A 60,754-nucleotide genomic window follows, 5' to 3' on the forward strand; every position below is an offset into this window, starting at 1 on the left:
AAAGTGTTAAGAGTCTTAACGAAGTTAGCAATTCAACAAGGTTTACATACGTAACCGAAATAATAAACAAACACTGTTAGTTAACTAACAGAATTAACTAACAGAGTTAAACAAGAGTACCCACTTAACAGAGTATCATACATGAGTCTAACGGAGTTGATAAAGTTAATTGAGTTAATAACTTGGCCCAGTTAATAGGTTCGACCACTTGACAGACATAACAGTTGGGCCGAAAACAACCTTGTGGCGAAAACACCTGGGCCCGAAATCCCTTGGCCGAAAACACTTTGGGCCGAAAACCCTTACTTATGCCGAAAACACATGGGTGACGAAATCCCTTTGGATTTCGTTGAGGTGTGTTTTCATTGCAAGGGGGAGTGTTTTCGTTGAACCACAACAATAATCATCATCATCACAGCAGTTAACAAATACCCTAATCATCACTTACAGTGCATGATCAATTTTCGACAAAAACCATTAAATCAAATCATCGATATATATAACATATAAACTACCAAATCATTGTGAGACCAAGATCATAATTCAATCAGCATATCCTTCATTAACAGACACATACTTTTGATCAAATCATCAAATATACAAAACAGTTCGTAGATAATATACATATCAACCACGAGTCACCGCAAAACTCACAATTCAAAGCATCTAATTTCTCAACCCTAATCAATATCATGTTCCGCATACAATTACATAACCAATTAACCAAGCATATCGACATCAAGAACTAAGTAACTAAACGTGTAAATCACTAACCGAAACCACGAGTGATCGAGCAAAGGGGAGTCAGGCTTCGAAGGAGAGAGGATAGCCGTCAGGTTCAAGGCAAACGAGAGAGAGGAGATGTGATTAGGGTTTGCCACTTATCGATCTTGTGCATGAAGTTAACACAAATTCTTTTTATTCAATCATTACTGGGCCAGAAGCCCACTTCTGTTTTCGTTGGCCCCTTGCTAGACGAAAACACATGAGGTGTTTTCGTGGGTGGGGTGTTTTCGTGAGGGGGAGGGTTTTCGAGTGGAGAGGATTTCGTGGGTAAGGTTTTCAGCCAATGATCCATATTTAGTTATAACATACTAATTAACACAAGACATCTTATTAACATACACCACATACACACTTAATCCACACACCATATAAATCATATACATCATATAAATCACAATACGATTTATCATACTACAACCGAGTATAGTTGTGAACGAATAATCGTGCCAACAAACGATCTATGCAATTAACGTGCAATAATACAAAGATGAAATCTCAGAAACTCGAGTTGTCACACTAAGGGTCCGCGTACAAGTGTAAAGCCCGAATGACTTGTGCGGTCGAGCGTTGGTGTTGTGCATTGTGCGATAGAGCTTGTTTGTATACATACATATAATACACATTGCACATAACATTCATTACTCACAATAGTTCACATAACCACATATCGTAATGTCATAACATTCAATAAGTCAATCAAGTTCACATACGTTATATACATCACAAAAACGGTTTCGAAATACGAGTTGTCACATTATCCCCAACTAAAAAGAAATTTCGTCCCGAAATTTGGTACGCACGCACTGAGGAAGCTAGGTAAGTTATATCGTTCATTGGTTTTCCTGGGGTGTCACATCCTCCCCCCGTTGATCTGGAATTTCGTCCCGAAATTCCGCAGTAGTAGCTTCAGCCTCAGTAGTGGTTGCATTGGTTCCGAATAACTGGTGGTACTTTTCTGTCATCTGGTCTTCGCGTTCCCAGGTGTACTCTGGGCCACGTTTGGAGTTCCAACGAACTCGGACAAGAGGGATTCTCTTGTGTTTGAGGACCTTAACATCCCGGTCTGTGATTTCAACTGGTTCCTCGACGAACTGCAACCGCTCGTCGATAGTGGGTTCCTTCAGAGGAACTATGAGGGTCTCATCTGACAGGCACTTCTTCAGATTCGACACGTGGAAAACATTGTGAACTGCACCGAGTTCAGCTGGTAGGTTTAGTCTGTAGGCCACTTTGCCTATTCTTTCTGCGATTTCAAACGGTCCGACATACCGCGGATTGAGTTTGCCTCGCTTGCCAAAGCGAACCACACCCTTCCAGGGTGAGACTTTAAGTAAAACCCGATCCCCGACCTGAAATTCCAATGACTTCCTACGCTTATCCGCGTAGCTTTTCTGACGGTCGCGAGCTGCCGCCATGCGTTGTCGTATTTGTGCAATCTTTTCAGTGGTGTCCACTATAAGTTCTGGTCCCGTGATCTGACTATCCCCCACCTCTGCCCAACAGAGAGGTGACCGGCATTTACGCCCGTACAATGCCTCGAATGGAGCGGCTTGAATGCTGGTGTGGTAACTATTGTTGTATGACAACTCCACCAAAGGGAGATGCTTTTCCCAGCTGTTGCCGAAATCAATAACACATGCCCGAAGCATGTCTTCTAAAGTCTGGATAGTGCGCTCAGACTGCCCATCCGTCTGAGGGTGATAGGCTGTGCTCATGTCTAATCGAGAGACAAAAGCTTTGTGCATTGCTTACCATAGTTCTGAAGTGAATCGTGCATCCTGATCCGAAATGATGGAGGTGGGCACCCCGTGCCTCGAAACGACTTCTTTAAGATAAACGTCTGCGAGAGTGGAGAACTTATCCGTTTCCTTAATAGCCAGGAAGTGTGCAGACTTGGTGAGTCGATCCACGATCACCCATATAGTATCATTCCCACGCTGGGATCTGGGTAGGCCTGTAACAAAATCCATGGAAATTTCTTCCCATTTTCATTATGGTATCTTGGGTTGCTGAAGTAGGCCCGCTGGTTTCTGATACTCCACTTTGACTTTTGCACATGTCAAACACTTGCCAACGTAAGTCGCTATGTGGCCTTTCATGCTAGGCCACCAGTATGTTGTTTTGAGATCATGGTACATTTTATCCGACCCTGGATGTACCGAGTAGCGAGACTTGTGTGCTTCGTCCATCACAAGCTCTCGTAAACCGCCACAAAGTGGGACCCAAATACGCCCTGTTACATAGTAGGCGCCGTCTCCCTTTTGTTCCATTCGCTGCCTTGAGCCGCGTAAGGCTTCAGCCTTGACGTTTTCGGGCTTTAGTGCTTCTATCTGAGCAGTTCGTATCTGTGCAGGAAGACTGGACTGAATGGTGAGTTGCAAAGCTCGTACACGCCTAGGTGTAGTATCTTCCCGACTGAGGGCATCAGCCACAACATTGGCCTTGCCTGGGTGGTACTTGATGACGCATTCGTAATCGTTCAGAAGTTCAACCCATCTTCGTTGACGCATGTTCAAATCCTTTTGCTTAAGGATATGCTCGAGACTCCTGTGAGCGGTGTAAATTGTGCACTTGGTACCGTACAGGTGATGTCGCCATATCTTAAGCGCGAAAACAACAGCTCCCAGCTCTAAATCGTGCGTCGTGTAGTTTTGTTCGTGAATCTTGAGTTGCCGCGAAGCGTAAGCAATAACTTTATCCCGTTGCATCAATACACAACCAAGCCCCTGTATCGATGCGTCACAGTAGACCACAAAATAATCCGTGCCCTCTGGCAATGAGAGAATAGGTGCGCTGCAAAGCCTATCCTTCAGATACTGGAAAGCGGTTCCCTGGAAATCTCCCCAGCGGTAGGTGACACCCTTCTGTGTCAGTAGCGTAAGTGGCTGCGCGATCTTCGAGGAGTCTTCAATAAATCGTCTGTAGTAACCCGCCAAACCCAAGAATTGGCGTATTTCCGTTGGTGTACGAGGCGCAGGCCAATTTCTGATCGAATCTACCTTGGATGGATCAACATGAATCGCATCCTTGTTTACCACGTGGCCTAGAAGGTGGACTTCATGAAGCTAGAAGTCGCATTTTGAAAACTTGGCGTACAACTGCTCTGTTCGAAGGAGTTCCAAAATCAATCTTAAATGCTGCTCGTGTTCCTCCTGACTCTTGGTGTAAATCAGAATGTCGTCGACGGATACAATCACAAGCTTATCTAGGTAGGGCTTGTACACTCTGTTCATAAGGTCCATGAGGACCGCCGGTGCGTTTGTTAACCCGAGTAGCATGACAAGAAACTCATAGTGGCCGTAACGAATTCTGAAAGCATGTTCTGAAGACTTCCTCAACCCGGACTCTCAGCTGGTGGTAACCTGGCCTCAGGTCCATCCTGGAGTAGTAGCTTGACCCTTTACAACTGGTCGAATAGATCATCAATTCGTGGAAGAGGATGGCGGCTCTCCACTATCACTTTGTTGAGTTCCTCGATAATCGTAACACATGTTGAGTAACTTCTCTTCTTGCGTATAATGGGGGCTCCTTAAAGTGAAGCACGAGTCCAAAAATTTTTGGAGTTGATTAGGCCGTTTCTGCAACCTTCCTGGTGTATGGTAGTAAGATATACCAATAACGAGGGTTACTTCTAGCATGATACTGGTCTGACATCCCACCTGTCGATGTGTAGATAAATCTGACAGTTCTTCAGGTAACATTTAGGGGGAAGTCACGAATAATTGGTGGATCCTCGATCCTCCTTTCCTTGGTCTTGACATCTATGTTGAGGGTCAACATTGCAGGGTAATCCTTCCTCAGACACTCCTGGTCCTTCTTGCTGAAATGAAGTTAACCGTTGTGCCACTCTGACACGCTGAAGTAGGTAATGTTTCTCTGCACAAAGTTTTCTCCTCAGTGGGTGTATGCATACAATATCTGGGTAGCCAATCCACACGGCTACTGTATCAAATCTATCAAGGGTAGCAGAAGGATGGTCGACGTTGATCACTTGTCCCACAAGGTCGAGTTTGCATTCCTACACCCATATGAGGTTTCAATTGGCTCGCCATCTGCCGTAGATCACTAACAGAGTTAAACAAGAGTACCCACTTAACAGAGTATCATACATGAGTCTAACGGAGTTGATAAAGTTAATTGAGTTAATAACTTGGCCCAGTTAATAGGTTCGACCACTTGACAGACATAACAGTTGGGCCGAAAACAACCTTGTGGCGAAAACACCTGGGCCCGAAATCCCTTGGCCGAAAACACTTTGGGCCGAAAACCCTTACTTGTGCCGAAAACACATGGGTGACGAAATCCCTTTGGATTTCGTTGAGGTGTGTTTTCATTGCAAGGGGGAGTGTTTTCGTTGAACCACAACAATAATCATCATCATCACAGCAGTTAACAAATACCCTAATCATCACTTACAATGCATGATCAATTTTCGACAAAAACCATTAAATCAAATCATCGATATATATAACATATAAACTACCAAATCATTGTGAGACCAAGATCATAATTCAATAAGCATATCCTTCATTAACAAACACATACTTTTGATCAAATCATCCAATATACAAAACAGTTCGTAGATAATATACATATCAATCACGAGTCACCGCAAAACTCACAATTCAAAGCATCTAATTTCTCAACCCTAATCAATATCATGTTCCGCATACAATTACATAACCAATTAACCAAGCATATCGACATCAAGAACTAAGTAACTAAACGTGTAAATCACTAACCGAAACCACGAGTAATCGAGCAAAGGGGAGTCAGGAGGCTTCGAAGGAGAGAGGATAGCCGTCAGGTTCAAGGCAAACGAGAGAGAGGAGATGTGATTAGGGTTTGCCACTTATCAATCTCGTGCACGAAGTTAACACAAATTCTTTTTATTCAATCATTACTGGGCCAGAAGCCCACTTCTGTTTTCGTTGGCCCCTTGCTAGACGAAAACACATGAGGTGTTTTCGTGGGTGGGGTGTTTTCGTGAGGGGGAGGGTTTTCGAGTGGAGAGGATTTCGTGGGTAAGGTTTTCAGCCAATGATCCATATTTAGTTATAACATACTAATTAACACAAGACATCTTATTAACATACACCACATACACACTTAATCCACACACCATATAAATCATATACATCATATAAATCACAATACGATTTATCATACTACAACTGAGTATAGTTGTGAACGAATAATCGTGCCAACAAACGATCTATGCAATTAACGTGCAATAATACAAAGATGAAATCTCAGAAACTCGAGTTGTCACACTAAGGGTCCGCGTACAAGTGTAAAGCCCGAATGACTTGTGCGGTCGGGCGTTGGTGTTGTGCATTGTGCGATAGAGCTTGTTTGTATACAGACATATAATACACATTGCACATAACATTCATTACTCACAATAGTTCACATAACCACATATCGTAATGTCATAACATTCAATAAGTCAATCAAGTTCACATACGTTATATACATCACAAAGACGGTTTCGAAATACGAGTTGTCACAATATATATATAGAGTCCGGTTAACGTACAAAATGCCTTAAGTACATTGTGTACGCGAGGCATTATCAACATGCGAAATTGGGATATAACGTGCGACTTTCATTTCTATATATACATGCGACTTTCAGAAATATAACATGCGACTTTCAGATATGTATATACATGCGATTTACATGAGACTTTCATGTATACTATATGCGATTTCAGTAATATAACATGCGAATTTTATAGCATTAGATTTTTATAACATGCGAACTTGCCTCGCGTACGCAATGTACGTTAAGGCATATTGTACGATATACTTTTCCTATATATATACGATATACTTTTCCTATATATATAGTGGAGAGTTCAAATGAGAAGAAAAATTTTGTAAGAATAAAAAGAATAAATTTTAAACCAATAGAAATGCTCCATTTTACTTCATTTAATATGTGTATTTAATATTATTAATAAGGGCATATAGGTAAATTTCTATTTGTAATTAATTATCTAACTAATTAAACTTGTAACTCCTTGTTAAATATACTCTTTCAAGATAAAATAATTTAGGGTGAAGGACAATTTTCGACATGTGTAGGATAAATTTTAGTATGTGTAGGATAAATTCTTAAATGTGTATGATAAATTTAGATATGTGTAGGGTAAATTTCAGTAAGTGTAATATATATGTAGGATAAATTTTGAAATGTGTAGGATAAAATGTTTTTTTGTTTTTTTAATGAAAGATAACATAATTAATGGGAGTAGCTATAAACTATTTAATGTTTTACCATCATGCCCTTTCTTCTTTTTCTTCTCATATTAAATTTCTTCTCAAATGAACCTTCCCCTATATATATATATATATATATATATATATATATATATATATATATATATATATATATATATACTGGCTTCGATTCAATTAAGAACCACCACGAGTTGTGAGAACCATGAGAACTCCTGCTTCCCGCGCGAGTTAGGCCACAAGTTTTTGCACAAACATAGAAGAAAAAATTATTAATACTCATTGAAAAAAACAAAAAAAAATTGTGGAGTCAGTAGTTACGCCTGATTTAAGTTTTGTTTACGCCTAATTTAAGTTTTGTTTACGCCTGGTATAAATTTTGTTACGGCGATAATTTTTTTTTTTTACACCAAATGTAAATTTTTTCATGCGACTTTTTTATTTATTTTTTGCTGAAACAAGTGATTCTTTTAATATATTTGAGAATTCTTTTTTTTTTTTGGAAAAACCTTTTGGAAGGCCTAGTTCTTATGATTCCTCCACAAAGTGTAGGAAGTATTTGGTGCCATTGGATGTGTTTGATCAATGGTTGAGATTAGTTGGGTGTCATTTTTGTAATATTTGTGTTTTAATTATTGATTCATTTAATGGGCGAGGGGTATTGTAGTCATTAATCGTGTTTTAAATAAAGAAACTACCATCAGTTCCTTTATTCTAACAATTTTTCATTAGTTAACCACCAATCTCTGAAATCATGGATCTAGACATCCAAAATAAAATAAAGAAGATTCATTCCAACATGATTCAAGAACATTCAAACAATAGAGAAGAATAACACTATAATCTGTTCCAAAAAAATGTTCATACGTTTTTTTTGTTTTTTTTTTGCGATCTAATCTATTTATACTAGTGTGTTATACGGAATGGAAGCTTTTATAATGGTGTGTTATACATAATCTAAGTTGTTTATATTGGTGTGTTATACTGGAGATCGAAGCTGTCACACCCCCAAAATACCACCTAGGGAGTGTCCCTGATAGGCGTGTGACATACCAGCAATGAGCCACTAATTACATGGAACCCATACATGTTTCTAAAATAAAGTTCTTGATTATTAATAAAACACCGTCCACGTTCAAAAGAAAACCAAAGTATTCAGCGGAAGCAAAATTAAACGAAGTTAAATAGTTTAAAACCAATATAAGGTATCAACAGATCAGAACATAAATCCCTCCAATCGACCCATGAGACTCCAGCTACTCCAGACAGCAAGTTCCAATGCAAACAGCTAACGACCTACAAGCATGCAAACAAGTGTGTCAGACTACGCTGGTGAGTTCAAAGTTTTGTTACCGAGTTTAGTTACCAGTCACATGTGTAAAACAGTTTAACAAATTGATTTGATTTGATGTTGTTATTAACTCGATTACCGTATGTGGCGACTAGATGTGAATGCCCAACCCCAATGCCTCCATTTAGGCATTGGTCATGAGGTCAAGGTATCAAACAACCTTGAATAGATGTAAGGGGTCTTATATGTACACGATGAGAATGCCCAACCCCAATGCCTCTAACTAGGCATTGGTCATGAAGTCCAGGTAATTAGTTCACGCCCGTCCTTTTCGGCCCGGTGTGAGGGTGCCAAACCTAATAGCGCTATCAACTAAATACCTCGTTGCTTCTTCAGCAACACGGTAGATGTATGGGGTCTTACATGATTTATACTGTGTTCAATAACCAACATCCCAAATAAACAGTTTACCCAGTATTCCCTTTAGAAACGTTTACCAAATGTCCCAAACCACCGGGACGCATGCTTAGAAAAGAGCAGTGAACTCACCTTTGGTTTGCTCGGTTTGCTAAAATACATTACCCGTTCCAAGTTAGTCAACCATACCCTACCGTGGTTACCAAGAATAGTCAGTTTTGTAAACACATATCCAATTTAAGTATTCAACAAGTCACATGTAGCAGTCATTGTCACGTAATACATAACAAGCAATTAGATCTCATGTACGTTTATAACACAAGTTCACGTTTCCAGTAGTGGTCACTAACACATCAGTTTTTCAATAAATAATTCAATCAATTACTTAACTCACCTAATGTGTCTATCACAACAATCTCTACTAGCAAGTAATACATACCCCATTATCATTCAAGACCACATCTCATGCGTATGTCCCTTAACGCTAAACTGTTTGGTTACCATGTACTACCTTTTTCATAAATAAGGATTCTCATCACTATTTCAAACTATCAATAACAGTCAGCATTTCAAGCAAACACCTCACGCATTCAACGGATTGTAAATCACAAAAATCATCACTCAACACACATTATTCGTTTGGGCCGCATACAATTTTGTATCACACGTATACGAGACTACAACATTTTGGCAGCCCACTACGCTACTTATAGTAATGTGCAGCCCAATCGATGTTAGGCTCAACACAATCACGCGGCCCCAGCCCCTTCCCTCTTGTGCGACCCGATTCTTGTCCATGGCCCAATATCAATGATGGCTTTCTGGTTTATGCGGCCCAGCACAAACCAGAATGTGTGCGGCCCAAAGCTGGCTAAACATATGCGGCCCAATCCAATTAACTTATTGCAAAACTGTGCAGCCCACTGAATATGGAAAATCATTCTCAACCCAAGTATTTGGTCTACACAAGACTCGTGTACTCTTGCTGTTAATGTGTGACTATATCAATCAATATAATAAATTTCCACTTCAATTATACCACTATTACAGCACCATCTTTCAAAAGCAATTGTTAACAATTATCATCACCATCACGAACATTCCTCATCTTTCCAACCCATATCCATGCATCAATCAATAAGCTGTAATTATAATATTTATTCAATTGTGACAACACATTAAATTAACATAAGTCATCATTATATTAAGTTCCCTATCATACGAATATTAATTAATATGATTGACTATTCCTGTTCAACCCATGCATAATTTTTATTTGATAACACTCAGTAATCGGAATCACGTGCCAATCAATTACACATAATCAAGACAATCAAACACCACATAGTCATCTTCATAACGATTTCGTATGCTATAGTGCAACCATAACCCTAATCGATAAGAACTGCAATCACATAAACAACAAGGATTGAGAGTAATTAAATTAACCGAAAGACCATAAGGGATTGTGTGTGCCAGAACGATGCGTGAAACACTTCAAGCCAGAATGAGGGCTTCGACAACAGGTTGCCATCCGATTGTGAGGATAATAGGAATATTAGGGTTTAATGTCTTGTATGCGCTTAGAAAATTATGGAGTAACATCAGTATGCAATTCGTATATCATGCGTTGTGTATGTGGGCTCGATTTAGACTTCAAAGTGTTATGGGCCAAGGAAGCCACTTAATTCATGAGGTGGGTTGGGCTTCAAGTGGTTCGGGAACGATAGTAGTGGGTCGAATTAAACTATGAGGTGACCAAAGTGTATAACATTCGCATCACTCGTAGAATATAATCAAACGCAAAAACAAAACTAGAGAAATCATATCCCTCGAATCTAGCAATGTCATACGTCGAAATAGTCATGAGTTGAAACGTGTCTAACCTTAGAAGTTCGGGTTGTCACATCATCCCCAACTTGAAAGAAATTTCGTCCCGAAATTTGATAAGTAAACCAAATAGCAAGATGTTAACTCAGGGTGACTGTGGATTTTTCGCGGGTACCACATCATCCCCAACTTGAAAGGGAATTTCGTCCCGAAATTCTCTAATGATATCAGAAGTTGGTTCAACCCCTTGAACAAATGAGGATATTAAAGTTTTAACAGATCCTTACGTTCCTATGTGAACTCCAGTCCATGTATTGAGGTTTAACAAGCCCTCACGATTGTCATACGACTTATGCTAGCGAACCTTGACTTCTTAGTCCATGTTTTCGATAGATTCCCTGATAAATACAACTGATCCGATGACTTCAGATTCCGGTAAGGGTATCACAAGGGTTTCATCAGACAAACACTGCCTTAAATCCAGGGCATACATACCATTATGATAGTTATCCCGTTTCATCAATTAGCCCGATTTTGTGAGCCATGTCACCGTTTCGTTCCAGTAATCTGAATGTCCCAACGCGTCGTAAACTAAGCTTGCCATGTTTTCTATAGTGTACCGCACCCTCCCAGGGTGATACTCTCGATTGTGACATGTTTGCCTACAACAAACTCCCAGTGTTTCCTAAGCTTATCAGCTTTCGTGACAGTCACGCGTTTCCGTCAACAATTTCCGATCCAAGCAATCTTTAAGAGTTTCGGGTACAAGTCCTGGATCTGTGATTAGGTTGTCACCCACCTTAATCCAATCAATGAGATTAGCTTTTCTGTCCATGCGATGCCTCAAACAGAGTTGGATGCATACTAATACGGTACAGCTGTAGTAGAGCTCTCCCAAAGATAAGTGTCCTTCCCAAATGTTTACTAAAGTCAATCACGCACATGCTCGCAGCATGTCTTCATGTGTCCGGATGGTTCGTTACTCTGCTCGGTTGTCCTACAATGATAAGTAATGCTCATGTCTAGATGTGAGCCAAGGGTGTTGCATATTGCCTGCCTTAAACCAGGTATAGCTCAAGATAAAAGGTAACAGGAGTTGGCACCTCGTGTCTAACAGTCGTCTCTCCCAGAGGAATATTCACAAGCTGAGAAGACTCGTCAGTTCCCTTGATTGCAAGAAAGTGTGCTAGTAACTTGAGTCCATCAATGATCACTCGGGTGATAATGTTTTCGTTTCGAGTTGTAAGTAGGCTAGTGAAAAAATCCATGGCAGTCTGTTCTCATTTCCATACATGTGTTTTTGGTTGCCAATATCCCACCTTGACTTTCCCACATGTCAAACTTCGTTTCCATGCATGGCTATGTGGGCCTTCAGGCCTGGTCACCCGTACATGGTCTTCAGGTTTTAATCCATCCTATCAAAACTCAGATGAATAGGATATCGAGTCCCGTGTGCTTCGCCTGCACCAGTTCCCTAAGGTTGCTGTATAGTGAGGTCCATATTCGTTCCATGAAGTAGCAAATATCGTCCGACCTGCCAAAGGTTGCCTCCCCATGCCCCGCATGGGTCAATCTTGAGAACTCTTTTCCTTCAGTCCTTCAATTTGAACAAGGCGAGTCTGATCAGGTATGTTAAAGTCGATAGCGAGCTGCAAAGCTCGTGCATATCCAGGTTTCACAGTCATAATCGTCCAAAAGATCCATCCAGTGATATCATTATGTGCTTAGCTCCTCCTAAACCAATATACACGGGAGGCCCTTGTGATCGGTCTAAGTAGTGCATTCGGTACCGTCCAAGTGATGCCTCCAACATAAATCCAAAGACTACGGCTTCCACCGCAGGTCGTGCCTCGTGCAGTTCTTCCTGTAAGTCTATTACGTAAGTCATCACTTTCTCCTGTTGCGTTGGTGTGTAAACATTGCAGAGTTGGGATTCGAAAGCTAAAAAAAAGACGTCCTCCTGTTTTGTCTTTCACGAACACAGCACCCGGCTGTGCTAAAGAGATTTAAGCTGCGCGACCTTCGAAAATCCTATGATTAATCTGCGATAGTATCAAGCGAGACCAAGAAGTCGTTGTACCCTCGAAGGATTCTTTGGTGTTGATCAGTTTCCAACCATAATGGGTCTTAGTGAGATATTCTCACTTCGTTGATTGTATGACCCAAAAAGGGTACCTCTCGCATTCGGAAGTGGCATTTATCAGGACTTCGCGCGGCGTGGCTCCTCCGTCAGGAGCTCTCAGATAAAATACAAAGTTGCCCATGATGTTCTTTTCTCCTGGAAAGGATCCAAAACGTCATCCAATAAGATGGTCAGTTCACATGATCCATAAGATGCTGGTGTGGTGATTACCCCAAAAGTCATGGAATACGAAGTCGGATGGCCGAATTGCGTTTGATAAGCCGCTTTAAGAACATTCCCCCCTTGGACTTCCATCTGATAGTAGTTCGCTCGTGAATCAATTCTCGAATGAAATCTCGTCCCTTGCAACTAGTCGACGGGTTGTCAATACATGGTCGAGGCAAACGGTCCTCCGCTGTCGCCTTGATGAGTTCTCGATAATTAGTACACACATAAAAGGCTTATCTTCACGGATAAAACTGGGGCTTCCCAAAGCAAAAACTAGGTTCGCCAAAACTCCTGTCCAACAGTTCACGTAGTAGCTTATACAGTTCTTGCAACCCTCCTGGTGCAAGACGGTAAGAGTACTAGTGTTCGGAGCTGCCTTTGGCGTGAGATCAATTGAGATTCCGGCTAACAGTTGTGTAAGTAAACCTGAAAGTTCCTCGAATAGCACAATGAGATGAGTCACAAACAATTGGTGGATCCTCGATCCTATTTCCTTAGCCTTAACATTTGTAACGGTTGCCAACATGGCGGGGTAGTCCTTCCGTAGACACTTTTGGGCTTTCATTGCCGAATTGATGCTAACCTTTACACAACTCTGATATTCGGGAATAGATAACGATTCTCCACTAGGGAGAGGGGTACGCAAAGTTTTCTTCTCACAGGGTATATCTGTGCGATGTATGGATAACCAATCCATAATAACTACTGCATCAAACTATCAAGGGTAGTAGAAGGAAGGTCTACGTCGAACACTTGTCCCACAAGGTCAAGTTTGCATCCCAACAATCATATAAGGTTTCAGTTGACTTGCCATCAGCCGATTTCATGTCAAGTTCGGTTTCGAGAAGCATCAGGGTTAAACAGAATCGAGACAAAGCGATTTGCTACCCATATAAGCTACCATGCTGCTACTATCCTAGCGTCGCCCACGCCATCCCAAATGCCCTCCCACGAGCATCGTTCCCAGAGTTTGTTGTCTTTGTTATGCGAATTTCCAGTACCGTCGTCGTTCCCTTGGTTGTTGTCGTCCTGATCTGACAACAGTCAATCCATGTCGTAAGCACTTTCATTGCGTACCGTAGGCTACAGCTACAAGTACCTTGATGTTGTCGTGACTGCTGCCGCTAATGTTATTGTTTAAATCGGAGCCCTACGATCTTTCACCAACAGGGTCCATCCTTTCACATCGCGTGCCACATCCTAGGGCGCTACTCATTGTGCTAGGAGTTACATATTCCATACTAAAATCAATTGTCATCGCTATGTCCCGATTGATTCGTAAGAGTTAACTCCCATGAGTCGCTGACTAGGGTTAAGGATTTGGCTGAAGTCAATTTGCCGGTGTTCGTTGCCAGTAACCAGGGTCGTTCTAATACTAAGGTCGGCAAGGTACTACGCTCATCCTCTTGCCCATCGATCTTGCAAGTTAATTGAATAATACACGGTATGTTGCTAGAGTGTTGCGGAAGTGATCGCACTTACGGAATCTAAGGTGTCAATACACAGAGTTCCAACCAATGAGAAGGAGTAAGAAGGTATCGACCAATCATTCGACGCTGCAACATCCAACTCAGGGACGTTCGTACAAGCACCTAACATTCTACACAGCTCGCTAGGCGTTCAGGTGGGTGTCCAGGTAATACTCGATAGTATCGAGATTCGTAAGAATTCAGAGAGAGAAGTGAAAAGGTCATGCTCGAGTAGGAGACAATCACTGCTATGACTCCTATAGTCTGCCATGTTTCACATTGTTCAAATAACGGAACAGAACCCCTCTTTCACCTGTTAAGCTTCACTGGGACTCGCATGCACCCCACATTATTATTATGTGTGCACCCACAATAATATTGTGTTTTGCATGCCCATCCCAGCTCCTCCTAACTCATGTCAAAGGGTTCCTCAAACTCGAGTAGCAACAAAGAACATCACAAAATATGAGTCACGAATATCTAAGGTAACACCACACTATCGACCACTTAACACATGCAAGTATCACATAAATCCATATTGTTGTGCTAAACGTGCAGTCACATGCAATATCATATATAAGTGTTCACTAGCTATGCTATGCAATGAGTAAACGTGAGACGAACCTTGCAATCTGGAGCTGAGTGTCATGGTCGTATTCTTGTTTTCAGAACGGTTCGGTTATAGTCCGGTTTTATAAAAAAAACATTTCTAAAACCAAGTTCACTATAACCAGTGGCTCTGATACCAAACTGTCACACCCCCAAAATACCACCTAGGGAGTGTCCCTGATAGGCGTGTGACATACCAGCAATGAGCCACTAATTACATGGAACCCATACATGTTTCTAAAATAAAGTTCTTGATTATTAATAAAACACCGTCCACGTTCAAAAGAAAACCAAAGTATTCAGCGGAAGCAAAATTAAACGAAGTTAAATAGTTTAAAACCAATATAAGGTATCAACAGATCAGAACATAAATCCCTCCAATCGACCCATGAGACTCCAGCTACTCCAGACAGCAAGTTCCAATGCAAACAGCTAACGACCTACAAGCATGCAAACAAGTGTGTCAGACTACGCTGGTGAGTTCAAAGTTTTGTTACCGAGTTTAGTTACCAGTCACATGTGTAAAACAGTTTAACAAATTGATTTGATTTGATGTTGTTATTAACTCGATTACCGTATGTGGCGACTAGATGTGAATGCCCAACCCCAATGCCTCCATTTAGGCATTGGTCATGAGGTCAAGGTATCAAACAACCTTGAATAGATGTAAGGGGTCTTATATGTACACGATGAGAATGCCCAACCCCAATGCCTCTAACTAGGCATTGGTCATGAAGTCCAGGTAATTAGTTCACGCCCGTCCTTTTCGGCCCGGTGTGAGGGTGCCAAACCTAATAGCGCTATCAACTAAATACCTCGTTGCTTCTTCAGCAACACGGTAGATGTATGGGCTCTTACATGATTTATACTGTGTTCAATAACCAACATCCCAAATAAACAGTTTACCCAGTATTCCCTTTAGAAACGTTTACCAGATGTCCCAAACCACCGGGACGCATGCTTAGAAAAGAGCAGTGAACTCACCTTTGGTTTGCTCGGTTTGCTACAATACATTACCCGTTCCAAGTTAGTCAACCATACCCTACCGTGGTTACCAAGAATAGTCAGTTTTGTAAACACATATCCAATTTAAGTATTCAACAAGTCACATGTAGCAGTCATTGTCACGTAATACATAACAAGTAATTAGATCTCATGTACGTTTATAACACAAGTTCACGTTTCCAGTAGTGGTCACTAACACATCAGTTTTTCAATAAATAATTCAATCAATTACTTAACTCACCTAATGTGTCTATCACAACAATCTCTACTAGCAAGTAATACATACCCCATTATCATTCAAGACCACATCTCATGCGTATGTCCCTTAACGCTAAACTGTTTGGTTACCATGTACTACCTTTTTCATAAATAAGGATTCTCATCACTATTTCAAACTATCAATAACAGTCAGCATTTCAAGCAAACACCTCACGCATTCAACGGATTGTAAATCACAAAAATCATCACTCAACACACATTATTTGTTTGGGCCGCATACAATTTTGTATCACACGTATACGAGACTACAACATTTTGGCAGCCCACTACGCTACTTATAGTAATGTGCAGCCCAATCGATGTTAGGCTCAACACAATCACGCGGCCCCAGCCCCTTCCCTCTTGTGCGACCCGATTCTTGTCCATGGCCCAATATCAATGATGGCTTTCTGGTTTATGCGGCCCAGCACAAACCAGAATGTGTGCGGCCCAAAGCTGGCTAAACATATGCGGCCCAATCCAATTAACTTATTGCAAAACTGTGCAGCCCACTGAATATGGAAAATCATTCTCAACCCAAGTATTTGGTCTACACAAGACTCGTGTACTCTTGCTGTTAATGTGTGACTATATCAATCAATATAATAAATTTCCACTTCAATTATACCACTATTACAGCACCATCTTTCAAAAGCAATTGTTAACAATTATCATCACCATCACGAACATTCCTCATCTTTCCAACCCATATCCATGCATCAATCAATAAGCTGTAATTATAATATTTATTCAATTGTGACAACACATTAAATTAACATAAGTCATCATTATATTAAGTTCCCTATCATACGAATATTAATTAATATGATTGACTATTCCTGTTCAACCCATGCATAATTTTTATTTGATAACACTCAGTAATCGGAATCACGTGCCAATCAATTACACATAATCAAGACAATCAAACACCACATAGTCATCTTCATAACGATTTCGTATGCTGTAGTGCAACCATAACCCTAATCGATAAGAACTGCAATCACATAAACAACAAGGATTGAGAGTAATTAAACTAACCGAAAGACCATAAGGGATTGTGTGTGCCAGAACGATGCGTGAAACACTTCAAGCCAGAATGAGGGCTTCGACAACAGGTTGCCATCCGATTGTGAGGATAATAGGAATATTAGGGTTTAATGTCTTGTATGCGCTTAGAAAATTATGGAGTAACATCAGTATGCAATTCGTATATCATGCGTTGTGTATGTGGGCTCGATTTAGACTTCAAAGTGTTATGGGCCAAGGAAGCCACTTAATTCATGAGGTGGGTTGGGCTTCAAGTGGTTCGGGAACGATAGTAGTGGGTCGAATTAAACTATGAGGTGACCAAAGTGTATAACATTCGCATCACTCGTAGAATATAATCAAACGCAAAAACAAAACTAGAGAAATCATATCCCTCGAATCTAGCAATGTCATACGTCGAAATAGTCATGAGTTGAAACGTGTCTAACCTTAGAAGTTCGGGTTGTCACAGAAGCTGTTTATACTAGTGTGTTATACGGAATCTAAGTTGTTTATACTAGTGTGTTATACTGGCGATCAAAGCTGTTTATACTGATGTGTTATATGGTTTCTAAGTTGTTTATACTAGTGCGTGATACTGGCGATCGAAGCAGTTTATACTGGTGTGTTATATAGAATCTAAGCGGCTTATAATGGTGTGTTATACGGAATGTAAGCTGTTTATACTGGTTTGTTATACGAAATGTAAATTATTTATATTGGTGTATTATACAAAATCTAAACTATTTATATTGGTGTGTTATACAACAATGTAAGTTGTTTACACTTGTAACCGATAAAACACAACGTGAATAAATTAATAACTGCTAAAACATAACGTCAAGAATTTGTTCATGAGTGATCACATGTCATGTTAATTTGTTCAGTACACGTTCTTTGTATTATAAGTATCTGACAATTTAGAATTCTTAAAAGATATATCGTTTCCTTAAAAATCTCCTTATTTTGTTTAAGAAATAAATCTTCCATAAATAAGTTAATTATTCAATTACCTTTATGCCCTTTAATATAAAATCTCTAAATCCCACATGTCACCCTTAGAACATTTCCTACACTTTGTAGGAAAAATGTACTTTGTAGCCAACTCACACCATATATATATATATATATATATATATATATATATATATATATATATATATATATATATATATATATATATATATATATATATATATATATATATATATATATAATTCAAGCCAACAGAGTCGAACCGAACTGAGCGGACCTTTGCTCACGCTTGGATCGTTTCAAACCGAACCGATCTGAATCGAACGCTTTTTTTCAATCGAGCTGAATTGAACGAGCAAATTCCGAACATTTTTTCGATATAACATCGAACAAGTATCGAGCGTCGAGCAATTTGAACAGCCCTAGATAGGTGTATATGCATATTGGGATAAGCTCGGTAACGGATTAGGGGAACCGTATTGCCCTATACGCTTCCAATACTTTAGTGACAGGGGAACCGTATTGCTCTATACGCTTCCTATACTTTACTGACAGGGGAACCGTATTGCCCTATACGCTTCCTATACGACTCTCAGACCTGTGTGAATCATATTGCCCCATACGCTTCCTATTGTGCTCATTTTTCAGACCTTTTTAGTTCTGAACTTCGTGCATGTCAGATGGTAGGTACATCGTACCGATAAGATGCATATTGCCCTATATGATTCTTATTGGTGTCGCATTTAATGCGTTTAAACCCTATGGGAAACGTATTGGGCTATACGTTTCGTATTAAGGGATGTACAAAATTTTTGGGGATGTCTAGATACCATCACCCAATAGAATACTTTTATTATTAAAATTCAATACCGTAAATGGCAACTGTTTCTCAGAGGTCACCTTGAGGATGTATGCTTAATTAGACTCTTGTGACTTTTTTTTTGTGTAATGCAATCAATTCATTCACATTCACATAAAAGCACAATATAAGTATGAATAGTGTAATGCAATCAAGACACGTAAAAGCACAGTATAAGTATTATATAACCCTACAAAAAACAACTTGGGTCGTAACTTTTCGTTTAAAAGTTGTGTCGATTAGAATATTATACTATATTTATTTATATTAGACACGCGCGTTCATATATATTAATTAAATGGAAAACGTAACAAGAAAACATGTCTGTTCACTGGTTGTTGCATCTCTACAACAAACTAGAGACACCGGTTCGATTCTATTAGACACCATTTTTTGCTGCTTTTTTCTTTTCCCTGTTTGCTTCTAGAAGGCAAATTTACATACTATAAATTTTCAACATGTATATGTATTGTGGTGTTGTAAACAAGGCTTAGGGGTATTTTCAAAAAAAGAATGTTAATATTTCACTTTTAGACCACAATTTATTTGATTTTTCATTTTTAACCTAAATGGTTTCATTTTTTTTTTTCAATTTAAACTCACACTTTTTTTGCTTTAAACTTTGGTCCCTATACTTATCATATTTTGCAATTTTTTCGTTTAACGTTTCATTCTAACTTTTCCGAGTTAACACGTTGCAACTTGCATGTGTGGTTCAACGTTATTATGTTTCGTTTAACACTTCGTTCTCATTTGCGAGTTAATATGACGCAACGTACGTGTATGGTTCAACGTTTTTACGTTGTTGTTTTCCCGTTTAACATAACAGGTTGGTCACAACGAGCGGGTACTAAGTCAACTTAGTTATTATTTTCTGTGTTTTACGTTACGATCTAATTTCATTAATACATGTTGGTTGTTGGCAGTGGTGTGACATTGGTCCTATTTGAAATAGTTTTACACCCCCACCGCAACGCGGTGTTGCTTAATACTAGTTCAATTCAAAATGAAATCGTATCAACCAAAAGATGCAGGTTCGAATCCCTTCCATGCCGTTTTGCTGCTCCTTTTCTTTCGGAAGGCACCGCATCAGAATCTAAATAGATGACACCATGCAAATCATATTCATTTAATTAACCTGAACTACATTCTTCAAATATTACACACCGACTTCGACTCCCCAACAGTAACCATCTCCATTCAGAAACAAAATTTGTCAGTAAACATTAATTTCTTTAATTGGTCTTTTACAAGGAAATCTCATATTTGATCAATTGTTTTTTATTAAAATTTTACAACCCTTTTTTATTTCAGTTGTCTCAAATCCCATGTGTTCCTCAAATTCAATCAAAGGTGTTATTTTATTGTTTTAAGAACCCTCTTTTTTAAACAGAAAAGTTCAATACAAATTGTGATAAAGAAATGGAAAGCAATCAAAGGATATCGTATGTATTCTTAATGTTATTCATGAAATTAAAATTAACGATCAAAGGGTATATGAACACGTCGCTGCAAGTTATACCCTGGCGATAGTCTGTGTTTTACATGCGTTTCAAGTCGAGTTGATTCTTTTGGTTCCGACATCAGACCCGATAAATGGAAGGGAGTATTCGGTTGTCCAAAGAATTGATTATCGAAACTCAATTTATATTTGAAATCTTGGTTGTATTTGTGACATACCAATAGTAAGCTTAGCGTAATACCGTGATCCCGATTCCGATTTTTAAACTTGCACTGTTTTGATTTACCGTGGTTTATTTTAGAAATCTTGGTCGTATTTGTTTCGTATCAAATAGTAGGCTTTGCGCGAAACCGTGATTCCGTTCCGATTTGTAAACTTGAATTTCTTGACAGATCTATTATTAACAAACTTTGATGTTTGATTCTTTTTTATTTGCCGTGGATTACTATCCAGTATCCAGAGACTACCAAAACGAATCAAAACTTTATGTTAACCCATTTGTACGTTTAAAGATCATCATTCATATTGTTCAATTTATTTTTGCAAACACTAAATGTTTAGTTTTGTTTTATGTAGTTGTCTGACATCATTAAAAAAATTCTTTCAATTATGGGGTTTTGATCTTCCAATGATAACGAGTAAGTTTTGGTCATCAAAACAAAATTAGAAATCTGGATTCTAGAAAACTAATAATCGTATTCTTTTGTAGGGCATGGTATGAAAGTGAAATCAATTGATACATAGATGCCCCTTTACCGATTCACAGAAACCAAAATGAATAAAATGACTTTGATTGCAACTTTAATTTTTTTTACTATTGTCGATTGACTTTGATGGAAACTATAATAATTTTGCTATTGATCAATAATATTAGAATGGACTTATGGTCATTATCTAAATTAATCTTGATTATTTTTGGTTTATTTATCAATGATGGGTAACATTTCTGCAATGAAGAAATTATATATATATATGGAACCCATTAAGCCTAACCACTTTTTGAATTGATATCCACCGTTGGATCATGCTGAGATGAAATCTCAGCCGTTTAAACTCCTAAAAATAACCGCTTCCATGGCGGTTTAGAGCGGTTGTTTGCGGTTTTCTCAAGTAGGTGGTACCTCCACCTTTTTCTGCACATTATCTCCACAACTTTGGTGGTTACTTTCTAAATTTCCCGCTTATTATTATACTTTTGTTCCTACCCAGCTCATTAACTCTCATTTTTGAAAAAAAAAACTGTTTTTGAGATGATATTGGCCGTCCATTGCAGTTATTTTTCGGTGGTTATCTTCTTATTTTGTGGCCCACTCTCTCCAAACCAGTTCCGGCGGTTATCTGATGGTTTTTTTGCCATCCCCACTCTCACGTGATTCCAGGCCATTGGTTTCTCCTCCCCATAAAACTCCCTCTATGTTTAATCACAATTCCAAGTCCAGAGAAACCCTCGATTCCGTCAACCACCGACCGTGCCCTCTGCGTCTGTTTGAGCCTAGCCCCACCGCCATAGCGCCACCGTCTGCCACCAAACCAGGTAATGGCGAACATAGCCGCCGTTCAAAAAAATGGTAATGGCGAACATCGTGATGTGTCATCTATGTCTTTATCACCTCCCATTTTCAATTTCTGTTTTGCAGAGTCACTACTACCAGTGTTGCTCACCTTAATTTGTTTGCTTTTGATCATCTGAAGGCTCTAATCGTTTATGGTTCAAGGGTTTTGATTTAAAGATGGTTAATGTGATGGATCATTTGAGTAACTCATGAATCAAATGGGTTTAAGCAATTCGAAAAGGTGAATCTTCTGGTCTTGGAATCGTAGGTTGAAATCCATTTGCCAAAATCAGATTTGATTATTTGAAGCATATCCAGTGTAATTGAAAATGAGTACTGATATATAACAAATTTCTGATACAGATTAATGCACTTGCGTTATTTCTGTTTAATTATAATATAATTTGTTTTTATTGATTGTTTTGCTGGAGCAAAGTTGACCTAACTTATTTCATGTGCTTTCGACTCAATCATAATCGGTGAGAACTGCCTTGAATTGAAATCCCCTGCTTATACACTTGTGTTTCTTCTTAGTGGTCGGTTGCCATGGCAGGGATTCAGGTTGCATTTCATCTTTGAATATTTTTTATTGTTTGTTTTGTAATAATTTGTTTTGTATATTTTTTGGTATACTTACATACCAATTTAATTGTTGTAGGGATACATATAAAGTATTTCAAGGAATATAAAGAATACATATCATCATACAAGGGAAAGATAGTATAAAGACTTCGCTCACATCTTCCTAGTGGTTCGAGCGTGATCATAAAGAGGCTTCCAGCCTGTGAGTTAAGCTATATATGTTTTATTTAATTTTAATTAGCCGAGTTTCTTTTATATACGCTGTTAATGTATATAATCTTTTTAAAGGTTATGTAGTTTCCTTATATATACATTACAACATTGTGGGCAATGTAATAACATTGCTGAAATCTAAGATTATATGGTGTTTTTTGTATATGCATTATGCACTGTGGACTTGTCGAAGGTTTTTTTTTTGTGTGTTCATATTAAAGGTTTAATGACAACGAGCAAGACCTTAAATATGTTTTTGATTTTTATTTGGTATTATTAATTTTAGTTGTTTTCTAATATTTTCCTTATTTACAAGTACCTATTCAGAACTCACGGGTGGATGCAACTCTTTCAAGAGAGTGCAAACTTTTGGAACCTCAATAAAGAAACAAGTATATACATATACGTATAGATTATCATAATTCACTACTTAGAAGTAAGAACTCTAACCATGTCACTTCGTGTAAGTTTTTGACAGCTCACCATGGCGGCCACCAACCCCCTGATTACTATGCAAGAGGCACTCACATACAGATTTGATTGAGGTGAAGTGAGATACTATTATTGTTTCTTTGCTTTATGGACATAAAGTTGTTTTTATGGTACATATGATTCATGATCCTATATATTTCAAATTTGTCAGTTAATCTCAATCTTCCATTTCATTGTTGTGAGTTTTGAATTTGGGTTTGTGTTAACAGATTTATGCAGTTGGAAGAATTAATTGTTTTAGAGTTCATTTTATATGGAGAAAAGTAAGAAAAGAAGGTCCAATAGCTTAGTTTTTGATCTTATTGATAATCATAAGACCTGTTAGAATTGTTTGTTCGTTCTTATTGTTATTGAGCAGACCATTATAGCTATCATTGTTGATATGCAGTTACTTCAAGTGAGCCAACATGAAATCTTACAAGAATCAACTCGTGTGATAGGGCAACAAATGAAGAAGGTATATAATAGCACATAATTTATTATTAGTTTTTGAGATTTAGTATAATATATATACGTGTGTGTGTGGTTAAGTTTAATGTGAGATATGGTGGCTTGGGTCTTATGCAACTTGAAACAATGGTAGCTAATTTCATGAAAGTTCTGTGTTGTCGAGAAATTTACATGTATGCTTTAATGATGATCGAATCTTTTAGGGCACTTTCATATAAAGGATTCTTGTCAACTGTATGCACATTCCCGATTTCAGGTTGTATAGTACATGTCATCTTAAGTTATTGGCTTACTGTATGATATGTTAATGTGTATTGTGTCATGTGCCATTACCAATTTTTGACATGTTACCTAGCCCCCTTGACCCGCCCATCTTGCTACCTGTCATAAAAAATGACGCAAAGTCTGTACTTAAGATACCATTTGGCATTTATCATGTTATGTTGATATCATTGACCAAGTCAATCATAGATTATACCAATCTAATCTTTCTTATTTGGTTATGTGGTGTTAGAGCTATGGAGTGTTTGTGGCGAATGTCTTTCAAGTGGAAGCGAGTGCGTCCCCTTATTACAATGAAATCAAATAGCTCTCAAATAAAGTTCTTCTATGGTGTGGTAAGACTTAGTAAAGTAAATTATGCTTAGTTTGAAATGCTTAAGGATTGTCATTGTTCATTTTGATTTTTTAGCATATAGGTGTGCGGCGTTCGAATCTTTTTAAGCCCTTGCACAAAGGATTCTTGCTGGTTGTATGCACACTCCAGGTTTAGTATATATGGTAGACATCATCTTCAGTTAAAGTAACTAGCTTATTCTGTGATATGTTAATGTGTTAATAAGAGTTGGGGAGATTATAGCTTCAAGATAAGGTGTGAATAATATGTGTTAAACTTAGCAATCGGCTTTTATGCTTTGCGATTTGAATTCAAACTTCATAATTACTGGGATGCTTATGAGTAAAGTGAGTGATGTTATACATTTTATATCCAGCATTGTTTGTTGTTAATATCCTATGAACTCCATTGTTTTAATATGCTTCTATGGTATCCTTTCTAAATGAAGAAATTGTGGCTTTTTTGCCATGTGCTTTGTTACTGCCATCACAGATACTTTAAATAGAACTTACGAACATCTCAATAATCCGCTAAAAAACAATGTGACTGATGGATACAATATTGAGTTTTAGTGATGGATACAGTAGCTAATTATGCGTATATTGGTTTTTGCAGCCATGTGAATATATTAAAACTGTTTTTGTGCCAAAAAAAGGGTCATATTCATGTAGTTATTAAATGGCCGGCTGCCCAAGGAATAGTCCATGTGGTATGTAGGTTCCCTCAATCTTATAGACATTATATTATACTGTCATCTTTACCTTATTAAATTACCTACAATTGTGTATAAAACCAACTTGGTTGCAAATTTGACAGTGACAAACAATGATCCAATTTTGTGAACCATCATTAGTATAATTAATATTTTGTTAATGGGGAAATTAGGTAATTATAGCTTGAAAAGTTTCTATCAAATGATACTTTGAAATAGCATCTCTCAATACATATATTTGAACTGTTGAATATGGATTTTAGTCTTTTACTGAGAAATTTGAAACATAACTTTGTTGTTTTGCTACTATTTGCTTTGATGCCAGCTCTTGGTTGTAATGGCTGGATTTTACAAAGGATGGTCTCAACAGGAAGGGGGTAAGTCTTTTACTTAGGTTATTTTTGTATGGAGTAATAACTTGGTCACTTTCTACATTGAATTGTTTATCAGATGGGGTAACGGGTCACAATGGGTTTATTTTTATTTAAAACCATTTTGGTTCGGGTGAGATCGAGTTTTGGCAAAACTGGGTACGGGTCGAAAGAGTCCGGTTTAAAAAAATAAACATCAATTTGGTTTGGGTAAGACCCATCCTTTTTCATACTTTTCAAATATGCCTGTTAATAACCGTCATAAGTCACATATACTTTTCTGTTCATACTCGAGAGGAATAACAAGAGACTAAGAGATTGGGAGATGGTGCAAGTCGGGACATAGCCAAGTCTCTGAATAAAGGCTGATGATTATTTGATTTTGAAACTGCTAAATTTTTATAATGTTATTTCTTATAACAATTATGTCCTCCTGAAGGTGAAAAAGACTGGTGTACTACCATATTTGAGAATCAGTGGACCCGGATTTAGTTTGTAATTGGCCTTTTATCTTCTCTTCCACTGGGGTGGCATAATAGGCAGACCGGGCCATGTCGGGTAACCGGTCATAATAGGTTTTTGATCAATATGGGTCGACCGCCAAACGCTATTGTTTCATTTTGTGAATCTTATAATTATTGGTTGGTTAAATATATGATTACAAAGCCATATTATTACAATAATAATTTGAATTTTTTAAACACATTTTGGTTGTTATTTAGCTTACATTATTGATACTTGGCATTGTCATTAAACCTTTAATATACCCATCCGTCGGACGGGTATTAAACTTCGACTAAGTTATTACATTGGTTTGTCATGTTGTTTAATTTTGTGTACACTTAATATAGGTTAGCTTTGTTTGTCACGCTTTACGTATTATTTCTTTGTGTTCATAGGTTCATTCACCTTAATGGTATATAATGCAATAACGTAACCCGTCCACCGGACGGGCATTAAACTAGTTAAAAATGAAAGTTATGCAGTTGAAAGGTTAACATATGGAATTATTTACTCACAACCTTTTGTTTTCTATTATGCAATATGATAAATATTATTTCTAAGAAGCAACAATTGAAATATTGGCCAAATGTCTGATAAATTGGTTTAAAGTTTTTAGATTTGTTTGGATCGTTAATATGCTTTGATTGTTAAAGAGAAGCAAAAGAAATCATTCAAATATTTTGTTTCCTATTATGTTCTGATTTGCTATTATTATGTTTCCTTTTTATGTCTCTTTAGTTTTGTATTTAATCTATGCATTGTAACCGTGAAAGATATGCAAGAATTAAATCAATAAAATTCTGGTCTCTGATTATCATTCACAACATGGTATCAGAGCAGAGTTTCTGATCCTACAAAATTCTGTTCATCATCTACAACCTATCCCAAGCCAATCCAAACCAGAACAAAAACCCAGTAATCAAAATCAAAATCAACTCCAAAAACCCAAACCTGTCAGCAGCAGATCCATCATCTTCGCTCCGCATCAAAACAACAACAGCAGTAGTCTCCGCATCCATCTTTGTCGGTGAAACCTCAAAAATCAACCCCAAAACCTGGTCAAACTCCAAGAATCAAATCCAGTAGAACGAGGAACCCTAGTGTCGCTTCCGCTGAAAACCCGCTGCCGCCGCTGAAACCCTAGTTGCTGTCGCTGCCGCTGCTGAAACCCTAGTTGCCGCCGCCGCCGCCGCTGAAAACTCTAGTTGTTGTCGCCGGCGTTGAAAACTACCGTCCAAACCCTAACAATCGGTTAATCTGGGCGGATTTATTTGCTGAATCGGGTGAAGTTGCAACAATCAATACATAAGTGTTGTACTTTCAGCCGTTTTTGATTGGTTGAAACAAAGAAGAGCTCGAACCAGAGATTACTGTAAGAAGAAGAAGGAAAGGACGTGTGACTGTGCTGGTTATAAGTTTGTTTTTTGCTGATAAACAAAGAAGAACTAGTCTCCCCAGCGTATTTATCAAAAGGGAACGATTGTGGCTGAGATATAAGTGACAGCGTATTAATCCTTTGTCTAGGGTTACCTCAAATCTTGAACGCGAGTTCAAGTATCCAGCGTATTTAATAAATACGCTAGTGTATTTAATAAATACGCCGAAAAGAGAACGGGCCCGGCTTCGATTATCCAGCGTAGTTGATAAATCTTGAATGCGAGTTCAAGTGTCCAGTGTTTACATAGCTGCCATGCCCGGAGACGATAGCTCAAACGACCGTACCAACAATGACGATCTCGCAATTCAACTTGCGAATCTTCTTCGAACCAACCTTAATACCCAATCTCAAACACCAAAACAAACCTTATCCGATAGCCTGAAGATCAGTATCAAGCTAAATAGTCAAAATTATGCTCTATGGGCTCGAATGATTCGAGTCGCTATAGGGGGGAAATCTAAGAACCTGTTGAGCTATATTACAGGAAAACCTGCCCCACCAAACCCGTCAGATGAACAATATGAGCAGTGGGAACAGGACGATCTAGTCGTGTTCTCATGGCTCATACAAAACATTGAACCAGGGTTAGCCGGCAACCTCACCGAGTTTCCCACTGCGAAGGCGTTGTGGGACGCATTGGTGGTTACATATAGCAGTGGGAAAGATAAACTACAAACCTTCGATTTACACGTCAAAGCAAACGAACTCAAGCAAAACGGCTCAGCTCTAGAAGATTTCTGGATCAAGTTACAAGGCATTTGGGGAGAGATAGATCGAAGGGATCCAAATCCAATGACCTGCTTTGCTGACATAGCAACATATAACAATATCAGGTCTGAACAGAAATTATTCCAATTCCTGAATGCTCTTGACAGGAAGTTTGACCCAGTCAAAAGAGAAATCCTTCGGTGGGATCCCCTTCCCTCGGCTGAGCAAGCCTACGCGGCTGTAAGGAAGGAGATGGCACATCAAGGAATCCTTGGTACCATCTCTGAAACTTCACCGTCCGGTGTGGCAGCGGGGCTCGTCACTGGAGGAATCACTGAAATCGATGGACAGGGCTTAATCACGAAGGGACAGCGACGGTCAGACTTCACTAGAAACTTATCATCCCGAATCGACAAATCCAAGCTGAAATGTAGTCACTGTGATATGAGGGGACACACCAAAGATCAGTGCTTTAAAATCGTGGGTTTCCTGACTGGTGGAGTGACAACCACAAAACTAAGAACCCGAATCAAGAGGGGAAGGTTGTCATTGCCATAGGTAACAACAGCAATGAGAAGGATGGCAGTAATGCTTCTAAAGAAATAATTAGGGTTCAAAGTGAAGACGCATCTGAGACTGAAGATCAGGATGGATGGACGTGGCACTGAGCACCCCCAAAAAAACCAAAACCAAAAAAAAAAAAAAAAAAACAAAACCCAAAAACCAAAACCCCAAAACCAAAAACCAGAAACCCAAAATCCCAAATCAAAATCAATGCCAAAACCCAAATGGCCAAGTTGAATTTTGAAAAATCCCATAATTCAACTTGAGGGGGAGTGTTAAAGAGAAGCAAAAGAAATCATTCAAATATTTTGTTTCCTATTATGTCGTGATTTGCTATTATTATGTTTCCTTTTTATGTCTCTTTAGTTTTGTATTTAATCTATGCATTGTAACCGTGAAAGGTATGCAAGAATTAAATCAATAAAATTCTGGTCTCTGATTATCATTCACAACATTGATGAACTCACATCTCTAATATCGATGCTAAAGACATTCATAATCAACACCCGCAGCAACGCGCGGCTTAGCGTCAACCCGTTAAGAATGAATAACTAACGAACAAACCTTGAGGTCTTGTTCTTGGTATGAAAGGAAGATAAATGGTTGCACAAATATTATCCTGCGTCATATAAACAACACATTCTTAGAGTAAGTACAGTTAAAAAGTAAGCGTGCGTAATTAGACATTAAAAGTATGTTGTAAGAAAACAATGCTTAAAAAAACATAAATAACAGTACATCTATTGGATTATTGAAATCAACTTCCAGCTATAATTGCATTGCATTATTATTAAAATTATAAAGGTTTTTTTGTCTCACCTCTCTTTTGATCACTTGGACTATATGTCAAGTATCATAAGTCCTTTCAAGAAAGAAAATAAAAAGGAAACTTCAAAATTCAAATCTATGTTTTCAAAAAAAAAAAAAAAAAAAAACAATGTACTGATGGAATTCAAAGGTTCAATAATGAAATAACTTTAATTCAGTAATCATACTCATACTAATCAGTAATCACATGTATTTAAAAATGAATTAATTTTAAATCTGGTTATCACATATACTAAAAGTTTGGCAGTAGGTTTGGGGAATAACAAAACCTAACACTTGATGTTGTTAATTGCTCAATTACACAAACATTGAATCAGAATTGAACAAGCAACCAAAAAATAAGAGCAAACTATCTAAACCAAAAAATCAGAAGAACACTTGTGTAACACAATCTTACCCCAAGTCAAGATGATTATGTGACCAGAAGAGCACTTGTTAGGCTGTGACAACTTGTGTATCCACAGCAATTCTAGCTCCACCACCATTCTTGGCATCAGATTTTCCCAATGTTTTCGCCGAAGATGTCATGTCGGAATCTCTTGATTTGCATTCTTGTTTTAATCAACCCCAAATGCCCACCATCATTAAAACCAAAGTCATTCTGGTTTTCCTAAGGGATCATCCCCATTTTATCATAAACTTCATCTGTATTAAAATCCACCATGAGTTTTAAAAACAATAATCAACTCGAAACCCAAAATTCAAATTACCAAAAGCAGCATGTTCAACATCGCCTTGAGGGAAGGTGTATTTGCACCAACCATCAGTACAGGTATTATACCATAATGGAGAATGCAAGCAATCCTTCACAGAATTCATCCCACTAATCATCTTGAAACAGAAACCCTAACCTAGAACATGATTCCACACTACAATAAAAATGCACTGTATTTGGAAACATCAACTCAAAAAAAAAAAAAAAAAAAAACCCTTGGTTTGTTATATGTTCTGATCTAGAACAACAAACTGAAGTAGATTAACTCCCATAAAAAACAACAACAAATTGAAGTAGACTGATGCAAAATCCCACAAAAAACATCATCACCATCATCATCCCAGTTAAATGAGAATCCAAGCAACAATTGGTTCTCAATGACTATTTTCCAAAAAAGGAAGTAATTAACATTGCACCTTTAATCAGCAAATAGTCGACATTGACCGAAGGTAATCAACCTCCTCCTGCCATAACTAAAACATGCAAAACTCTCAACAACGATGAAGGTTTTGAAAGTTACACCAATGAATTTTACTATTATTATCATAGATTTATTTATGTTACTATTATTATATAATAGAAGAATAGATATATTGATATAAGAAAGTACCTGGGAAAAAGTATTAAAAAGATGTAGGTCCGTGTTTCGGGATCCAATCCGTGATTTTCATGTTCATGTTCAAAGATGGAAGAGATAAGAGATGATAAACAAACAAACTTTGTATTAATCCGGTAGTAAACATTACAAGTCGGCCCGATTACATGGAATCCGAACTAATACCAAAGAAGTATACATCCGGGGAGAAACCAAGTGGTGATTTCTCCCGGTGAGGTCTCAAACCTCCTATCACTCTCTTGCACACACTTGTGCTCTCACTCTTGTGTTGCAAATGACAAGGTGTTGGTATTTATACCAAACACAGGTTGCACGGTCGAAGGATTAAACTGACTGGTCGATAGATCATCTGTCGACCATCCAGCTTTCGAAAGATACACACATACCTCGAAGAATGCCATATCCTTCGAGGTCCATCTTCAACCTTCGATGGATATCTTTCGAGCTCATCGAGGGATACACAATCCTTCGATGCCTTATCCTTCGACACCAACATTAAACAACCATAAACTGTCTAGCAAACACACACGGTCAACCAAATAACCCTCTCGTTTGACCACTTCAAACGAGCGGGTCTATACACGTTCGATAGACCGTTTCACTAACTATTACAAATTCAGCGTAAAATAATAACTAATCTATTCGACAAGCATCGGACACAAAATCTGCATCAACAAATTCCCCCTTGTCCGTTGCTGTCGAATGCTGAAAATGCAACTGCAATCATCGATCTTCAGTCAAGTAATCATCTTCTCTGTGTTGACAAATTCCCCCTTGACCGATGATCCAGGTAAGTAGTATCTTGATGCTCATTGTATAATATTTCCCCCTCAGAGTACGCGCATCCGTGTTGAGTGTTGTGCAATTTCCTCAAAGGACTCAATTGACCGATCTTCCGCTGATCTTCCAATACTCCAACCGGCATTTGATAAGGGTTCCATTCTTTAACAACTGCATCAAGTAATCCTTCAAGCATACTACATTGATAGAGATTTCTGGTAAACTATCTTCTGTAAACCGTCTTTGTGAAATCGACCAAGTAATGCACTTTTCTGTGCAAAACATTCCACGCAGAACCCCCTTGTCTCACCAGAAAATCACAAACTCTACCACCTGTGATTGCGTTTAGAATTTTACCGAAGAAATTCAACATTTGAAAATTTTTATCCCCCCATTTCTTTGGTAAGATCTCTAAACCTTAACAGATTCTTTCCACTTCAAAGAAACTGTCGTCAAATGTTCACCAATTCCCTCCACTGAGCGGAACTGTCATCAATCTTCATTGAATGTTCTCGGTTCCGAAAATTCACGAACATGACTTTCTTCTTTGCATAAACTAGTTGAATAAGAACGTCCCCTGGTACCCCGTAGGATCTGACTTGTATCATTTGTGGCCCAAAAATTTATAAGTGCAAACAATAGTGTTAGGCCTAATATTGAACCAATTCGTTGTGGCCCACTTCCTTTGATGGCAATTAATAAAAACCATTAGTCAACAACCATAATATTATTCCATCACAGCCGACATCCATTCTTTCCCCTTTAAAAAAAATGATCCATCAACACATTGGCTGTAATTGGGTTGTATGGGCGGCAACTATCAACCACCAAAGTGGGCGGTGCATTGGAAGGTGAACACAAACAACAAAATGAAATTTATTTGGTGTCATGGGCGGTGCATTGATATTTGATCCACCCACAAGTCAGCAACCCTATTTTTTTTTTAAAAAAAAAACATCATCAGCCGACATCAACATGTGCAGCTCATTCTTATCCATTATCATCTCCTCAGACACCCTCCATCTTTCATTTCGATACAACAGGTCCAGCAGTCAACAACTCTTCACAAAAGAACATCCATCCGAGACACCATCTTCTTTCTCATTCTTTTCGAGGTCAGACTTTCGGCTCTGACATATCTTTCGAAGTTGAATCGGTCTATCGAAGTTGTTGGGGTTAATACTTCGACACACAAGGAAACTGATCCTTCGATACTGTTGTTATGACCCTTCGAAAAGAAAAAGAATAAATATCTGATCTTTCGATTCTGTCCCATCCAGATGATCTTTCGCTTCAGAACAGATGATGTTTCGAAACAAAACAGAAATACGACCCTTCGAATTACTGTTGACCTTTCGAAGTAGTTCTGGAAATATAGACTTGACCTTTCTAAATCAGTTGGTTGACCCTTCGAAACAATCAAATAATCTATCGAAAATTTAAATGATCTTTCAAAGTTTTGGATCTGACCCTTCGAACACAGTTGGGAAATGATTGACCTTTCGAGCAGCCTTATCATCTTACGAAATATGCAGATGTGACCCTTCGAATTCAGTGAGATGACCCTTCGAGCAGTTAACTGATCCTTCGAAGTTCTTTACATCTTTCAAATTATGAAGATGTGAAGAACATCAAGAACACAGCAACCTGGGTAAATCTGCAGATTCGATGAAAACACTTGAACACCATTTTTGATGAAGAAAACTTGAAGATTTAGGAGAAAAACATAAAACCCAACACTCGTTTTATCACAGATCTGAATATTCGGGTCCAGATCTGAGTTTTTCTCATTTTCACCATTTTTACATCTTGAACAAAAACCCACAAAAATCACAGATCTAGAGCACATGTGACTTAGTAAACGGTTAGTTTTACTAAATCGGGCACCATGGCTCTGATACCAATTGTAGGTCCGTGTTTCGGGATCCAATCCGTGATTTTCATGTTCATGTTCAAAGATGGAAGAGATAAGAGATGATAAACAAACAAACTTTGTATTAATCCGGTAGTAAACATTACAAGTCGGCCCGATTACATGGAATCCGAACTAATACCAAAGAAGTATACATCCGGGGAGAAACCAAGTGGTGATTTCTCCCGGTGAGGTCTCAAACCTCCTATCACTCTCTTGCACACACTTGTGCTCTCACTCTTGTGTTGCAAATGACAAGGTGTTGGTATTTATACCAAACACAGGTTGCACGGTCGAAGGATTAAACTGACTGGTCGATAGATCATCTGTCGACCATCCAGCTTTCGAAAGATACACACATACCTCGAAGAATGCCATATCCTTCGAGGTCCATCTTCAACCTTCGATGGATATCTTTCGAGCTCATCGAGGGATACACAATCCTTCGATGCCTTATCCTTCGACACCAACATTAAACAACCATAAACTGTCTAGCAAACACACACGGTCAACCAAATAACCCTCTCGTTTGACCACTTCAAACGAGCGGGTCTATACACGTTCGATAGACCGTTTCACTAACTATTACAAATTCAGCGTAAAATAATAACTAATCTATTCGACAAGCATCGGACACAAAATCTGCATCAACAAAAGACTTTGTATAGCTAGAGGTATGTTTGTTGTATGTTGTACGTAGCTATGTGAACTTCTACGTGTCGTGAGTCTCAGGATGTACTACGTGAGTTTCATCTACGTAGTCATGTGGTATTCAGTAAAAGTAAAAATGAAGAAAAACAAGTTTATAAAAATATACATATTTGTGGATAGTTTATACAGTCGGGTGATATTTCAACATTAATAAAATAACACTATATCTAAACAAATGTATATTACAGAGATTCCTAAGAAAGTACAACACATTGCAACATACAATAAAGTTATAAAAAAGAGTAAAACAATATTTGACTCTATGATCCGTTTTCATTGAATGTACTTTGTCCCACAAGTAATGTGTTGGTTATGTTTAATCGGTTGCTTGTTTCCGCAAACCATAATTATTCATTATGTTAGTAAATTCAATAAATAAAAATGAAAATATATAGATGTATTGTCTCATTAACAAGTCTTAATAAGCAACAACATCAACATTAACATAGAAATAAAATCATGTAGAAAGTTTAACCTGTTTCTTTAAACAAGTTAAATGGGTTGCCATGCTGAAAATTTTAATTTCTAAACGTTAAACATATAAGATAATCAGCAACAACTTGACATGAAATCATCTATCATGGTTGTAAGTAATTTATTTCGTTTATTGATGATTTAGAATCCAATATAAAGACATGTCGAATGTGAATGTGGATATGATTCTCTACTAAACAGCATCACTCATGACATCAGTACCGTTAGCAGTTTTTCCAAGAAAGTCGGTCTTTGAAGTGTCTGATCTGATCATGCTATAGAATACAAAATGATTGGTGAGACAATTTATTATAAACAAAAAGAACTAGAAACAAAAGGATATTCTTGTGTAATTTAGATTACCTTCTATCAACAATGACCATTGAACGAAGCTCGCAGTTCTTAAAGCTGAGTACAAAACAATTACAAAATATGGAGTTATGGTTTATCTCTAACGGGCCCATACAAAAATGAGATTAAAAGAAAATGAGTCAGATGGGTTAAGCGGGTCAAAAGCCGCCACTTTTTAGTGCATAAAACCTCCAATATATTATTTAATTCATATAATTAGAGAATTAGTGAAAAGATTTGGCACACTAACTATTTAAACCATAGAAAATTACGAAAAAACCATAATTTCTTGGGTGTGTTATGCCCCACATAACCATGTTAGAAACAAAATAATCATGAAGCCATGAAGAAAAATATAAATTATACTTGCATTTCGACTTTATTGCATCAATGACGACTTAAACTTATGTGACATGGGACACCATATCACATATAGCTTTGCATATGTATTGCTATCCAAGTACAGATTCATATATGTATTATTATTCGTGTATATAATAAAATATTTTAAGGGTTTAACGAGTAAAAGTAGATACACCACCAAAGATCACGTATCTCTCGTAGCTATATGCGGGAAATAGTTCAAACATGACCATGTAGGTAGGTATATAACACTCATAAGTCAGAAAAAATGGATACTGATTTTTTCTTAAACAAAACACATTTGGGTCAGCCCAGCCCAACCCAACCCAATTCGGCTGGCACAACTGTACAGTTTCCACCTCTAGTTATAACCAAAAGAGGTAGACTATTTCAAACCTATAGCCAAAATAGCCCCAAATAGAACATTTATAATCAGATTGCAAATTTTGAAATTACTGATAAAATTAATCAACTTACTATATGGACATTTCTTTCTTGAGTGTGGGATGGCAGTCATCTCCATATGCATCAAGTGTACGATGCAAGAAAACAGCGTGAGAAACAACCACAATCTCCTTCTCTTTACGGCTCAACAACCTACATAAGTTGTAGGCGAAAACAAAATATGTGTGAGTCAGGGCAATGGGGTGATTATTCTCAAATTCTCATAATAGCTTATATAAGTTTAAAAAAGTAGAATAAGAAGTCACCATTTCATAAACTTCACCCCCCGGGCTGCAACATCTTCAAACTTTTCTTTAGTATCTGGGCTCCACCAAACATCGTCGTCGGTTTCAACCTGAATACAATGAAACAAACAAACAATGTACTTTTAGCAGGCAAATTCCTAGAACAAACATCCAGGATCCGCCACTAGATGCAAATTATATTTGAGTAACATACCAATGAAAAATCAATTGCTGGGAACATGTGTTTGTATTCACTTATACATCTCCTCTTATTGTAAAGATTAACACCCTACATGAATTGCAATAATATGAGTTCAGAAACATATAAATAACTTTGAAGCTCACTAGATTGACAATTTGTGTAGGTGGAATAGTGGGCAGGTCAAATGGGTTGGTTCATGGCTCAATAACATGTACTTTTTTATATAAGTGTGCTAGAAATTACCAGTGACATACCATATTCTCTCGACAAAGCTCCATAGCAATGAACGGAGGACAATTTAGGCTTGAAATTGCAGGACGATTACAACTGCCAGTATTTTCTGCCATTAGTGGAGGCATGTCAACCCCATCAGCAGAAGCTTCACCTCCAAAAACACCAACTGCTGTTTGCATGGTCCTACATGCATAGTGAATTAATCAAGTACAATTACAATAAGAATTTAAATCATTTAATACAAATACAACAGATTGCATGTTATATAAACAGATTTTAGGTGACTTTCATCTCGTTTGACATCTTGCTCTTTTAGTTAATCTTGTTAGAAATATTAAACTATGTTATGTTTTATGTAATTAATTCGTATGTTCAGACATATATTTAGGTTAGCTTATTAAGTTAGTTAATGATAGGATTATCAACGATCGGAAGATAAGCGGGAATTCATTTCAAAATAACTGCAAATTGGTTACCCGCCTTATCTTAACCGCCAAACTGTTATGTATAAATTAGTTTTGCCAGGAACCATAACCGGTATCAAGACTTTCTTAATTTACACTAAGAATTGTCCAAATCCTTTCTGTCATTCAATCATTGTTCTCAATCGACAATGCACATTCAGTTTGGTTCTCTTGTTTACGACAACATGGATTCTTCTTATAATCCAAACTTGTCGTCAACTTCCGCTGCAACTCGGTCATCAGACTTCCAACAAAGTGGTATCAGAGCGACGAAAGGGAAGATGCCGATGACTGATCTGAAACCAACGTCCAGTATGTTGCCTTGTCAACATTGCGCGGATGAAATGAAGAACAATAATAAGCGATTTCAGCGAGTAAAGACATGCTTTTACTGTCACCAACCAGGGCATCAAATTTACAAGTGTAATAAGAAAGAAACAGACGAAGCGATACAGTTAATCCGGCAAGCGGTGAATGTGGGCATACAGAATCAAAGGGAAGATTTCAGTAATCATCAAGAGATGATTGTAGTGGGTACCGAAGGCGGGCTATGGAGCGATATTTGGTACGTTAGTTCTGTATTTAAACATCATATGGCTGGAAATTTGAACGTGTTTAAACGAATTAAACACATAATCGGGGTTGATACTCAATCCGGGGAAAATAATTTCTTATTTACACGTGGGGTTGGTTCGGTTGAAATCAAAACCGGGAATGAGACTATGAGAATTCAAAGCGTTTTCTATTCTCCGGAATTAGATAGGAATGTTTTGAGTATAGATCAATTAACCATGCAAGGTTTTACCGTTAACAAAAACGGTGATACTTGTAAGATCTATCCAATGTTCTCTACTCCGGTTGATAACTCTATGAACGAAAAAAGTGGGTTAACAAGAGAGGAAGAAATTGGGTTACACGAGAAACAGAATATTATCGAAGAAAACGTGCATGACAATGAATTTAAAGAAAGGTATCTAAATTCATATTTCGAAGATCTGGATCTGTCCTCACAGGAACCAGATTGGAATATGATGATTGTCAAGAACATGGAATTTAATGAATTTGATGACTGCGTTGCATTCATAAATTTATTAGATGATCGTGAATTTGTGATCAAGTATAAACATATGCTTGATTCAAAGTTTGAGGAATTAGTTAAATGGTTTTTATTTAACTATATGGAAATCACGAGTCGACCGGTTCCACCAGTTGCATTGCATAAGAGAAAGATTAATCTACTAAGCTTATACTTGTTGGTAGCCGCGGATGGGGGATACAAAACAGTAACAACAGAAAACATGTGGCCTGCAATAGCGAAGGATCTGGGATTTAACTACGAAGACGGAGATTACATGAGAACTACATATGCCATGTATCTCGATATCTTGGAGTATTACTATAATTTCAATCAATTTCAGAGGAAAATGCAGGATAAAGAGGTTGTTGTTGAAGAAGGCAGACTTACCGAAAGTCATCAGAGGGTATCAACCAAGGCAGAAGATGCTCAACAAGAGACTGCACAAGAAACTGCAGGAATGGGACAAGCAGCGTTGTTCACACGCATTGATGATGAAGATTGGAGCAAAGGGAAGAGGAGAAAGCGCTTCAACTTTGACTATGCAAGGTGGGCTGTGGAAGAAGCAAATCAGAGTGTGCTGGATCGGTCTCGCAAACATAACCTAGTTTAAGGGGGGTTATGTTAGAAATATTAAACTATGTTATGTTTTATGTAATTAATTCGTATGTTCAGACATATATTTAGGTTAGCTTATTAAGTTAGTTAATGATAGGATTATCAACGATCGGAAGATAAGCGGGAATTCATTTCAAAATAACTGCAAATTGGTTACCCGCCTTATCTTAACCGCCAAACTGTTATGTATAAATTAGTTTTGCCGGGAACCATAACCGGTATCAAGACTTTCTTAATTTACACTAAGAATTGTCCAAATCCTTTCTGTCATTCAATCATTGTTCTCAATCGACAATGCACATTCAGTTTGGTTCTCTTGTTTACGACAACATGGATTCTTCTTATAATCCAAACTTGTCGTCAACTTCCGCTGCAACTCGGTCATCAGACTTCCAACAAATCTTATTAATTTTACCGGTAACAGGTCCAAAATCTCCTAAAAGACGTGATATATCATGACTTGGATCATAAACAATATTAATGCTCATTCTCAATTACATCAACATAAAAAAAGAGAAAGTACCTGAGCAAAGGTGAAACTACAACCAATTCGATATTTTTGAAAAGTCCAGACGTATGAACATGCTTCCGGAGATTATCTACCTGTTGGACATATCAAAGTCAATATGGAGGTTTCACAGATGAAGCTTAACCAAATTTTGACCCATTTACTTCTAAATGGTTGATCAGGAAAGTTTAAACTCATACAGGTCAAATACAAGAATTTAGCCAAAGGGAAAACGAGTCAAATAGATTAAAAGTTTATGAAAGGTTACCATTGTAGCTTAATCATTTTTATCTCAAATAGTATATTATTGCTATTAAGAATAGTGTTATGTAATTAATTAACCATTAAACACAATTTAATGTTTTTTAAAAATCTTGGACGACAAAGTGTGTGCGGGTCAACCCAAACACAAGCCGTTAGTTTCATTTTTTAACGTGCACTAAATGACTCAATCATGTACGAATGATGACATGTAAGGTGATCTAACCTGTTCCCAACCAAAAGGGGTAAGATGTGCATCAAAGAGTTCCTCAGACATATATGCACTATGGTCCTTCTCTCCTAATACATTGTGAACTCCTTGAGCATGCCTCACCTAGTACCCCATAAACCGTCAACATATATCAAGAAAAAATATAGGACTGGAAACTTAAAAAAAAACTAAAACATACCAGATGAATGGTTTTAGAGCGATGCAGAGGATATATACCTTCACGAGTATCAGAATTCATATCTGTGATTCACTGATAAACAAATACCGTTGAGATAACTTCCAAATATCAAATAATACTTATGTTGGGGTGATTTTAGTGTCGTCAATAACATTTTAGTATAATTGGATTTACTGTAAGACTAAATAATAAACAATCGTAAACATAACACTATTATAAGTTAGGAGATGTGGAGTCCACACAAACACATAGAAACCTACATTTCAAATCTAATTATAGAAACAAATTATGAATATAAGTTAAAGTACCAGAAACTCAGAAAGTAGAAGAACAGAGAAGCAAGGAACGACGTCGTATCGATGCTGGCGATGAAGAGAGTCACACTTGTTGGTATTTATTTTTATTATTGTTTCAATTTTATAATGTAAATATATTGACTTTGTTCTAATATCTAGAGTTCAAATTTGGCAACTAACATAATGTTCAAGTATATGATAGATTAATCTGACTTATTGATATTATAATAATTTGTTATAGTAAGAAAGAGACCATAGTCATTACTTAATAAATAGTAGTTTTAAGTGGATACAAATTCGAAAACTTTCTTTTATTATATTAAAAATTCATGTTTTACTAATTTGTCACAATCGTTAGATTTAATACTTAGTTCTTGTCGTGTACTAGTTTTAGGGCAAACATATTGTGGGGACCGCTAAACCAAACGAAAAATAAACGTAAAAATGTTCAAACGCGCATGTGTATTGCTGAGTGTTAAGTCGCCAAATTTAAACCGATACATAAAACATTATCTTAAAAAGAATATTCACGGTGGGTTCAAAACGAAGATAAAATAGTCAAATCGCGATAATATGTAATACGTAATTCTGGCGGTGGCCTGTTTTTGAACATCGAAAGTATAAAAATCGCATCCTGATGGTAAATTCAAAAGTGTAGATAAAAAATAACAAAATGTTGGGAGTTTATGGGGAAAACGTTTGTGGCCAAGCTTTAAATTATAAAGTTGTGATGAAATTTTAAAAAGCACAAACTTAACAATCTATATAATCTATATAACTATATAAAGCAAATCTGACGGATAATAGTGTAATTTCGCCACACATACAAATTGTGAAGCACCATGTACAAGGTATACAAGCCATTTGAGAAGGGGTAGAATGGAATGTTTTTCAAACTTTTAAGACGCTACAGGGGTAAGCTAGGGATTTCACCCATTGAATTCTAATATCTTCAATCATCTGTCGTTCCGTCTCCCTGTCTGTCGTTCCATCTCCCTGCCACTCAATCGTCTGGCCTTTAATTAGTCGCCTCATTCCCCCTCAGTTTCCATCCCACCCCTGTTAAGTTGTGATTCATGACTGAGTGCGAGGAGTATATGGCAGGGAAGAACTAAAGGAACAAAGGATCAAAATCAGACTTGATTGAGTCCATATGATGAAGATGAGGAAGTTGCCTTTTTATTTCTTTTTCCATTAATCACAATTTTGACCTCGATCACTTTCGGTGAGTTTTCTTTGTTTGTGTTTTTATTGATTTTTCTTTGTCGATCTTCCCCAAATCTGTTGGATAATCTTGACATGACGGGTCGTGGGTTACGGGTCAACTGGGTCAGCTGGTTATTTAGTGGTTCATTTATTAGTTAAGTATTAAAATAAGTTTGAATAACTTGGTCATAGTGAACGTTTGGGTTGTAGTTGGAGTCTCACGATTCTTTAGGAAGTTTCCTATTGAATAGGTGGTAGCATGTTGCAGTAGTTATTTTTCTGTTTTGAAAGAGTCTAGTGTACGTTGCATGTAAGCCTATATAAGGCTCTATTGAGTCGTTCAATAAAAGTAACCAGCGGCTTTTGTTTTGCTTTTCAGTAGTATACATTTGCTTTTAAAGTCAGCAATCTTTGTTTATTTTTTATTGTACGAGGTGTGAGTGTTTTTAGCCAAGGTCTGATCCAACATTTGGTATCAGAGCCCTAGGCTCATACCTGATTCGTAGCAAGAAAGAGATGAAGCAGCAGCAAGATTGATCATTAAGTGATCAGAAAAGCAAGTTTTTATTTCAGCAAGATAGCAAGATATTGAAGCAAGAAGGCCGCAAGTTAAGCCACGTGACAGCAAGAAACGAAGCAAGATAGCAAGTCACAGCAAGAATCAAAGAAAGATAGCAAGATAAGCAAGACAACAAGATTTCCCGGGAAGAAAGAAAGTAGCAAGTTTCCAGAAGCAGGAATTTATAGCAAGAAAGTAGCAAGAAGAAACAAGGTTTTGCAAGAAAGTAAGAAATCGGAGCAAGTTGCAGCAGGTCCCAGGGAAAAAATGCAGCAGACTGGCCATTGTACAGGCAAAAGAAGCAGGTTCGTTGTCGTTTCAAGTCCCAACTCTAATCCCTACGAACTATCCGACATGGGCGGTAAAAGTCAAGGCGATCATGGATGCTCACGGCTTATGGGAGACCGTCGAAACAAGGAATTTAGGAGAAGAACCAGATCAGAAAAAGTCGAAACAAGCGCTTGCGTTCTTGTTTCAAGCTATACCCGAGGAGATGGTTTTGCAAATGTCGAGTCACACGGACCCGAAGAAAGTGTGGGATGGCTTAAAAACACGATACTTGGGTGTCGAACGAGTGAGGGCGGCTCGAATTGCAACATTGAGAAGAGAGCTTGAGGGTTTGCGGTTGAAGGAAGGAGAACTCGTTGATGATGGTGCTTCTAAGGTGAGCGGATTGGTTTCAAAGTTGAGGGGTCTCGGGCACGAAATTGAAGAAGAAGAAATGGTGAGAAGGTTACTTGATGCAATGCCAAACTCCTATCTTCAAGTTGTAACTTCGATTAAGCAATGTTTCGATTTGGATTCAATGCTTTTTGATGAAGTGGTAGGAAGGCTGAAGTCGTATGAAGAAAGAAGAAAGAGCCATGGTGGAAAGGAAGAAGAACAAGGCCAACTTTTGATGATCGAAAAATGGAAGTAGTGGACGAGGAAGAGGCCGCGGAAGAGGCTATGGTAGAGGTGAAAGAGGTCGAGGAAGAGGAGGAAGAGGCTCGGGTCGAGATGATAAGAGTGGATTTAGATGCTACGAGTGTGGAGCATTCGGGCACTTCACTAATGAGTGCACGAAATGGAAAGATAAGAACGAAGAATCCAACTTGATCTAGGAAGATGAACCCACCCTACTTTGAAGAAACGGGTCGATGTCTATGGGGGTGATTGTTGGATAATCTTGACATGACGGGTCGTGGGTTACGGGTCAACTGGGCCAGCTGGTTATTTAGTGGTTTATTTATTAGTTAAGTATTAAAATAAGTTTGAATAACTTGGTCATAGTGAACGTTTGGGTTATAGTTGGAGTCTCACGATTCTTTAGGAAGTTTCCTATTGAATAGGTGGTAGCATGTTGCAGTAGTTATTTTTCTGTTTTGAAAGAGTCTAGTGTACGTTGCATGTAAGCCTATATAAGGCTCTATTGAGTTGTTCAATAAAAGTAACCAGCAGCTTTTGTTTTGCTTTTCAGTAGCATACATTTGCTTTTAAAGTCAGCAATCTTTGTTAATTTTTTATTGTACGAGGTGTGAGTGTTTTTAGCCAAGGTCTGATCCAACAAAATCTATACTACGAATCAGTAGTTTTTGATGAACCAGCAGTTTTTGATAAAGAAGAGGGACTAGGGTCATTTATCTAATACCGTTTCAATCAGTTGTAAAGGGGTTCAATTTCGGTTGTCGCCTTCTAATAAAACAAGAATATTTATACTGATCTTGAATGTGGGAACTACGAGACTTCCAAGATCTGTAGAATATTGATACTGATCTTGAATGTGGGAACTACGAGACTTCCAGGATCTGTAGAATATTGATACTGATCTTGAATGTGGGAACTGCTAGACTTCCAGGATCTGTATTACTCACAAGAGAGACTTGTAGGGGTGTCTCTGTTTCTGGAAATAGGTCAGTATATTTACATGGGAACATGGGAGATCTTTTAAACGGGCTGGGTTATGTGGGAAGTAATTTATTTGTGAATGTGGGAAGTAATTTACTCACCGAAAGTGATCGAGGTCAAAATTGTGATTAACGAAAAAAGAAATAAAAAGGCAACTTCCTCATCTTCATCATATGGACTCAAGGGGAGAGACTTGCAACCAAACATCTGCTTATTCTGGATCCATTACTCTGATCCAGTTTTGGCTTTCATTTATCTGTTCCTTTGGCAGGGTTCAATCCCAACAATCTCCCCCTGGAACAGATAATGCCAAAACTCTTCATTATTGTAGATCTTTATTGCCTTAACAACAGTTCCCTTATTTGCCCTTTGAATTGTAATTCAAAAGTTAAGGCATCTGTATCATCATCATCCCTGCTAAGTGGAAGATCAAGGAGATCCTGCAAATCTTCAAGACTCAGGCCAAGAGCTTGTTCCCTTGTTAATTTCTTCACTTCGCCATCAGACCTGATCATAGTCAATACGTGGGTCTGTTTATCAGTTTTCCACTTTTGTACTTTTGAGCCTGATGGGTTTCTTGGGAGATTTTTATTTGTAGAGGAATTTGGTGATGCTGGCCTGTTCATGACTGGCTGAGCAGTACTTGCAGATTGTTAAAGTTCAGATTCTTCTTTCATCATTAACATAAAGCCCTCTTTTACAATGGCATTTCCAGTAATTAAATCTTGAACTGTTTCAGCACCCTACTGGTTTTGTCTCCTTCTTTTGTAGATGGCAGTACCAGCAGGAGCAGTGGTTCTTTTGGGTTGCAGCTTTGGTGGTCTTTTTGAAACCTCTGCTTTGGAGTAATCAGGTTTTTGTGGAGCTGTTGGATCTTTCTTCCTAAGTTCCTCCAACCTTTTATAGGTGGCCCTGACCCTCGCTTCTCCCCACTTAGACACAGAGTTCTTTGACCCATATTCAGCAATTATCAGCTCCTCTTTCATTCTCTTCAGCTCTAAGGCTTTGTCAGCTTCAACCTGTTTGAATTTTTCAGGGGGAGTCTGCTGGACATTATCTTTGATCATTTCATGAATCCTGGCTACTTCTTTTTCAAGCTCAGGAATGGTCCAGTTTTTATACATGTGTTTCTCCCCCTTGTATTTCTTGTAGGTCATAATATTTTCTATGTAGTCTTTTCTTAGGGTCTCATCTGCCCTTTCTGAAATTTGTTGACTAACATTTTTGGCAAATTGTTCCATTGATCTGACCTGTGTAAGGAGAAACTGATAGTTTTGCTGAAATTCCCTATCAGATTTCCCTTGTTTGTTTTTGTTAGCGATATCCTCTGCTTGCTTGGCTTTGATTTCCAAATATTCTTCAATGTTGTTTGGCCTGGGATATCCTCTAACTGAAGGCAAGCTCCTTTTGGCAGGGTTGTCCTCATAGTAGAAAGATTTGATTTCATCTCTAACTGCTATGAGTTCTAAAGGAAACACAACACCTGCAGGAGGTAATGGCTTTTGAATTTGAGTTGAAGAGAGAGGAATGGGTTTTGAAACTGTGACAAGTGCTTGGGATTTTGAAGCTATTGGTGGTGGTGATGGAGAATCATCATCTGATATGATAACCCTTCTCCTTTTTATTTTAGGAGAGGCAGATGATGTCTTGGGTGGAACAGTGGAAGTGATTTGAGTGGCAGTGGTTTATGACTGACTAACAGCTGTTGAAACAACTGGTGTTTCGACCACTGTTGTCATTACAGCAGATGTTGTAACATCTGATGTCTTCTTCTTTATGGCAGGAAGTGATGGTAGAGATGTTGTTTTTGGTGGTGATAAGGCAGTGGTAGTGATGTGTGTTGAAGTGGTGTGTGTTGAAGTGAGAGCAGTTGTTGTAACAACTGAGGTACCAGCAGATGTTGGTACAACAGGGGTTGCAACAGCTGTTTGGGTGGAGGTTTGATGTTGGTGGCTTTTAGATGGTGGTTTTGGAGTATGCTTTTGAAAACTGGATGGTGTGGATTTGGGTTTCCTTACTTTTCTAGTAAGATTTCTTTTTGGAACAGGATTTTGATCATCCTTTTCACCAGAACAACCCTGTTCATTCAGCTCCATGAAAGCTCTCTTCTCCTCATTCCACCTTGATAAATCCTTTGCCGCTCTATCCCTTTTTACACTTATGATACTATCATCAAGTGCATTCTGGGTTACATCAACCTTCTTGCTTCCATCTGGCAAGGGAATATCTCTGAGCATTGCATCTTTTTCTGTATCAAGATATAGCCCATTATCAATCCCTTTCTTTATCCACTCCTTAATTTTATCCCCCTTTTTGGCATTATCTGAGGGGATTTCATCAATGAAGAGAACTGTCGGAGGAGCAGTGCCAGTGGTTGTCAACAGATGGGCCTTGAGAGCCTTAATGTCATCCTTTGTATCTTTGTATCTAGACTCCATTACATTTTTAAGCTCTTGAACATGTTTTTCATGCTGCTGCTCAGCCATCTGGTGTTGTTGGTGGAGAAATGGTTGAAAAAGATTCCAGAGCTCATTTGTAACATCTGCTGGTGGTGGAGCAGATGCTTGAGGTGGAACAGCAGTGGATTGTACCATTTGAACTGTCAACAACTGATGCAGCATGTCTTTGATTTCTGCAACAGTGGTATCCAGTTTTTCAACTCGTTCCGTCAATTCCTGGTACTTTAAATCATCACCCAATTTAATGGGATCATCTGATTTCCCACTAGCAGTGGTTTTGTCAGATGTTGAGGTAGGGAGTGTACTCCAAACATCAACAACTGATGCCCCTTTTTCTTGGTACTGGGGTCTTCTTACATTAACACTTGATAATCTTTTGATGGAACCAGTGGTTAATATAAACTCACTAGCAGATAACAGAGGTGTTATGGAAGGAATTGCCTCCAAGGAAGTCTTATTGATGTAACCACTGTCCAAGTGTAAACCTGTAGGTTCAACACTTGTAGTGGCTGCTTCACTTGGAATACCACCAAGAGTTACTTGTAACTCAAGGGGTGTAACCTCCTCAGGTTGTGATGGTGGGTTAGCAAAGATTGATACATCAGGCCCAGTCTTTTGTTGAGGTATGTTCTCATGCACAGGTGATTGAGAAGGACTGGTTTGTGCCAGGTTCAGATCAATTGCATCCAACAGAAGTTTGGTGTTTGGGGGAATTGGGGATGTGAAGGTAGGTTTAGAAAGCGAAATTGCCCCGGGTATTGGGCTGTGGAGGATGGAAACGAGTGCTTCCAGAGCCTCATGATGTGGTGACCCTGTTTGTACAACCTGTTCTTTTTGTGAAGAGACAGGAGGAGTTTCAGGTATGGGTTGAGATATTTCTACCAACTGCTGTGAGGAAGTAGCAGCAGTGGTTTGTTGTGACTTTTGTGCTGTTACAGGCAGGTGCTCTGGTATCTCATCCTCCAGAGTTGCCTTTTTGATAGGTTTGGGGGGGGGGGGTTGATTTTTCTTTTTCGGTGGTTTTTTGGTGATTTTAGGTGTGGGTTTCAAAGCAGTTGTTTGGCTACCTTGATCACCTTGAGCAGTGGGCTCAGCAGCAGATACCTGAGGAGCAGTGTTTGTTGCTAAAATCTGCTCAGGCACCTCTGCTTGTGTTTTGCAAGGCGTTGACATTCTTGTAAATGTTTCAGACATTAAGCTTTTTATTTGAAAAGAATCACCTTGATTTATTACCGCAATATCATTCTTACTGAATTTTTTCTCAAAATAATAACTTAAAGATCTTGGAAACAGTAAGAATGATTTTGTTTCAACATTTTTAACTAAATCATTGAAGATTACCTTGGAATAGTTAAAATTTTCTCCTTGTAAAATAGCATATCCCAAGTTTTGAATCTTCAGTGGTATTTCATTAAAAGAAGTGGTTTTATTTGAAACACACACGAGGAGGGTATGGATTAAAAATCTTGTTGCAAGAGGGAAGAAGCTTTTTCTAAGGTATCCCTCTTCATCATTGTGTCTGCATACCCTCGCTCAATGAAGTCAATTTTTAACTCGTTTTTAGGGAAAGAATCTGTACCTTCCTGATCAGCAAGCTGAAAGACCTCAGATATGGATTGCGGTGTTATTCGGACTGCTTTCTTCTGCAGAGTAGAGTTAATGGCTATGACATCTTCTCCTTGTTTTTCAAGGGTACAATTTTTCCAAAACTCTCTCTGAGTTTGCAGGTAAATGGGTGCATCAACGGTTAACAAAGTTTTGTACTTTGATGCGTTGATAATATCGAGGATGGATTCAAATGTATCGATGTGGCCGGGTTTTGTGAGAAGACCCAGTAGATTATGAGACGGTTTGTGTGGGATTTCGGTGGAGGTAGCCTTTTGAGAGGCCCCTTTGGAAGCTTTTGCGGATGATTTCGATTTTGTCATTTTGAAGATGAGAATCGAAGATGAGAATGTGGAGAAATTTGATGGAATAGACTGGAAACTGCTTTGAGAAGAGAATTTTTAAGAATTCAATTCGACAGTGAAACCCTGTTTGGGTTTTGAAAGGGGGTTTTATTAATGAAAAGTGAATGCTGACGTGGCAACGGTTAAAAGGTCTGACCACTAAGTACTGTCCGCATGCCATCCCCTGGTGAAGTGAAGGACAATACTTTTGAATAGTACAGTTTGTGAACACAACTGGTGAAGGCAGTAGTTGTGATGATAATGGAGGACAATGGATGCTTTTCACTATCGGTAGATAGCTCAGCAGTGGATACAACACTGATTTTGACCATCAGTGGTTATCAAAGGAAAAATGAGAACAGGGGATGACTTTCAGCAGTGGACAAACTTTTGTAGTAGCACATACTTTTGAACCCATCAGTGGTTATGGCAGACTTTTAGGATTATAATGAAAAATTCATTTTTAGCTATTTTTAAGGATGAATTTTTGATTTTCTGAAAACATTTTAATGCTTTTATTCATAGAAAAACAGGATTTTGCCTGTTATTCCATGTTGAGCATGCCAATCCTAGAGATCAAGCTTTCAAAGGTGGATGTGTCTAATGCTTTGGTTAGCACATCTGCCAGCTGATCCTTAGTTGGAACATGATGTAGAGAAATCAAACCTTTTTCATAGCAATCCCTCACAAAGTGATGTCTGATGTCGATGTGTTTGGTGGTTGAATGGGAAACTGGATTTTTGATGATATTTTCTGCTGCCTGGCTGTCCAACATAAGTGGTGTCTTCAAGGCAGTGATACCAAAATCCAGTAACTGATTTTGAAGCCAGAGCAGTTGGGCTGTATAGCTTGCAGCAGCTATGTATTCTGCCTCAGCAGTGGATGTGGAAACAGCTGCTTGCTTTTTGCTTTGCCAAGACACTAAGCAATTGCCTAGGAATCGGCACCCTCCTGAAGTTGACTTCCTTGTTTTATCACATCCAGCAAAGTCACTATCTGAGAAACCTGAAAGCTCAATTTTACCATCAGCTGGATACCAGATACCAAGTGTGGGAGCACCTTTGAGGTATCTGAATATCCTTTTTACAACAATAAGGTTTGACTTTCTAGGGGTTGATTGGGATCTTGCACAGACACATGTTGCAAACATGATGTCTGGTCTAGATGCAGTTAGGTACAATAAAGACCCAATCATGCTTCTATATAAGGTCTGATCAACCAAATCATCCTTTTCTTCAGACATGACCAATTTATTGGTTGCAATGGGTGTACTACATGGCTTACAATCATCCATATCATATTTCTTTAAAAGTTCTTTGGCATATTTGCCTTGATGGATGAAAGTACCATTTTGCAGTTGCCTTACTTGGAGACCAAGAAAGCACTGGAGTTCACCCATTGCACTCATTTCAAACTCAGCTGTCATGAGTTGTCTGAACTCCTCACACATTTTATTACATGTGCTTCCAAAAATGATGTCATCCACATAAATCTGGACAATCATCAAATCCTTTCCTCTCCATTTTAAAAACAGTGTTTTATCAATCCTGCCTCTGGTGAAACCAATGGAAAGTAAAAAGGTGGACAGAGTTTCATACCAGGCTCTTGGTGCTTGTTTCAGGCCATACAAAGCTTTATTTAGCTTGTAGACATGATCTGGATTAAATGGATCCTCAAAACCTGGAGGTTGACAAACATAAACCTCCTCTTGAATTTTACCATAGAGGAATGCACATTTGATATCCATTTGATACACCTTGATGTTGTGGTTGACAGCAAAGGCCAGAAAGAGTCTGATAGCTTCAAGTCTTGCTACAGGGGCAAATGTTTCATCATAATCAATGCCCTCTTCTTGTCTGAAACCTTGAACCACAAGCCTGGCTTTATTCTTGACAACAATACCCCTTTCATCAGTTTTATTTTTGAAGACCCATTTTGTGCCAATAGGACTCACACCCTCTGGCAATGGAACAAGCTCCCATACTTGTTGTCTTCTAAACTGTTGGAGCTCCTCTTGCATAGCTTCTACCCAGCTGTTGTCTTTCAGTGCCTCTTGGTACTTGACTAGCTGATGAAGTGATAGAAAACCTGCAAAAAGACAAATGTTTTGGGACTGCTTTCTTGTGAGCACCCCTTCATTGATGTTGCCAATGATTTGATCTGGTGGATGAGATTTCAAGAAGATTAGCTCTCCTTGGTATGGAATAATGGCATTGAGTGGTGAAGGCTGCAGATGTGTATCATCTGAGCTAACCATTGCTGGTGACTTTGATGGCCCAGCAGTGGCTTTAAAAGGTGGTGGCATAGGGGGTAAAGGTGTGGACACCTGCTAACTTTGATCCACTGTTTGAGGACTTTTGTCAGCAGTGTTTGATGAGGTGGAAGCAGTGGTTAAAGGGCTACTTTGGTCAACAACTGTTGAGGTAGCAGTGGTTGAGCTTTGACAACTGTTTTGAACGACTGATGCTCTCCCTGTTGAAGCAGACTTTTGAGGAATGATGATCTCATATCCATAGTTTGGTGATGAATCTTCTGATGGACCTGCAGTGTTAGTCTTGACAGCAGTATTTTCAAAAGTGAATTTTTCAAGATCAAACAATTCTGCAGAATTTGCAGGGATTTTTATTGATGAAAGTTCATTGAACTTTACATTCAAGGTCTCTTCCACTTCTTTGGTCCGTGTATTAAACACTTTGTAGGCCTTAGCAGTGGTTGAGTATCCCAGGTGGTATCCCATATCAATTTTGGTTGCAAACTTTGAGATAGAATCTTTTAAGTTTAGAATGAAGCATGGGCAACCAAAAACTTTGAAATATGAGATTAATGGCTTTATTTTATATAGAATTTCATAAGCAGTCTTTTTGTGCCTGGGGTTGATCAAAACTCTGTTTTGGACATAGCAAGCAGTGTTTACTGTCTCTGCCCAAAAAGTTAATGGCAAACCTGAATCTGCAAGCATGGTTCTAGCAGCCTCAATCAATGTTCTGTTCTTTCTTTCAACAACCCCATTTTGCTCTGGTGTTCTAGGGATGCTGTACTGCCTTACAATCCCTTTCTTCACACAGAAGGCATCCAACTCCTTATTTTTGAATTCTGTGCCATTGTCACTCCTGAAGACTTTTACTGGAAGGTCAAATTGCTTTTCAACCTGTATCACAAAGTCTTGCAAAATGCCTGCAGTCTCATCTTTTGAGTGTAAAAAGAAGGTCCATGTAAACCTAGAGAAGTCATCAACAATAACCAAGCAATATCTTTTCTTTTTGAGACTCATGACTTGCACTGGGCCAAACAAATCCATGTGCAGCATTTGCAAACACTGGGTTGTTTTGGACTCTTCAATAGACTTAAAAGAGCTCTTGTGTTGTTTTCCTTTTAAACAGGAAACACAGTGTTCAGGACATGAAAACATTTTTTGTGGTAAGCCTCTTACTAAGCCATTTTTTGAAATTTCATTGATTGTTTTGAGATTTGTGTGTCCCAGTCTTTTATGCCATAGCTCTGTCTCTTTGTTAGAGGCAGCTGAGAACAGACATGCATCAGCTCTGGGACACTCTCTTGACATGTCAACAACATAAACATTGCCACTTCTTTGAGCAACAAGTTTTGTTGAGCCTTTCTTGATTATTGCTTCAATCTTACTAACCATTTCTGGTCCAACAATCCTACAACAATCCTTTGTGAAGAATGATCCAAACCCTTTATCACTCATTTGAGATACACTCAGGAGGTTGAATTTCAGATTATCAATAAGATTGACATTTTCAAATTTTACATTTCCAGACTTTACTGTACCAGACCCCAGAACTTTTCCCTTACTATTATTACCAAAGGATATATCACCCCCTCCATGAATTTTGAAATCTTGAAGAAGGGCTTTACATCCTGTCATGTGCCTGGAGCCTCCACTATCTACATACCAAAGACTATCTAAGCATGCAGAAGCTCCCTGCACATGAAGTAAAAGGATTAGTTCATAGAGGTCTCCAAAGCCAACAGGGCTTTGGATGGGGTCTCAACAGTGTCTGGGATGGAGGCAAATGTATGGACAGTGGTTAGCACAGGGGTTTGAACATTTTTGAGAATGTTTTTCTCTAACTACTGTTGGGGGTCTTGGCCCATCATCTGTTGATAACCAAAAGGATGTCTGTTCACTCTTGGTTTAGAGGGCTTTTTGTAAGCCTCAAAAACATGTGGAATCCTTTGGTATGATGCTTTTTCCTTGCCTTTTCTGGATTGATTGGCAGGGGGTGCATCAATCACATGTACATCTCTTTGGACAGACTTTTGGTTCAGCTGTTTTGTGACAGCTATTTGGACAGGGACAAAGAGTGGTTGTTTCTTGGTGAACTTGACAGATGATGTTGATGGACTCAAGGATGTTTTTGCAGTGTATTCATTCTTTTTTATGTCAAAGTTTTTGAGATACACACATTCTTGAGTTTTGTGATTATCTTTACCACAGATGGTGCAGCTTTCAGCAGGTAAAATGATGCTTGTTTTGTTGATATCATATGCTTTTAGATGAAAACAATCTTTTGTTAGATGATTCTTCTTTTCACAGAATTCACAAAACAAGTTTTTGATTTTTTCTCTTTTCTTCCTTTTCTCAGATTCCTTTGCAACAGAGTTTTGAACCTCTGTTGGGATATCTTTGATAGGAATGACCTTTGCTTTTGGAGCTTTGACACCATCAGTGGTTGTGAAATCCATTGGTTTGAAATTTTCAAGGATATCACACTCATCAGACCATGTGGGTTTAAATTGGTATTTCTCAATTTCTTCAAAAGTTGAAGATCCCACAGATCTTTCCAGAGTAATTTTGTTACCAAGTTTGTCAGTTATTTTAACTTCTTGGCCATTTTTGTTGGTTGGTATGATTTCAGAAGAAACAGCTTGTATTGCAGCAGTGTTTACAAGATCATCATATTTTCTATGTCCTATACCAAACTTGACATTGCTTTTAAGTTGTTTCTCAAGCATAACCTCATACCCTTTACAAGATTCTACCCATCTTTCACAGGTGATCTGTGTAGACTCTAACTCCTTTTTGCAAACTTGGTATGTTTCTACCATAGTTTGGAGTTGAGTTTTGGTTATGCTTTGTTCTTCTTTTAAGCTGCTGATTTCTTTATCCTTTTCAGCCAATTTGTTTCTAAGTTCTTTTAATGACTTTTCAAATTTGACCTCATCAGACAAGATTTTATCCCTAAGATTTTCATTCACCTCTTTAATGTTAACAAATGCAATAATACAATTGTCTGAACACAGTTTTTCAAGAACTTGAGGTGATACCTTAGCAGCAGCCATCATGGCACAATCACATTGATGATCTTCTTCTTCATCAGCTCTCTCTTCTTCCTCACCAGCTTTCTTCAAATCTTCTTTCTTTTTGCCATCTTTGGACCAAGGGTCGGTCAGTGGTTCAATCAGGGTTTCTGAGTTTTCTTCCAGCAGTAGTTCACCAGCAACTGCAGTAACCACTGCTTCAGCAACTTCATCCACTGTTTCAGCACTTAGCTGTTCTCCTTCAGTTTCAACCCCTTCTGGTATTGATTCTAATGCCATCAAACAAAATTCATCATCAAAAGCATCATTAGAAGCACAGAGAGCAAAATTTTCATTACCAAGTTCATCAGGCATGCTGCTCCAATCAACAAAGCCTTGTGTGAAAAAGCTTTGCTGATCTGGTTGTGTCACTGTTGGAGCAGCTTGTTGAGGTGCGACAGGTTGCACTTGTGCCTGAGGAACAGGGGTTTGAACATACTGAATTTGTGGAACAGTGGTTTTAACATAATGCACAGGCATAGGGGTTGCAGCATAATGAGCAGTGTTAATATGTGTTGCAGGGGCATATTGGGTATAGTGCACAGTGTTTTGTTGTTGTGGTCTAGGGTTTGAGCCAGGGTGAGTGACTATGGGACCAGTGGTTTGACTCCTACATTCCCTAGCAAAGTGGCCTAGCCTATTATACTTGTAACACTTGATTTTTGACTTATCCAACCCCACCCTTAGATTCCCATGAAGCCCTGGGAATTTTCTCCCTGTTCTTTTGTAGAATTTGCTTGTTCTAACACTAAGTAAGGCCAATTGATGCAAGATGTCCATCTCTTCTAAGTCAGTGGGATCAAAATGTTGCAAATCATTCAGTTCAAAACATAGATTATCTGACATCTGGTTTTCAGTATTTGCAGTGAAAGCATAATTTGCAGAGTGAGAATCAGAGTTGTTAAAATTACCCCCAGCAGTTATATCAATAAAGTGATCATAACTCTGATCCTTACTGCTGCTACCAGATTCTTCCTGACCAAATAGAGCTGTGCTGCCGAATGAATAGTCATCAGCAACTTTACCAGACTCTTGCAACTTCCTTTTCTGGTTTAACTCCCTTTCATAGGTCAGGAGTCTACCATGGAGTTAGGTCAGGGTCAGTTCTTTGAATTCAGCTGAATTTCTGGTGACAAAAGCAATTGTGTCCCATTTTTCTGGCAGTGACCTAAGGAACCTGCTATTTTGGGTTGCATTTGGAAATGTAACCTTAACAAGCCTTAGTTCACTGATGAGACAACTGAAACGTTCAAATTGTTGGGTTAGTGATTCCTCTTTGATGTGACAAAATGTTTCATACTGCTGATTCAAAATTTCCCGGTTGTTTTCAATGACCTCTTCCGTTCCCCCGAATTGTTCCTTCAATGCATCCCACAATTCTTTGGCACTGTTACAATGTAACAGCCCAGCATAGATTTCGTTGGGTAGTGCAGAGGCTATGATGCTAAACGCTTTGGCATCAAGTTCGAACTTCTGAAAATGCAATTCAGTGTAATTTTCAGTTGGTTTAGGAACGAACTTTTTAGTGTCCTCTGCGCTTGGCACCATAGGAACATGAGGACCGAAAACGACAGACCTCCAACATCCAGTGTTTTGTTGAGCGAGGATGTGACTCATCCTTCGCTCCCAGATGTTGTACTCATTTCTTTTAAGCATAGGTGGTTTAAATAAAGAGCCGATGTTATTTTTATCATCTTGTGATTGCGACATCTTTCTGGTTGTTTTACAGGCACTGATTAATCAACTTTATCGGTGATTAAACCTTGCTCTGTTTTTCAACAAACCGAACAAACGATCAGTATCAACAATTTTGAGCTGAACTATTTACGTCAAAATGATTGTTAAATCAAATTTGACTATCCAGGCTCTGATACCAATTGTTAGGATCTGAGTTTGGATTGATTGTGATTTGTGTTTGAATTTAGATGAACAAATGAAAGAGTAGTGCAGCGGAATTTAAATGGAAGCAAATTTTTCACAATTAAAGAGAAGAAATGCTTTCAATCATACATTTTCACTACTGAATCAAATGATTAAATTTAATTTTAAACTCCGATTACAATGTATGTATGATATGCAAACTCCCCCTCAGCCCGAGCTAAGTGTTTGTTCGTGCAGAAAGAAGATGGTGAAAGAGCTAAACAGAACAGTACAGAGTACTGTTCTATTTATAGGCACTTGCAAACCACTGAGCATCTAAGCTGACGTCACCATGAAAGTGACATCTAACCTCCTAACAAACTCTAACCTCTGATCTATACAAGCACTGCTATGCTAACTACTGATATTACATTTCATTACATAAGACTAATTATAAACTGCTGCTGCATCCTTCCACTGCTGTAATCCCAACAGTACTTGTCATGATCAGCAGTGCTTGAAGCATGGCAGTAGATTGAGTAGCAGAGCTTTAGTTCTTCAGTCAGACTTTGTCTTGATCAGCAGTTGTAGGTCAGCAGTTTGCGTGATCAGCAGATAGGAGGTCAGCAGATGTTGAAACCACTTTCAAGGGGAGAGACTTGCAACCAAACATCTGCTTATTCTGGATCCATTGCTCTGATCCAGTTTTGGCTTTCATTATCTGTTCCTTTGGCAGGGTTCAATCCCAACAGAGATGGAACGACAGACAGGGAGATGGAACGACAGACGATTGAAGATATTAGAATTCAATGGGTGAAATCCCTAGCTTACCTCTGTAGCGTCTTAAAAGTTTGAAAAACATTTCATTCTACCCCATCTCAAATGGCTTGTGTACCTTGTACATGGTGCTTCACAATTTGTATGTGTGGCGAAATTACACTATTATCCATCAGATTTGTTTTATATAGTTATATAGATATATATTTTGGAATTGTTGTGAAAATATGGATGTTTTTGAGACAATTATGAAAACATATATTTCCCCTGGTGAATGTACAAATATATATTTTCAAGTTGTCATTAAAATATATTTTTAGAATATATTTTCTGGAAAATTGATTTCTTGCTAAGTGTGACACAATGTGTTACGTACAATTCGTAAAACACAATGCACGGCACACAATTCGTAAAAGAAAATTACAAATAAGTGTACAAAACAATGGTAACACACCAAAAATATTACCGTATCTATGAAAAGCATCCGGTGAAAGTTTAGGAGTTAGACTTGGTAGGTGGCCAAGGTGTTTGGTAGCTTTTTTAGGGACTAAACTTAGCATTTGTAAAAGTGGGAGGATAGCTGGTTGAAAATCCAACAATATTGTCAAATAAGATAGATATAATTTTTTTAATTCTTTTTCAATTTTAATATATTTTTTTTTGTTTCTATCAGATTAAATTGTTTTACATTTTCATTTATGAATAACGTGAGAAAGTTTAATTCATAAATTAAAATACCCACGGTCAATTTTTATTTCTTATTTCTAACTGTGAGTCTTGCTTGATGATATTTTTCTTTACACTTTGGTATACCGATTGAAAGAAATAACCTAATTTTTTTTTTTGTCTTTCTTGGATTTTTGTGTTCCAACTTTTTTTTACAAAAATAATTTGGCCATTGTGTTTCAATAGTTTGGTCCAAATAAAAATATTAAGCTGGCAAACTCAACAACCTAGAGCTTCATTTTAAGTTGACACTTCAAATGAAGCTCTAGGTTATTGACACTGTGTGTGTATGGATCCTCTTCTCTCATCCTTTATTGCACCTCTGCCTTACCACCTTCTCCTCCATCCCCGTCAAGGGGGATGGTTCCCCTTCATCCCCTTCCATTAATCAAGAGAGAGGGAGAATCAAGAGAGAGATAAAGCTCCAGGAGCACCAGGAGAATTCACCAATTGCACAGAAATATCATGGGGGTGGGGTGTTTGGCTTCGGCGTCGATGCCTCATGGGCTTCCCCGAACCCCACATCCATGGCATGAGTGTTTTAGTAAAATTTCAAAAGGATTTTTAAATTAATAAAAAAATTAGTAAATTAACGAATGTTTGGATAATTTAAGACTCGTGTGAGACACTTTCATATTGAAACAATTCGATGGTTCACTCAAATGAATCACTTGAGTAAAACTCAGAATTCGATCTGCAAGAACTAAGTATGAATCTGTGTACGAGTTTCATGAACCAGAGTCTGACCAAAATGGAATTTTGAATTAGGGTTGAGTAGCCAGTAATTGCCTCCTCATAGTTATTATTTTAATTTGAAATTACTTTTATTTTGAAGCCAAAATCTTCTCCGAAAATGTTAGCTCGACGCAGTCAGGGGCTCTACTCCTTGTACCCTACTCCAATGGGTTTTGTCCAAGATCCCCACCAAAGGGGTGTTGCCCCCTTAGAACCCTCATTGCTTAGGGGTTTTGCCCCTAAGGAACAATGAGATTCCCGAATACTAAAATCATTATAAACACAAACAAGTATGCACTACACACTCTACTAACTTGTTTAATATGTGTTAAAATACACTGTTGTCAACAAAATCAATCCAATCACACTAAAATAATCAATATACTAAATTGTTAAGACTACTCGATAATAAATGCTAACATTGTTTTTTAGTCATCCCAATGTCCAACACCACAATTATTGAAAGTACGAACAAAATATTACAACAGAGTACTTGGTCTCCTGATAGTTCAAGCCCATATTAAAGGTAAAAACATACCATTAACATATTGTGATTATCATTAAGATGCATACCACAATTATTATAAACAAAAACAAACCATTACAACATATTGTAATTAGACCTCAAGAGGCAGAAACGGGATGCTCCTTCAACAATGGATCAGTGGATTGCAAATCTCTACAAGATTTTAAGATTAAGACATCAAAAAAAATGTATTGCTACAATATTCCAAAATGAAATATTTATTATCTTAGTGCTTGTGAAAATTATATTTAAGCACACAAACAGATCATGAAGTTCAAAGTATACCACCACAAGATTTCTTTATGTGTCAAAATTTCAGCTAAATATATAATGGTGTTACAGTGATGATAAGGTAAGTATAAATCCTTTAACTTTCATGAGTCTCAGCAGTCTATAAATGACTTAGACAATACTTTAGGCAGGGCTGTTATATAGCAACGTAGTAATGCTGAGTCAGATGCGCTGGCAGGGTTGAGGATGAAATAGAAGTTGAAGAGAACATTAACAATTCCGAGGAAGATGATTCAAGTCAAACTAATACAGTTTTAAGAAGATAATATAGAAATGTCAAATTTTCTACTAAACTTGATGACTTTGTTGTTGATTGGAAAGTTAAATATGGTCTGGAAAAAGTTTTGAATTATGCTAATCTATCTCTTGAAAATTTTTGTTTTGCTTCTTGTTGATTGGAAAGTTAAATATGGCCTGGAAAAAGTTTTGAATTATGCTAATCTATCTCTTGAAAATTTTTGTTTTGCTTCTGTGTGTTGAATAAAAGTTGTGAACCTGAGAATTATTACGAGGCTAAAACTTATAATAATTGGGTCAATGCTATGAATAGTGAACTTGAAGCTTTACATTGAAATGATATTTGGGAGAATTTTGACTTAACACTTAATAGGAAAGCTATAGAATGTAAGTGTGTATATAAAATTACAAGTATAAGTCTAATGGGAAGATAGAGAGGTATAAGGTAGTCTGTACCGAAACTCTATCGAAATCAATACATGGAACTGTTTATCGTTGACATCTTTACGTATTGTTCATTCTCTCGCTCGGTTTGTGTCGTAACGTGGATTCCGCACTCGTTACGGCATCCGAAACAAGAAATCGTAGTAGTCCGACGATCAGTATCTGGACATACAAATGTTAGTGCGTACTACGTGTATTATTTGGTTGTTTATTTGGTTGTTATTATTTGGTTGTTGTGTTGGCTATTGAATTCAAGCAAGCAATTAGCATTTTGTGGATACACGACTTACCTTTCGCCATGACTATGGGATGTGGTGTTGCCTCACATTTTCTTTCGTGGGCTGGCCTTTTCTAATGACTATGAGATGTTGGTATCACCACCTCATTTAGTCATGCCCTTGTGGGTGGGACACAAGCAGTTGGTTTTGGTTTATTTTATTTACGATGCATTGTCTTATTAATTGCTACATGTGTTTACACATGAAGTTGCATGTTTACTTTGTTAAATAAATAAATCAAATAATAAAGCAAAATACTTTATTTGAATTTAGATCTATTCGCCTACTTTTTGTTGACCTAGAAACTTTTTTTACGCATGATACATGTACACAAGTATGAGTGGATTAAAGGTTGAAGACATGTAGAACATGCCTTAGATTGATTAATCGGATTTTAGTTTATGTTTGATGAATTTGAATATTGTATTTGGTTTATTTTATTTACGATGCATTGTCTTATTAATTGCTACATGTGTTTACACATGAAGTTGCATGTTTACTTTGTTAAATAAATAAGCAAAATACTTTATTTGAATTTAGATCTATTCGCCTACTTTTTGTTGACCTAGAAACTTTTTTTACGCATGATACATGTACACAAGTATGAGTGGATTAAAGGTTGAAGACATGTAGAACATGCCTTAGATTGATTAATCGGATTTTAGTTTATGCTTGCTAGCCTAAAATAATATTGCATATTTCCCCTCTATTAATTAATATAATTGCAAATTTACCCATTTTGATTTAATTTATTAAAATTAAATTATGTAATGACAAATTTACCCTTAATTTTACTAAACTTTAGAAAATTGCATATTTACCCATTCTTTTACTAGTTTTTGTCTTTTTTCGCTACTTGCGTCTTTTACTAAGTTTTTTTTTTTCATTTTTTTTCCTTACACGAAAGAGTAACAGTCATAAAATATACGAGTAACAATCATAAAAGATACGAGTGATAATCATCTAAACAAATATCAAAACCTTAATCAATTACGGTACTAAAAAATCATTAAAAAAAACAACCAACAAATATTATGTAACAATATTCAAAAACAAACGACAAACGTACTGTTGGCAAAAATTGTTGTTTTAAATTGATTTCATGACTTTTAATATAATTCCATTAACTATGAATGAATCTTCATATGACAAACGAATTGATTTCATGCCATTTGGTTTTGAATTTTGATGTGATTTCATTAAAT

At 37.9% G+C, this 60,754-nt stretch overlaps 2 protein-coding genes across 29 annotated transcripts; one reads left to right on the forward strand and one right to left on the reverse strand.

Annotated features, from left to right (window-relative positions):
• The first annotated feature begins 21,823 nt into the window (after window positions 1-21,823).
• On the forward strand, window positions 21,824-26,270 carry LOC110912058. Of its 28 annotated transcripts, XR_004882409.1 has the most exons (12): window positions 21,830-22,114; window positions 22,218-22,694; window positions 22,792-22,917; window positions 23,256-23,320; window positions 23,407-23,473; window positions 23,630-23,683; window positions 23,809-23,877; window positions 24,385-24,487; window positions 24,562-24,636; window positions 25,102-25,195; window positions 25,524-25,575; window positions 26,009-26,270. XR_004882409.1 is itself a non-coding variant. In XM_035984745.1 (8 exons), exons 4-8 carry the CDS (start codon window positions 24,389-24,391, stop codon window positions 26,059-26,061), a joined length of 366 nt encoding a protein of 121 aa, XP_035840638.1. In that variant the 5' UTR covers window positions 22,701-23,473; window positions 23,630-23,683; window positions 23,809-23,877; window positions 24,385-24,388; the 3' UTR covers window positions 26,062-26,270. The 28 variants fall into 28 exon arrangements, 1 of the variants encoding a protein (XP_035840638.1); XR_004882403.1 differs by having other exon boundaries at window positions 21,827-22,114; window positions 23,245-23,320; window positions 23,397-23,473; window positions 24,562-25,195; XR_004882407.1 differs by having other exon boundaries at window positions 21,827-22,114; window positions 23,245-23,320; window positions 24,562-25,195.
• An 8,556-nt stretch (window positions 26,271-34,826) lies between these two features.
• LOC110912056 (phosphoglycerate mutase-like protein) lies at window positions 34,827-40,384 on the reverse strand. Its single transcript, XM_022156729.2, has 10 exons — window positions 40,303-40,384; window positions 39,995-40,066; window positions 39,811-39,918; window positions 39,339-39,418; window positions 36,679-36,841; window positions 36,437-36,511; window positions 36,244-36,332; window positions 36,011-36,130; window positions 35,183-35,227; window positions 34,827-35,094 (listed from the first exon to the last, which is right to left on the reverse strand). The coding sequence occupies exons 2-10, from the start codon at window positions 40,052-40,054 to the stop codon at window positions 35,013-35,015; spliced, it is 822 nt and encodes a 273-aa protein (XP_022012421.1). The 5' UTR covers window positions 40,055-40,066; window positions 40,303-40,384; the 3' UTR covers window positions 34,827-35,012.
• Between the last annotated feature and the right edge of the window lie 20,370 nt (window positions 40,385-60,754).

This window comes from Helianthus annuus, chromosome 15 (genome assembly GCF_002127325.2).
Source record: "Helianthus annuus cultivar XRQ/B chromosome 15, HanXRQr2.0-SUNRISE, whole genome shotgun sequence".
In the NCBI taxonomy this organism is placed as follows: Eukaryota; Viridiplantae; Streptophyta; class Magnoliopsida; order Asterales; family Asteraceae; genus Helianthus; species Helianthus annuus.

Bases quoted from the DNA above. Each gene is read 5' to 3' on its own strand.
- LOC110912058 (XM_035984745.1), top strand. From the start codon at position 24,389: ATGGAGTGTTTGTGGCGAATGTCTTTCAAGTGGAAGCGAGTGCGTCCC. The intron at 24,637-25,101 runs GTTTAGTATATA...TGGTTTTTGCAG, and splicing joins TGGTTGTATGCACACTCCAG to CCATGTGAATATATTAAAAC. The intron at 25,196-25,523 runs GTATGTAGGTTC...CTTTGATGCCAG, and splicing joins CCCAAGGAATAGTCCATGTG to CTCTTGGTTGTAATGGCTGG.
- LOC110912056 (XM_022156729.2), bottom strand. From the start codon at position 40,054: ATGAATTCTGATACTCGTGAAGGTATATATCCTCTGCATCGCTCTAAA. The intron at 36,842-39,338 runs GTACTTTCTCTT...CTATGCATGTAG, and splicing joins GTAGTTTCACCTTTGCTCAG to GACCATGCAAACAGCAGTTG. The intron at 36,333-36,436 runs GTATGTTACTCA...CATTGTATTCAG, and splicing joins CAGCAATTGATTTTTCATTG to GTTGAAACCGACGACGATGT.